Source organism: Neltuma alba, unplaced genomic scaffold (assembly GCF_004799145.2).
Source record: "Neltuma alba isolate B1F8T4 unplaced genomic scaffold, ASM479914v2 tig00012843_pilon, whole genome shotgun sequence".
In the NCBI taxonomy this organism is placed as follows: Eukaryota; Viridiplantae; Streptophyta; class Magnoliopsida; order Fabales; family Fabaceae; genus Neltuma; species Neltuma alba.
In genome coordinates, this window is record NW_021637231.1 from 351,383 (window position 1) to 419,616 (window position 68,234).

The 68,234-nt window shown below is 35.1% G+C and overlaps 7 protein-coding genes and 1 long non-coding RNA gene across 10 annotated transcripts; 4 read left to right on the forward strand and 4 right to left on the reverse strand.

Annotated features, from left to right (window-relative positions):
- The first annotated feature begins 5,119 nt into the window (after positions 1-5,119).
- Positions 5,120-9,436, forward strand: LOC114731697 (uncharacterized). The gene is given in 5 exon segments (XM_028918928.1): positions 5,120-5,355; positions 6,849-7,658; positions 7,660-7,809; positions 7,811-7,976; positions 7,978-9,436. Coding segments are annotated over 4 exon segments (1,860 nt in total). The 5' UTR covers positions 5,120-5,355; positions 6,849-7,125; the 3' UTR covers positions 8,989-9,436.
- Positions 9,437-11,299: 1,863 nt separating this feature from the next.
- On the reverse strand, positions 11,300-13,565 carry LOC114731732 (putative aluminum-activated malate transporter 3). Its single transcript, XM_028918975.1, has 4 exons — positions 13,319-13,565; positions 13,070-13,209; positions 12,821-12,967; positions 11,300-11,947 (listed from the first exon to the last, which is right to left on the reverse strand). Exons 1-4 carry the CDS (start codon positions 13,563-13,565, stop codon positions 11,300-11,302), a joined length of 1,182 nt encoding a protein of 393 aa, XP_028774808.1.
- A 4,583-nt stretch (positions 13,566-18,148) lies between these two features.
- On the forward strand, positions 18,149-22,282 carry LOC114731698 (calcium-dependent protein kinase 1). Its single transcript, XM_028918929.1, has 8 exons — positions 18,149-18,800; positions 18,933-19,076; positions 19,340-19,492; positions 19,922-20,037; positions 20,490-20,657; positions 21,076-21,203; positions 21,330-21,429; positions 21,960-22,282. The coding sequence occupies exons 1-8, from the start codon at positions 18,149-18,151 to the stop codon at positions 22,041-22,043; spliced, it is 1,545 nt and encodes a 514-aa protein (XP_028774762.1). The 3' UTR covers positions 22,044-22,282.
- A 1,599-nt stretch (positions 22,283-23,881) lies between these two features.
- On the forward strand, positions 23,882-30,824 carry LOC114731751 (potassium transporter 3). Of its 2 annotated transcripts, XM_028919006.1 has the most exons (10): positions 24,146-24,224; positions 24,454-24,528; positions 25,064-25,307; positions 25,418-25,666; positions 25,789-25,839; positions 26,538-26,798; positions 26,881-26,933; positions 27,587-27,701; positions 28,347-28,601; positions 29,334-30,824. In XM_028919006.1, exons 3-10 carry the CDS (start codon positions 25,253-25,255, stop codon positions 30,434-30,436), a joined length of 2,142 nt encoding a protein of 713 aa, XP_028774839.1. In that variant the 5' UTR covers positions 24,146-24,224; positions 24,454-24,528; positions 25,064-25,252; the 3' UTR covers positions 30,437-30,824. The 2 variants fall into 2 exon arrangements, with proteins under 2 accessions (XP_028774838.1, XP_028774839.1); XM_028919005.1 differs by lacking the exon at positions 24,454-24,528 and having other exon boundaries at positions 23,882-24,224.
- Positions 30,825-32,086: 1,262 nt separating this feature from the next.
- LOC114731771 (uncharacterized) lies at positions 32,087-35,514 on the forward strand. Its single transcript, XM_028919028.1, has 4 exons — positions 32,087-32,452; positions 32,795-32,947; positions 33,758-33,829; positions 34,521-35,514. Exons 1-4 carry the CDS (start codon positions 32,306-32,308, stop codon positions 35,187-35,189), a joined length of 1,041 nt encoding a protein of 346 aa, XP_028774861.1. The 5' UTR covers positions 32,087-32,305; the 3' UTR covers positions 35,190-35,514.
- Positions 35,515-37,715: 2,201 nt separating this feature from the next.
- LOC114731723 (reticulon-like protein B1) lies at positions 37,716-40,116 on the reverse strand. 2 transcript variants are annotated; one of them, XM_028918966.1, is made up of 6 exons: positions 39,803-40,116; positions 38,985-39,165; positions 38,763-38,904; positions 38,326-38,395; positions 38,018-38,216; positions 37,716-37,938 (listed from the first exon to the last, which is right to left on the reverse strand). In XM_028918966.1, exons 1-5 carry the CDS (start codon positions 40,017-40,019, stop codon positions 38,047-38,049), a joined length of 780 nt encoding a protein of 259 aa, XP_028774799.1. In that variant the 5' UTR covers positions 40,020-40,116; the 3' UTR covers positions 37,716-37,938; positions 38,018-38,046. The 2 variants fall into 2 exon arrangements, with proteins under 2 accessions (XP_028774799.1, XP_028774798.1); XM_028918965.1 differs by having other exon boundaries at positions 37,716-38,216.
- A 12,069-nt stretch (positions 40,117-52,185) lies between these two features.
- LOC114731725 (reticulon-like protein B1) lies at positions 52,186-54,648 on the reverse strand. Its single transcript, XM_028918967.1, has 5 exons — positions 54,341-54,648; positions 53,535-53,715; positions 53,306-53,447; positions 52,797-52,866; positions 52,186-52,688 (listed from the first exon to the last, which is right to left on the reverse strand). The coding sequence occupies exons 1-5, from the start codon at positions 54,543-54,545 to the stop codon at positions 52,519-52,521; spliced, it is 768 nt and encodes a 255-aa protein (XP_028774800.1). The 5' UTR covers positions 54,546-54,648; the 3' UTR covers positions 52,186-52,518.
- Positions 54,649-58,178: 3,530 nt separating this feature from the next.
- On the reverse strand, positions 58,179-59,868 carry LOC114731705 (uncharacterized). The gene is made up of 3 exons (XR_003738930.1): positions 59,817-59,868; positions 59,117-59,184; positions 58,179-58,363 (listed from the first exon to the last, which is right to left on the reverse strand). It is a non-coding gene; the product is annotated as an uncharacterized LOC114731705 (long non-coding RNA).
- Between the last annotated feature and the right edge of the window lie 8,366 nt (positions 59,869-68,234).

A 68,234-nucleotide genomic window follows, 5' to 3' on the forward strand; every position in this document is an offset into this window, starting at 1 on the left:
AAATACCAGATGCTGATCTGCGATGGTCACAGAAACTGTTTTAAGATTAGGAAGGGGGTGAGAAGAAAGGGTTGGAAACGGAAACCGAGCAAAATATCAAGGCAGGAGTGAAGGGGATTGGAGTAAAATTAAAGCATATATAGGGACGGAGGCAGCAGTGCGAGTGCAGGAGGGAATATTGAATATGAGAGAGCAAATAGGCAAAACATGTGGGTATTATAGTAATTATAAATTTATGAGAGTATAAAAGAGAGGGCAGCACCGCGCAAGATTTGGAGGGACCAACCAGGGGGCATATGCTTCGCAATCACATCAGCAGCGGGAGGCCTTTTTCATTGGCCCCTCATTCCACATACTTCTATCCTACCGGTCATATAAAATATAATTATCACGTTAATTTTAATTTTAAATATAAGAATTATTTTTTTATTTATCAATTTTTTTTAAATTGTCTTTATGGATACTCTCTCAACCATAATCAAGTAAAAGATGGGGAGAGGATATTGAGGAAGATGATTATAGTGTCTTGAGAAAAATATGTCATATTTCTTATAATTAACTAACTTATCTAAATTTTTTAATATAATCAAATTAGTTAAATAGATCTTATATTAAATATCAGAGGAGTATCTTATTTATAAGGCAGAGAAAAAATTTTTTTGATCTTATTTATAGGATATTGAGAGAAATTTTTTATATGAATGTATAATTTTACCCTTCATTTATTATTGTGTTGACTTGTTTACATGAGCTATAAATGTATAATGTATATTGAATATGGATAAAGTTGAAAAGTTGTTGAATTTTAAATAACAGTTAATGAAGTTTAAGGTTTTTATTAGTTTATGTGAAACATATTGAAAATAACTTATAAATAGAATTAGAGAAGTATTTATATTTATAAGATGCGGCAAAAGTTTTATTTATCCAATTTACTACCTCCGGTCCTAACTATAAGAGTTAGTTGACTAATTTCAGGAGATTAAGAAAAGAAGTTAAGTTAATTATTTGTAACAAATATGTGTTATCTTTTCTAAAATATCCTTACTAATCAAGTGTATTGGCTAGAACTGCTATTGTTAGAAGGATTACTTTAGGAAAAAATATATAAACATGAGAGACAAAGTAGATTGAGTTCTTATATTTAGAACCAAAATAAAAGTCAGACAAAATCTTATATTAAGGATTGGAAGTAGTATGTCATATTATTAAATTTTTAGAGTGTAGTTTTAATAAATTTTAAAAAATATTTTGGTACATGAAAAATATGTTACAAATAACTCGAATCAAATGATATTTAACAAAGTTTAGGATTTTGTTACTTACTAATAGCATGGAACATGACGGAAATGCTGGGTAAATAAGGAGACCAAAGGAATACTTATTAAATATAATTAAAATTAAAATGGAATCACTGAACGCTGACTTGGTGTCACGTGTTAACCGTACTCTTGCTTCCCGCTCCAAATTCCCAACATGGCACGTGCCTCCCCAATCTACCGAATCTTTGTTGGCATATTCCTTCCCTTCTTTCGCGATCCTTCCATTTCTATATCTCTGTTGACTTTTGTTTCCCAGCCCAAGAAAAAGGAGGAAAAGAAATCCCGGACGGCTTTTGTTGGATCACGTGGCGTCACTGTCACAGACAGGGTGGATCCTCACGGTACCATCTTCCCCCGATCCCATCCGACGGTTTCCAAACCAAAACCATCTCGGGAATTGAAATTCAATCTGATCCGTTCCTTTCATCTCTTCCTTTAACCTACGGTTGGATTCACGCCAGTTGACAGTCGATAAGGGCGGATAGGGAGCACCATTCTTTTTCTCGGGCCTATATTATCCTTTCTTATTTCTTTCATCATTACTTCCTTCGTTTCTTATTATAAGAGACATTTGATACCTATAGCATATTTCTATATATAAGAGACACTTACAAGTTATCTCTATTTTTTTGTATTGATTTACTATTTTACCCATATTTATTATCTCCAACTCACACTCTCTCCCCTTCCCACTTCTCTTTCTTTTAATAATTTAATTTTTCTCTCTCATACTCTCTCTCCTTATTAATGAGGGCATTTTTGAAAAAAAATTATACTTTTTACGCATTAATTGTTATTAACTAATTTTAACTGTTTTTTTAATCAACGTACTTCTGTTATTTGTCTCTTATAATAAAGAACGGAGGGAGTATCATTATTTGTTTCCAATATAAAAGTTCAAATTTATGAACCAATCATTTGATAATTGATACATTTTGCATGCAATCTAAGTTAAATTAACATCTTCAGCATCACCAGCATTCAAAAAAATTATATATTATTCTCCTTAAAAATTATAAATATTATTCTTCCGGTCTTTAATATAAGAGTCAATTATTGAGTTGGTTTATAAGACCTATTTATTATATTTATTAATTTTTTCTAAATTATTCCTATGGATACTCCCTCAATCATAATCAAGTAGAAGAAAAAGACGGGGCAGTAAGAAAGATAATTATGGTATTTTAGAAAAACATGTCACATTTTTTATAATTAACTAACTTATTTAATCTAATCAAATTAGTTAAATGAGTTTTATATTAAAAACCGGAAGAGTAATATATATTATTCTCCTTAAGATATTCAAAACAATTTAAAATATTAAGTCCAGATGAAAAGGAGAAATTTGGAAGAAGGAGGGCATCAAGAGTTGACGTGAAAGGGCGAAGGGAGAGAGAGGGACGCGATATGAATCTGTTCGGTGTTTAGCGATGTTGTTTCGCCACGCCACCCCGACCCTTCAGTGCCCCTCCTTCAACTTCACGCGAATCACACGTCATCCCCCCCCCCCCCAACGTACTCTCTCTCTCTCTCTCTATTTTTATTTAAAATGTTATTTATTTTCCTCTTCCTTTGCTCTCCCCACTTCACGTTTTTTGTTTTCCCCGCATCCCATCAAAGTCTCTCACAATTATTGAGCGTTAACCTGCTCTTGTCTCATTGTTACTTTTAATTTAACTAATATTTGTTTGTCTCTAATTATATAAAAAAAAAGTTTTGAACAAAAATCAAACTATTATTTTAAAATTATTTTATAGTCTACGAAATAAATATATAAAATTAATTTTATTTTAATTTATATAAAAATATTTTTTAAACGTCTTTGTTTTAAAATATGTTCTATTCATCGCATTATAAATTTTTAAATGCAATAGTATATATGTAAGTCTTAAAGTATCGCATGAAACTTGAAAAATGAAGTTAAAAAAAAAGATAAATTATTTATATTTATGAACAGGAGATAGAAATTATAAATCTACTTAAAATTTATTTTTTCAGGAATGTTTAGTTTAATTTCAAGCATTAAATTTTTATCCGCTGTTTTGACAATCACATAGATTATAGGGAAAATCCTAACTAAATCCTGTTGAAATACTTAAATTTAAATTGAGGCCTGCACTTTTAACAAATTCTTAATCAGGACATAAGACCTAATTAGGAATTGCTGAATATTGTTAAATAACTATAATGCCCCTCTTTAGTTAAAAATGAAAATTAATTATTTATCCCTCTAAAGTGGTACATCATCTCTTATTATTAATATTTAACAAAAAAATATAAATAATTTTTTAGTGTTTGAAATTTTGTAATATAACTAAAATCTTCAAAATATTTTCATAAAACATTTCAAATTATAATAGAAGTAATCTTTAAATAAATATTTTTTCAGGTCGTAAATATTTATTTTAAAATTTTAAAATATTTTAATTATAATAAAAATTTAATATTAAATCGTAATCATTTACATTTTCAGTTGGATCCAACATTATTTAAATAAATAAAACTAACATAAATTATAAAAACTGAAAATTAAAAAAATTTATTTAAACTTTACTTATATTTGTAATTTAACATGTTTTATTAAAATATTTTTAATAGTGTAAGTTATATATACAAATTTCAAACATTGTAAAATTACTTATATGTTTTTTGGTCTAAAAAAAAATCATAAGAGATGAGGAATTACTTGGGAGAGGTATATTAATCAAATTTTATTTTTAATTTAAGAAGGGCATTCTAGTTATTTAATAACATTTAGAAATCCCTAATTAGGTCTCATGGCCTGATTAGAAATTTACTAAAAATGCAGACCTGAATCTGAATTTAAGTATTTCGGCTGGATTTAATTGGAATTCTCTCTAGATTATATTCAAGTCACATCATTTATTTGCTTGAGTCAATGGAGCCCATAGAAAATTTGCAAATCCATTTCTAAACCTGTCCTCTGGTCGGATGAAGAAAAATCAAAGCGAAAGAGCCATTTTTATTCCATTTAAGAAATGAGGATATTATATTTATAATATTTTTTTCTACGAAGAAGATTTAAACTATTAGTTTTTTTTCCTATTCTACCCTTCACGCCGCCTGGGCTGATCCCAATATAAATTTTCATAATAGTATTTTATTAATAAGTTAATCATTTATAAGATCAAGAGGCTATTTCTCACTCACATAACCAATATAAATTTTCATAATAGTATTTTATTAATAAATAAAAATTAAAAATACATGGATTTGATTAAAAATTTAGTGAAATTATAAGGACTTAAAAAAAAGAAAAATAAATGCAATAACCTAATTAAAAACAGGTAAAAGTATAAGGACCTAATAAAAAAGAAAAAAACTATAAAAACATAATTCAAAATTGGTTGAAACTATAAGGATTTGTGAATTAATTAACCCTAAAAAGATTAAATATTGTTTTTGTCCTGAAAGAATTTATAAAGAACTATGAATATTTAGAATTTTTTTGCAATAAATGTCACTCTAAAAATGTTACAAAAATAAGCAATACTACATTTTCTGTTAAAAATTTTAACGGCTAATATTAATTTTTTAAAAGCATAATATTATTTATTTTTAATATTTTTAGCACATTAAATAATTTTTTTTTGAATATTCACAGTTGTTTGACCAATGCTTTCAAAACAAAAATAATCTTTAATCCATTATAAAACGTGTGAACAAGAATGAAGGACGTTCAGTAGCATAATCAGTTACTGTATGAATATATTCGGAATAATAATAAAAATAAGAACAATAAACGAAAATAGAAACGAAACCCTAGTTACTGCTTTCTCCATCTTTGAAAGACAGCCACGTCTGGATGGTAGCATGCGCCGTGTCTCTTAACTCGCCATTCTCATCCCTTATTATTGCCATCACTCCACCTCACCGTTCCTTGTTGGTCTCGCTTGCATTTCTCATCCCTAGCACTCCTCTTGTCCTTGCCGCCTCTCAGAACGCTAAGCCCCTTCCTCTACTCTATTTGCACGGGCAGATAATTCCCAATCAAATCATATCGATGAACTAGGTAACTCTTCTGAAGATCGGAGATGTTAAATCTTAAAATCCTGCCTTTTTTTTTGGGGTTTTCAATCTGATCTGCAGTGAGTTATGCCAATCCTATTGCCTATTGTGGGAGTTCTTCTGTGCTCAAAATCCAAAGCTATATCAATTATCAATTAAGCTATGGTTTTTGGGTCCTTTACGTTATCATTTTCTTTCTTGGTGCTCTAATTGTGTGAATTGGAGGGAGTGTGAACTTTGGTTGATGGCTACGAGAGTATAATTTCTTTTCAATTCAATAACGCAGCCCTTTGGTGCTGGGTGAAAAGTGAAAATTTTGATTAGTTCCTCGAACAGAATGGTGAAAGGGAACAGTCTTTTTATTTGTCCGGCAACTCTGGGTTACAAACCACCGTCGCATTAGCTCCGATGAATTGATTTCCTTTGCGATTCCAAGCTTTTTCATTACTTACCTTTTCAATGTACAATTTCGGGTAAATTCCTCATATTCTGCTCTTGGGACTGCTAATCATTTGCTTTTCATCTATGTTCTATTCTTTTTTCTTTTTTTCCTGGGTTAAGATTCTACATTCTTTGAACAAGTTCTTGGGCCTCTCAGGTTTTATTTGTCTGGGTGGAAACACCTCCTCAGTTATGCATCTTCCCTTCTTTCTTGGACGATTAGATTATGTTTTTTTTCATACCATTCTAGCCATGTTTAGGCTCTGTTTGGATAGCACCCCAAACCAGGGTTTGGGACCCAAACCATGGTTTGGGGAAAATGCTACCCAAACAGCCTCTCCAAAAACCAAAACCATGGTTTTGGGTCAAAACCATGGTTTTGACTCCAAAACCATGGTTTTGAAAAAAGCAAAATTTTTTGCTTTTGGAGAAAAAAGGGAGAGTATTGTGGGCCTATATGATATGTATCTTGGTATTTTTTTTAAACATATTTTTTATAATATATTTAATCTTATATTTATAAATTATATAGACTTAATTATTAATTAATTATATTATCTTATGTATTATTAATTATGTTGGTAAAAACATATTATTAACAATTTTATTTCTTCAAATTAAAATATATCATAAAAATCTATTTTTTCTGTAATTATCATATTAACTTATGTCTTTTTTTTAGTACTTGTATATATAAAAAGTGCTTCTGATAACCAACTATCCAAACACTCTCACTTCTCAGAATCACTTTTTTACAAAAATCTATTCTTCACAGAATCTATTTTTTCCAGAATCTATTCTCCAGAATCACTTTCCAAACCACGGTCAGTGGTTTCATCCAAAACACCCTTAGGTTGTGTTAACCGTCATATCACTTTGGTTTGTCTTCTCTTCTGTCATATGCAATTTCTGTGACTCGTATTTAGATGTGGAAAAAGGGAAAAAATATTTAGATGTGGAAAAAAAAATATTTCTGTGACGATTAGATTATTTCTTTTTCATACCGCATTAGCTCGTTCAGCTGTGCTAGTCACTAATGCTCTCTCTTTCTAACAGGATGATTGACATCCAAGCTGAACTTTTGAAGGAATTAGATCAGGTGGCAACCTGCTCTTGCAACAGCTCATAAGCTCAACCATTGCTTAAACTTCCATTAGATGGATCGGCGCGATACTTCAGGATTTGTCAGTGGGGGTGAATCATACTCATGTAGACTCATCTAACCCTAACTTTGTAGAGAGAAGTATATATTTATATTGTTATTCACCCGGAACTCAGGCAGGCTTTTCTGTTTAAATTGGTTAGACTTAGGTATTAGTATTGCTATTGATTTATGGACAGGAGGTTCCAGAACTTGGGATTCACTGCTAATCATTCTGTTAATGCATTCAACATTTTGGGCAACTCTATGCAAGTTGATGGATTTGGAGTGGACTATGGCACAGATACCATCCTACGACTTGATTCCCCTTGTTCTTCAGTTCCCTATATGTCCTCTAAGGGAACAAAAAGGAAGTGGGATTTAGTGGATAGATGCAGGGGCCAGAGAATTGGCTCTTCTTTGTCTCTTGGGCTTGGGCGTTCAACAAGTTCCTCAGACAGCAAGGGAAGTTCAGCTACCGCTTGCACTGCCATGTCTTCAGCTAAAGAAATTGATGAGGAATCCTCTATGGATATTGAACTGGACTTTACTCTTCATCTTGGTTCTGAAAAGGTACAGAGTCAGAAAAAACCTGCTGCTACAAATTTGAAGACCTTGCAATTGCAGCCCAAGGTTGATTTGGAGTTGAGCCTTTCCACTGGGCCTCCGAGTCTGACATACAAGTGTTCATCCAAGTCCCTCACCTCTTCCATTGAGTATGGAGATTCCATTAGCATTAAGTGGGGCACAAAATGCAGATGAGGGATCGTCTTGCAGTTGGAAGGAAGGTACTGCTTTGCCATCATCAAAAACTTCCTTTAATACAGGCACTAGCTTCCTTCAACCCATGCTTCGGAGAATTTCAACCATAATCCCTTGTTTTGGACCTCCCATCAAATACACCAAAAAGTTCAGTCACCTGTGCTTCCGGGGTAACACAGCAGCAACAGCTGCATCATCGAAGCAGTAGTTCTAAGACATGTCAAGTTGAGGGATGTGGAAAAGGAGCCAGGGGTTGCTTCGGACGTTGTATATCCCATGGTGGGGGGTAGGAGGTGTCAGAAACCTGGTTGCCACAAAGGAGCTGAGGGTCGGACTGTGTATTGCAAGGCCCATGGGGGTGGCAGGAGATGTGAATTCCTTGGTTGCACTAAAAGTGCAGAAGGGCGTACTGATTTCTGTATTGCTCATGGTGGTGGTCGGAGATGCAGTCATGAGGGTTGTGCTCGAGCTGCCAGAGGAAAATCAGGACTGTGTATTCGGCATGGTGGTGGCAAAAGATGTCAGAGAGAAAATTGCACCAAGAGTGCAGAAGGACTGTCAGGTCTTTGCATTTCTCATGGTGGAGGGCGTCGGTGCCAAGCTTCTGGATGCACAAAGGGGGCCCAGGGCAGCACAATGTTCTGCAAAGCACATGGTGGGGGGAAACGGTGTACTGCACCAGGGTGCACCAAGGGTGCTGAAGGGAGCACCCCCTTTTGCAAGGGTCACGGTGGAGGAAAGCGATGTGCATTCCAAGGTGGTGGGATTTGTACTAAAAGTGTGCATGGAGGCACCAACTTCTGTGTGGCACATGGGGGTGGAAAGAGATGTGCTGTGCCTGAGTGCACCAAGAGTGCTAGAGGACGGACTGATTATTGTGTTAGACATGGAGGAGGCAAGAGATGCAAGTTTGAAGGGTGTGGAAAGAGTGCACAGGGCAGCACTGATTTTTGTAAGGCACATGGTGGGGGGAAGAGATGCTCTTGGGGCCATCCTGGGTCAGAATATGGCAACCAACCTGGTGGCCCTTGTAACTCATTTGCAAGGGGCAAAACTGGTCTCTGTGCACTTCATAATGGGCTAGTGCAGGATAAGAGGGTTCATGGTGGTGTGTCATTGGGATCTGTTCAGGATCCTCATGTTAGTAAACCAGATGAACAAAAGCAGGTAGTCATTGTGGAAGACCTGGATATGGATGGGAAGAAAATGGAAACTGCTGCTGTGAGTGCTCGTGTCTCAGCTGGGGAAGGTAGCCACATGCCAATGTCCGTAGCTTTTCTGAAGGTAGGGTGATGGTGGAAGTCTTATGGCAATGCTGGCAGGGGGTTCTGGCCCTGGGTCAACTAGCAGAAGAGGTTTGGTTTGTGATTTATCTGAGCCACATAAAGCTTACGTGTTGCCACAAAGTTGGATCTGAAGGCTTGTTATTGCTGCTGCTGTGATATTGGTCTCGGAAGTGGGCAAATTTCATAGCGTGTAAGTTGATGATTGTTAGTGATTCTATCATCCTTCCTGCTGAAGGATCCAGAGTTGCTTGCCATTCTTATGGCGGGGACAGTTGTCAAAATAGGATATTTGTTGTACTTTAATTTGGTATTTGCCGTTCGTTTGCTCATCCTCTGTAAATATAATATTTGATTAAAACGTTCAGCAGGCTGTGAATTCTGGTCCTACCTGTATGTTCTGTCGGTGTGCTATGTATTCTACATGCAATAAAATCCTTTCCTAAACCCATTTTGTTGATGATGTTAGTTAATTTTATTTTAAGTTCATTGTTTGCGTAGTAACTGCTTGACAGGGCTCAACGGAATAGATTGTGGGTGTGTTTGGGTGACACCCCAAACTATGGTTTGGGGAATAATCTACCCAAACACCCCCTCCAAAAACCAAAACCATGGTTTTGGGTCAAACCATGGTTTTGGAAAAAAAGCAAAATTTTTTTGCTTTGGAGAAAAAAAGGAAAGGAAAAAAAAGGAGGTGTGAGGGGGCCTATATGATATGTATCTTGGTATTTTTTTTATAAACATATTTTTTTATAAATATAGTTAATCTTATATTTTATAAATAATATACATATTAATATTTATTAATTATATTATCTTATGTATTATTAATTATGTTGGTAAAAAACATATTATTAACAATTTTATTCCTTCAAATTAAAATATCATAAAATCTATTTTTTCTGTAAAATCATATTAACTTATATCTTTTTTTTAGTAATTTGTTATATAAAAAGTGCTTCTGATAACAACTATCCAAACACTCTCACTTCTCAGAATCACTTTTTACAAAATCTATTCTTCACGAATCTATTTTTTCCAGAATCTATTCTCCAGAATCACTTTTCAAACCACGGTTTGGTTTCATCCAAACACACCCTGTGGTTCACTTTCGGCAACGCTGCTGTTGCTGTTATAGATCCTATGAGGCTACAGTATATAAAGAGACGGTTTTCAAATCACTTTTCAATTTGAAACCATGGTTTGCAAAAAAGTAACCAAACACCATAATTTTTTCCAAAATCACTTTTTCATTTGGGAAACCATGGTTTTGGGGGTGAAACCATGGTTTTCATAAAAGTGAATTTTTTTTGCTTTGAAGGTATAAAACCATGGTTTGGGATATAAATATATTACACATATCAATTACTACCTTTAATTCTTAATGTAAGAGTTAGAAAACAATTTGTAATATTAAGAAAATTAGTTAAATATTTATTTATAATAAATGTGTGTTGTATTCTTTAAAACACCTATTAACAATGTGCATTATGATTATTATTTGATGTAACATTTAACATCTGCAAATAACATGAGGACTACTTTGAAAAAAATAGATAAATGTATGAGGACAAGATATATTGATATCTTATATTCAAAATCAAATGGAATACTCAATTACCTCTTATACTAAGGACCGGGATAATATTAATTATATTTTTTCATATATAATTTATTATTTACAAATTTAGTGATTTCAACCAGTATAAATTAAACTCTATCATTTATCTAATTATCATATTAGCTTATGTCCTTTTAGTAATTGGTATATAAAAAAAAAGATTCTGATAACAATTATCTAAATATTCTCACTTATCAAATCACTTTTTTTTCAAATTCTATTCTCAAAATCTATTCTTCCAAAATTATTCTTCCAAAAGGCTATTCTTCATAAGATTCTCGAAACGATGGTTTGAGGTTATCCAAACAACCCAAGACAATCTGATTAGGCGTCGTCTTAATTTTCTTTAATTTTAATATCCACATTTGATAAGAAATAAGTCCATTAATCACGTAAGTTTAACTGCATAAATCCTCTCATTCAAAGGATGCAAAGTGATTTTTCTCATGATTTGGCATCTAATGTTGTTGAAACTCGCTTTTTAAGTATCAAAATACTTCATGGAACTTAAATATCACCTTTAAAATACTCTTGATTTTGCAAGAAATAAGCTTTAAAATATTTATAGCGATATAAACAATTACTAAAGATTAATTAATAACAACAAAAGGTTAATTTTCAACCCAGCGGTTGAAGTTCTGAAAGCTGGACATGATTCAGGATAAAATAACAATCTCATTTTGGTGTTCCCATGAGATGATCACAAGGGCTCATGCTTGAACTTGGCCATCTTGGAAAGCTTGTCCACTGCCTGAATCAAGTGGTCAAGCCTAGCCACAAACTCAACCAGCGTGGAAGTGAAGCTGGTGAGCGACAAGGCCGCAGTACTCTCCAAGGCTCTCATTCTGGGCAACAAGTCCGAGGTTGTCCCGTAATCTCCGTCGAAGGCATCCACCTCTATCGATGGCCACGAATATATTCTCCTGAATTGCCTCCTCATCATCTCATGGTAAGACTCTGTTTGTTGTGCCGGCAGCGAAACTCCACCACCACCACCAATATTCTGGGCCTGCGTATTTGAGTTCTTCTCAGGTTCAAGTTCCGCCGTTTGGTCTGATGCGACGGTGCTGATGTTGGTGGACGACGACGCCGACGACATTGATAGGGCATGAGAGGGTTTCGAAACTGTAAGAGGCTTCGATTCCGAAGTGGATGTGAGTATATAGGCGTGGAGTTCTGTGGAAAGTTGGAGCCTCTCGGTGGAGCTATGAAGCATCTTGATCAGAGAGCTTTTAACATTCCACTTCATGTTGTTAATGTCTCTTCCAAGCTCCCTCACTAGCCCCGCAGCTTGATCTGATACCTCCTGGATTTCTGACCCGAATGTTATCCGCAGATTGTGTGGCGCCTGAAACCCCGGAAAAAACTAAAACACATTCATCTCACGTACAAATGTAATTCTATTGCTTTGTCAAGTGTTTGTTGTTCGTGATCAATCAGATTCATGGTCGGATACCTCAGTGTAAGATAGGCTTTATTACAGCCTGTCCCCTATTTTTGGTCCGTCTGGTGAGAGTTGATGACCGTTGAAATGAAAAGTGAGATTGTTCGAGTTAATTGGAAACAAGCAGGTAGGCATGCTTATTTTATTGTTCAGGAAGAGTCAGCTCATCTTTATGATGTTTTACAATTTTAGCTGTTTGAATTTGAAGTTAAGGAGGCAGTAAGCAAACAAAGCCCCAAGATCAAACTCAAATGGGTCTCCCAAAAAATTCAAGGCCGGCTTTATTAATTCTCTTTCTGGAAAAAAAAGCCAAATATATTAAGCAGCCAAAAGTTTTAAAGTTCCTAAGAGTGAATACTGGGTAGGTGATGTTATGCCCCTTCCAGATAAAAAATTTGAAATTCTCACATCGAGTCATGGAATCTGAAGAAGAACTTCAAAGAAGAGTGTTGTGTAATTGAAGTTATTCATTTTAAAATTATATATTGGTTGTTTGGCGGTTATGATTAATTATTCTAATTCAAAACCAATCATTTTTGCAGTTTTAGTTATATTATTTTGAAAGTATTGAAATTATCCAGAATATGTCGACTTTTCCTGCCAAATCTCTTGGACCGTTACATGTGATTCTGACAATATGGATCCTTTAATAGCAATAGCTAGCTAGTCGGCAATTTGATAGCTAATATGAAAGATTCTGGAACTAATGACACGGCAAATATTCCTTATTGATAGGAATAAGTGAAGAACTGAAGTTTTTATCAGAAGGGTACGTACCTGAATTTGTGAGTGTAGAATACTATGCAATGCCATTACTTCATAAGCACAATATCTTAAAGCTGCCCCCACATTCTCATATTCCGACCATGGATAAAACAAGTGTCGGAATCTTCCATGAGGTGGCTCCCATTTTGCTGAATTAGCCTTCCAAATCACGTCATCATCATACAAAACCATGAACATCACTCTGCTTAATTCGAAAACATTTAGTACTATGAATTTATGTAACATGAATAAATATAATACCAGATTCTCTAGCTTTGGCCCTGAGTTTAAGATGTTCTGGCATCTGGTATAAGCTGGTTCGTCTGGAAACTCATCCATCACAGTTGTACTGAATCTAGAATGCTCACACCCATCGTCTTCTAAATATTTCTTGACACACTCTGAGATTTTATACAGAGAAGATAAATTTAATTTGGTTTAGAAGCAAAGTCAATGAGTAAATAGAACAGAGCATGGTAGCTGAATTAATATAGTGATGAAGATTCCTACCCTCAAGTGAATCTGCAACAGAATCGAAGTTGCTGACGAGCTCTTTATGAAGCAATTCTCCAGCCCATATGGGAAAAACAACGACATTGACCAACACCGATATGATTCCACCAATCACCATTGAATACAAGCGATCCACTGCCGTTTTGATGGGGTTTCCCATTCTATAGCCAGATGTTATGATTAAACAGTAGGTTAACAGTATCACCCTGAAGCCATACTCGTATTGCTCAAGCCATGGCCACATTTTCATGAATGATGTTACCGCCGCTTCACACAGGCAAATCAAATCATACGACAGGTTTTAGTCGGCGCGAAAGAAAAGTAAAGAAAGAAAACAAGAAAGAAAGAAACTTTTTGGCATACCGATCATGAAGATACTAAAGCCAATAATAATAGGTTCAGGCGACATGACCAAAAGACAGAGCTGTCTCAGCAACAGCAATAGCCAAGATTCCGGCAAGTGAGCTCCCCAGTGCTCGATTAAATCCTCGGTTAAACGTTGCTCCTTCGAAATCATATTAAAAACAACCAAAGTCAAATAACACATTAAATATTGTTGCATGTATGCTCTATTTGATGCTTGCTTTAACATTTCATGCAAGACGGCATCATGTAACGTACCTACGGTGTACTCGAACACAAGGATGGCAGTGAGAATCGCCCAAATGGTATCGGCTCCAAGAACTTGGTAAGGAGCTTCGAAGAGTACCAGAGATGACACAAGAAGAGCAGTTACTCCAACTTTGACTGCAAATATTGCTTTGCCTTTATCTTCCTTGCATATATCCCACACATTCTGTGCCCAAGCTTTACAAAGCCCTCTACTTTCACATTTCTCGCCACCTTTTGTACTTGTAGGAATGCTTATTTCTACACTTCCCTGTTTGGCATTCATTCTGAAAGAATTTCAAGCTTCTGCAATTCTAGTCACAGAATTGATCCTCTTTAAAAAGAGAGAGGATAAGGTACTGGAAATGAACTCAAGTTCGTTCAAGGATATTTTGGAACAGAGAAAGGTGGCAATTTAAAGTGAAGAGTGGATCTAAGGTGTTAGTGAAAATGGGGAGGGAAGTTTGTGTGGTCAATTATGCGATATATCCAGTGAAAGAATTGATGCGACAATAATAGAAGAGGAAAAATGGAACTAAGATATATATTAAGAAACCTGATGATAAGAAGATGCTTATAATCTCAATAATACTTCATCTGTTGAGAATAGGAATAAGAAATTGCCAGACAAATGCATTCACAAATGTGCCTAAATTAGTTACCGACAGCCATTTGTTCTTCTCAAGTTGTTAACATCATCTCATTGGAATGGAAGAATCTGGGATTTCCCACCACGTTTGATCATTGGTTTCTGCTGGATGCTCTGTTTTATACTCTCTTCTCAACAGTTTTAACTTGATAGCTTTTTCTCCATAGTTAAACACGAAAGATGTTAACTTTAATTCTGCTATTCATATAGGATATGATGTCACTTATCCCCTACATATTCCTCCAGTTCTGTGGAACGATGTTAATCTTAAATTTGAATGCACGAATGGTTGTATCCCTTATATAAGCCGCACGTTTGAGGAATTTAAGTGCTGTCTGTAAATTCTTGAAGGTACAGGAGACAGCAGGTATATATTATTACTCATTTCTAGTACTATTTGCCGAACTATAATAGCCACACATTTTAGTGACCAGAGTTGTTAATAATTCCGAATTGACGGTAACTTCAAGTTTGTTTCCTTTCGAGGAAACTTTGATGTTACTGTGGAGACTTATTCTGATTTTGTTTGGCGAAGTAATTGGAAACAGAGAGAAGAAGGAATATGCCATATTCCTGATGACGAGCGAGAGAGCAAGGGGAAGACTTCCATGGAGGGACGCCAGGTTAAGATGGGGAATATGTTCCAAAAAGAAAAGATTTTGGGTTTGATTTCTGTAAGAAACTCTGCAATAGCAAGAAACAGAAAATCTCCACTTGGTGTTCATTTATGGATTGGAATATGAACTTTAATGGTGTAAAGTGTGAAATGTGCTCAAGTGATGCAGAACCAAAGGAGGGAAACAAACATTCCATTGGCTGTTTAATAATGCTGCTCAGTTTGATTTCACCTCCATATTTTATTCCCTTCTTAATTACCGTTCTCCTTGTTTCTTCTTTCCACGGCGAAGCATAAGGAATAGACAACTTCTTTATGTTAGAAATTGAAGTCAAATGAGGAAAGCAAATTCTCAAGTTTTGTTCTCCGCAAGTGCCGCCTTGCAAAATTAGCACTTTGCGAGAGAAACTTAATGTTACTAACTCTGTTAAAACAAGGCATGTGTATTGATCACAAACACAAGGAATATGTTTCCTGATGAAAACAATAATGTTCTGAATCATATTTCAACCTCATTAAAAATGGACCTTTATGATTATAATATATTGTTTTAAATAAAATAATTTATTTGATTTCTCTTATTTTAATTTCTTTGACTTTTCTCACCAATAAAAAATTAGGAAAAATGACAGAACAAAATCTAAATATCATAAAATCTCAAAATGGTGCACTGAAATTGCATAATCCCATTGAGACATGAGATCCTAAAATGGGATTGTGAATTCAGCCAAAAAGATAGAAATGCCTCTTATTATTATTATTATTATTATTATTTTAAAAAAAAAAGTTTACAGCCTCCTCATCAACTACCGTCATCGACAAAATTCTGTTGAGTTGTAGTGAATAGTTCAGCAAAATTATTATTCATAGCTAATAGTTAAAACTTAATGTTAAATTTATATATTATTTTGCAGTTTGCACTATCATATCAACTTATCAAGAACTTTAAGTGGCTCAATAATCATTTAAGATTTTGGTAACAAGGTGGTGATGCGTGAGATCAAATCCACCTTCATCATTTGGTCATGGACTCACAGTAAATTCCTCCCTACCTTCACCACTTTGTCATGGCAAATTCCTCCTTCTGACTGGGGTTGTAAATTTTTTTAAAAGAATAAGGAACATTTTTTTGTTGATTTTCAAAAGCTTATTTTAGAACCTCACATGAATTTTTTTCAAGATCATGAGATTCTATAATTTTCAGGTTGATTTTCTGTCTTTTTTTAAAAAATTTAATTGACTCTTAAATTTTGTCGGTTAAAGAAATAATATTATTTTTATCATAAAATTATTTTTAAAAAATATTTTAGATAAATTTTTCAATAAATGAATTTAATTTTTATTTTATTCTTTATATTAAAAGTTTAGATGGGCTTAGTTGGGTCTGCCTGGCCCATGTGTTTATTGGGTCTGCCCCTAAACACCTATTTTAAATATTCTAATATGATAAATAAATATATAAAAAATTTTGTGAGTGAAGAGTGGACTTGTTTAGGGGATAAAATGAAAAACAGTGTGCCACAGCGCACAGACTCACAGGAGGACGGCTTAAGTTAAATAATTAAATAAATATTTGAAAAGCAGGAGATCCAGATGATAGAGTTTTTTTTATATAAAAAAAAATTTAGATAAGTTGACGTTTTTATGCTTACTAAGGTCAAAATATGCATTTAAATACATATATATTTACAAATAGCTCATTAACAAAATTCTTATCATAGTTGGATTTAAATTCACGACCTTATAAATTATAAGGAAGACCCACCCATTCAAATAATAATAGATTTGTCCGGACACATATGTAGTTGTCGTCCTGACCCGTGTTGTGAAATCTTTATAAGGATGTCACTTTAAAATTTGTATAATCGATTTTCTAATATATTTAGCATTAAAAATAATTTTGATACTTAAAACAATTGTGTTTTTAATGTATTTTAATTTCACCTTTTTAAGTCTTAAAAAATTAAATTATAGCTTTACCCCATCCATTTCAGAACTTGAGTCACTTTAGAGTTTTTAATTTTTTTTTCTCAACACATCTATCGGTGAGGAACTTAAAAGAAATTATGATACAGAGCATGATTGAGGGAGATATGTGAAACTGGATTAAGATTCATAACATAATTCAATTTGTTTTCTCTCTCTTTTTTTTTTGGTTTATTATGTACATTAATTCAAGATAAACTACAAATCCGTGCAGTGCAGTTTGTCTTTTCTTGGGATGATGGCTGGCTCACGGTCGGATTGACCTCAGCCCCGTACGCTTTGGAGCTTCCAACATCTTTTGGTGTTGACTTTGACCTCAACACGATCTATGCATAATCCATGCAATCTCAACATTATGAATGGTACTCGTTGTAGTTTTTTTTTTATTATTAATGTAAATTTTATTTTTTTAAGTTTGCCGTAAATTTTGATTTCGCAAACTTTTTTATTTAAAATATTATTACCTCCGGTCCTAATTATAAGATCTAGTTGACTAATTTGAGAAGATTAAGAAAAAAAGTTAAGTTAGTTATTTGTGATAAATATATGTTATCTTTCTTAAAATATACTTACTAATCAAGTGTACTAATTAAAACTAACATTGTTAGAAGGATTATCTTAAAAAAAATACATAAATATTAGAGACAAAGTGAATTGAAATCTTATATTTAGGACCAAAATAAAAGTCAACGAGATCTTATATTAATGACCAGAAATAGTAATTTTTATAATTTAATAAAAATTTGGATTTTTTTTCAGAAATTAAAATTTATAATTTAAAATTTGAGATATTTTTAATTTATCATCCTATAATTTTTCCTTGTCCTAAAAGCACTGCAAAGTGCAAACCATTTGGTGTACTTACAAGTCCATATGTAGTCGTCATTGAAGTTGCCGCCTCATTCTCAGGCCGCCGACCAATACCATTCTCTGTGCAAGCGCCGTTGACCCGACACTGACCCCGTCCATGGGCAATTGCAGCGGCGTCCCCTCCGACCAAAACCAACTCAGCTCCCATGGCCCCGACCGCGGCCCACCTTCCAATGGCCTCTCCGTCCTTCCTCCAAATTCTGAGCCCCCGCCACCTAAACCACCTTTCTTCTCCGACTTCGGCCGCGTCCTCTGCCGTCCCATGGAGGATGTCCGTTCCACCTACATCTTCGGCCGCGAACTAGGTCGTGGCCAATTTGGTGTCACCTACCTAGTCACCCACAGAGTCACTAAGCAACAATTCGCCTGCAAATCCATCGCTACCCGAAAACTCGTTAACCGCGACGATATCGATGACATTCGCCGCGAGGTCCAGATCATGCACCACCTCACCGGTCATCGCAACATTGTGGAGCTCAAGGGAGCTTATGAGGATCGCCACTCTGTCAATTTGGTCATGGAACTCTGCGCTGGCGGGGAACTCTTCGATAGGATCATAGCCAAAGGCCATTACTCGGAGCGAGCGGCAGCAAATTTGTGCCGCCAGATCGTGACGGTCGTGCATAGTTGCCACTCCATGGGAGTGTTTCATAGGGATTTGAAGCCGGAGAATTTCTTGTTCCTCAGCAAAGACGACAGCTCGCCTCTTAAGGCCACTGATTTTGGTCTCTCAGTGTTCTTCAAGCCAGGTTTACTCTCATTCTGTTTCTTTTGCGGTTACCTGCATTCGTTGACTTATCCTACGCCCTTCTTCCCCTTGTCTTTTGGTACGATTTGGTGGTCCCATTATTCTGAACTTAACGTTTCAAATTTGGGGGCAGGAGACGTATTAATCGATCTTGTTGGCAGTGCATATTATGTTGCTCCTGAGGTGCTGCGTAAAAGTTATGGACCAGAAGCTGATATTTGGAGTGCCGGGGTTATATTATACATTCTGCTCAGTGGTGTCCCGCCTTTCTGGGCTGGTAAGAACTACTTCCTATCCTTTGCAAGCTTTCAGAGCTCGAAATTTATTATTGATTCATATCAGATTGACATATGAAAGTTCAGATGTTAATCATTGTATATCACATTGTTGGTTGTGCTTTCGGCGTGACTTTAAGCTTAAAAGTTGTTAATCACTGTTTCAGCTTGGAAATCGGCATTTTTGGCTAATATTAGACATATTACCTCGACTTTTATAGCCTTTCTTTGCTTCTCATATTATCTTCTAATCTTCTATGTGAAGAAAATGAACAGGGAATATTTGATGCTATTCTTCGCGGACATATTGATTTTGTATCAAAACCTTGGCCTTCTATATCGAGTAGCGCCAAAGATTTGGTTAGGAAGATGCTACGAGCTGACCCTAGAGAACGGCTTTCAGCCGTTGATGTCCTTAGTAAGTTGTATTCTCATAAACATACTCTTTTTTTCCTTCGCTTTTTGTTAAAAGTGGTTGGCATGCTTGTTTAAGGAACATAATATATTATACAGTATATATTAGTTCGCGGACATATTGATTTTCTGTCAAAACCACGGCTTAGAAGTGATTGTTGCCTCCACAATGGTTAGCGTGCTTGCTTAAAAAACATATTACTACCTCCAGTCATAAGTGTAATTACACTACAAAACAAGTTTTATATTTGGGATTGGAGGAGTATATTATGTGGTATACATACATCATACATTACATGCATATTTTTTATTGTCCTTTTTTCTTCTCCCTTTTATCTTATACGCTGTTAAAAGAACCTTGGTGCTGTATTTTTCATATCATTTTGCTTATTCAAATCATCCAGTAATAATAAGAGTTCTACATATACTCCAGATCATCCTTGGATGAGAGAAGATGGGGATGCATCTGATAAGCCTCTTGACATTGCTGTTTTGACCAGAATGAAACAATTCCGAGCAATGAACAAACTAAAGAAAGTAGCTCTAAAGGTAAATTATCTGTTATCATCATTGTTGTTTGTAATGAAAGTGCCAAAAGATAGCTAAAAAAACGAGTAATAAGAAGGTAGCCATCACTGAACTCAATCAAGATTTAAATGCTGTGATACACTCGTGCTTAAATGGCATCTGCCTTGTCTCTCGGAGTCTTTGTTCTTTCATTTGCCAAGGTGGCCATTGATATGCAAAGGAAAAATGTTATTTACTGCGCAAATAAGATTTTTTCTCCCATTTGTCAAAAATGAAAAAGACTCGCTCACTGAAGGGGAAGAAAAGGTATGAGCCCCAACATGGCTGCTTCCCAAACAGTAAACATCTATTTAAATACTCTCATACACACTTATTTTGATATGGGAATTGAAGTCCCACCCTTGGAGGGCCCACTGGCCCAGTCTTTGGCTGTAGTGGGAAATGATTTATGAAGAACCTTGTATTTATTTCAGGTAATTGCGGAAAATCTTTCTGAAGAAGAAATCATTGGCTTGAAGGAGATGTTCAAATCAATGGACACCGATAACAGTGGTACAATCACTTTTGAAGAGTTGAAAGTTGGTCTCCCCAAGTTGGGTAGCAAGCTTTCTGAGTCTGAAGTGAGGCAGTTGATGGAAGCGGTAAACTTTATTTTGTTTCCTTGTTTGATTATACCTCAGCTTTGTCTGCTTCTAGTGCCCCAGACACCCCGCCCCCCAAAAAAAACCCCCAAAACAGGGAAAGAAATTCTTTCTCTGCTCCTAGGAGATTTGAGATCCATTATTTTTTAAATGGGGCGAATGCTTGGTGGTGACAAAGATTGCATCCAATTTTTAAACATTAGCGTAAAACACCAGTTAGGATTACGACCTCAAAACCCGGTGTGGAGGAAATTTTATATGTCTAATGTTGAGAATATATATTTAAACTCTTGCTCTGCCAAAAAAAAAAAAGTGTAGGTGTTATCTTTAGAGCTGCTTTAATATCACCAATACCACTTGGCTTGACTTAAATGATCCTTTTCAGTTCACCATTGTAACATAATTTTTGGATACTCAGGCTGATGTTGATGGAAATGGAACCATTGATTATATTGAATTTATAACAGCTACCATGCACATGAATAGAATGGAAAGAGAGGACCACCTATACAAAGCATTTGAATATTTTGACAAGGATAGGAGCGGGTAATTACACTTAAGCTTCCTTCATAATTAGAGTGCTCTCTTTCACTGTTGAATCTTGTATTCAACTTTTGGTTCTCTCTCTCTCTCTCTCTGTGTGTGCTTTTTTAACTCTTCTGTTTATTATAGGTATATCACTATGGAAGAGTTGGAATATGCATTGAAGAAGTATAATATGGGTGATGAAAAAACAATAAAGGAGATCATTGCTGAAGTTGATGCAGACAATGTGAGTTCGTCTTTCTGAATTTTGTGTCTACAGCTTCCTCAAGCATGCAAGCATACTAACTGTGGGAATGGCCACCACATGCCATTTTACTTCTATTTACTAATAATTATGATGTCTCTTGCTCGAGAAGTTTGACAAAGAATGGCCAGGTTTAGGCGCCATACAATACAACCCTGAAACAACCAGGGAAGAAATTATCATATAATTTCTGTTTGGTATCGGGTGTCTAAGCTAGGTTAAAGGTAATAGGAAACCTAATTGAACTAGAAGTTTCCTGTCTGCTTGTACTTATGCTCTGGCTGCGCCCATTTTTGGGACATTCTGGGAATGATTCTAAACATGGTTCATCTTTTTGGGCGGCTTAATAAAAATGGAAAGAACATGCCTTATAGCATTGGTGAAACACGGAGAATTATGGAAGCAAACATTGTTGGTATCTGATAATCGTTCATTCCATATCCTGTGAAGCTTTAGTTGTCTGTATATACTTGTTAAGTCGTCCTTCGCTGAAAATCTCATCTTTCTTGCAGGATGGAAGAATTAATTATGACGAGTTCGTGGCCATGATGAGGAAAGGCAACCCAGAAACGGTGAACAACAGGCGTCGCAAGTAATCTCTTCTTGAGTTACTTGATTTTTTGGTCGGAGGCTTGACACGTGCAAGTAATATTGACTGTCATTGTATCATATTAAGAAGAATTTGCTTACCTCTCATTCATTTCAAGAGAGCTCTTGCTATCAGAGAATAGAGTTGGGATATTCTAAAATGTAAAGCTTTTAAAGGACTCATACTGTAAACAGAAAGCGATGGCGAGATAAGAGATGCTGAGATTTTCTTCTTCTTCTTTTTTCCTTTTTTCTGTCTCTCTTTCTTGAGAGTCAGTTTAGAAATTTTAAATTTTAGAGGATCCAAACTTGAAAGGACTTGTTCTTTGCCTTTCCCAGCTAACTTGCTGGCCGAGACGGGCAATAATGCTCTATTTTGCGGGTCCTATGGGGCAATTTTATGAGGTCGTGGATTTATGTATTGGTGGAAACGAAATGGTACGAACAAGTGGGTTTCAGAAAGTGAAATTGTCTTAAAGAGTTGTCCTGAAGTTTGTGTAGACATTGGAGCTTGATAATTGATTCAGGAGGATCAATATAAGATCTTTCATCTTTAAATGCTAACTACTGCAGTGCAGAGGGGCCAAAATTATCCCATCGTGCTTGCATATATAGCTGATGGCGAGCTCACTTGATAGTTGTTTCTTCTTTTCAGAAAACGGCATGCTGGTTTACCCTTTTAGTTGCTTCCCTTTGAATGAAAAAAATGAGGATAGGTGTGTGCTTATCTTAGCTGTGAGTTATGTCATGAATTATTGTGTTGCGCTGCTTGGAGGGTTTGAAGAGAGAGGGTTCAATTTACAAAATTGAAGTAATCTGTGTTAGACTATAGCAATGTTAATGAGATCGGTTTTTAAACTGATCAAGACACTAATTCATGTGACGTTGAATTGTAATCATATTGAGTTAGAGTTGTCATTAATAGATTAATATATATACTACCTCCGATCCTTAATATAAAATCCTGTTTGACTTTTTATTTTGGTCCTAAATATAAGATCCCAATCCATTTTGTCTCTCATATTTATACATTTTTTTTTCAAAGTAGCCTTTTTAATATTGATATTTCTAGTCAATATACTTGATTAGCAAAGATATTTTAGGAAAGACAACATCTATTTAGGACAAATAACTAACTGAACTTACTTTCTTAATCTCCTTAAATTAGTCAACTGGCTCTTATAATTAGGACCGGAGGTAATATATATATAGTAATAACAATTCACTTGATCTGATTTTCCATCTCCCTTGCATTCAATTCAAGGCTACAACAAAAGGATGCCCCAACAGCTTTTTGTGTCACAGGTAACAAGCTCAAGCTGCTGCCCGCTCTGTAAATTCGCTCATCTGTGAGGTAAACTCGTATGCCAATCTAACAAAGTTACTCAGCTGTATCATGCGGCCTAGAAAGAAGACCGCGAAGATCTTGCGGTCTTTCCAAGTCCAAACTAAATAATCGAAGTCCTAATTTTCCAAACTTGATGTACGGTGAGAATTCGTGCTTCGGATTTGCCTGGGTGAGCCCTGCTGTTGACAATGCTGTGCACCTTTTTCTAGATTTTATATTTTATATATGAAGTTGAGCATAACAAAACTTAAAGACCTTGACTATCCATCATGTTCCATTCTCAAGTCCTTAACACGTGCAACCCCACCCATGGCCCTGCCGTTCCGTGCTTATCCACCAGGCCTTCTATACATAGTAACATGCTAAGGTGGGCCCTCCATGTCATTCGCCTTTTTTGGGGGGGGGGTATGTCGCCGCGCTGTCACTCACCGTGAGATCGGCAGTTTTTGTGTCTTCTTATTTGTTGTTTATTTTGCATGTCAGGTTAGCGCCACAACATACGTCCAAGTCATTCTGGTACTGTTGGTTTTTAGAAATTCCAAGGAAGGTTCTTCCCTTTTCACATTGAAGAACGGCGTGATCGCTTACACCCTTTGTGCAGAGCCTGCCGGAGCAAATAAGCGATCCAAAATAGCTAACCGAAAGGGGAAAAATGAGAAGCCAAATGCAACAAGTATGAATGAATATTTGGCAAAGTCAAATAAATGAGCAGTTGAAGGACCCGCGGACTGATTCAACGCTGAACGCTCCGTCGCGAAACCGAAAACTCTCTCATTCTGTTATTCTAGCTTCGCTAATGAGCTCTGACGATTCGGACAGAGAACATGGTGTTGCCGCCATGGTAACCTTTTCTTCATGGAATTGGAAAGCTCTTTCTTTTTTGGACATTTCAACCCTAAGAGTTTACTTTCTTTTTCCTTTCTGCCGAAGTTGCTGCAAATGAAATGCATTCGTATCTAGCCCCGGCTTTTCTGCATGTTTGCTTTAAATTCTTCTGCAGATTTGATTTTCTTTGCTTCGATTCAAATGAGTGTGTGAGTATAGTTAAGCTGTGGGCACTTTTTTCTCAGATTTCATCACCAGAGCGAAAGTGACACCTGTCGTTTAAAACTTGGTCATCGGCATAAACATGGATTTTCAACAATGTTAGTGGCGTTTATAAAACTCGAGATGTGTTTGAGCATTTATAGCAGAAGAAAATAGGTTTGCCCTGTTATTTATAGAAGCTTCCAGTGTATGGGAGACGGTAGAATCTATATCTTCAACCATGCTTGTGAATGAAATTCTGAAAAAATAGCTGCTAGAATTTGATTCAGCAGACTGAATATGTCTTTGTAAGAGTGGGACGTCTCTAAAATGATAAGGAGCTGCTTAAGTTTCTGATGCTCTCTATCATTTTTCATCATTCTTGTTCTTTCTTGTACGTGCAAATTGTATGACATGCAGCCCTTGTGCAGGGGGAAAAAAAACAGAGAAGAAAAGAAGCAGCTGACTACCTCTATCTATGCTATAGCTCTTAGTTTCCTAATTTTCTATCTTTGGCTATCCTTTTGGACCTCTCAGTAATAAAAAAGGAACCTGTATTTTCTACCTGAAAGATAAAAAGAAATTTTATATACAATCTGATTCTTCTGAATCAGAAAAGTATGTTCAGCGTGTTTGATGATTCTCTCTGAACAGGTCGAGTGCAGATATCAACGTAAAGCAGTTCTCTTTTTGGCATACCAGAGTTTAGGCTTTCTGATTGGTGACCTTAGCATCTCCCCGCTTTATGTATATCAAAGTATATTTTCTGGTAGACTGCAATATATTCAAAATGAGGATGCAATATTTGGTGCTTTCTCTCTGATTTTTTGGACTCTCTCTCTTATGTCATTGTTTAAGTATGTCATTATGGTGCTGAGTGCAGACGATAATGGAGAAGGTAAGGGCTTGCTCTCTTTATGATGATGCTACGGGTTTAGTCCCTCCTTTTGTTTTCCCCCTTGCCCATCATGATTTAGCATTCTCCTAATACTCTCAGCTCCTATGCAGGGGGAATTATTGCTTTGTATTCACTTCTTTGCAGAAATGCAAAATTTTGTCTGCTACCTAATCAGCAAGCATCTGATGAGGAGCTGTCTACATATCATAAACCTGGTTGCACAAATAGAAATATACCATTCTCACCTTTGAAAAGACTCATTGAGAGGCATAAGATCACAAAACCTGCTTTGCTGATTTTTGTTCTCCTGGGTGCATCTATGGTTATTTGTATCGGTGCTCTGGCACCAGCTATTTCTGGTAAGGGAACATTCGTTACATCATCTAGTATAATGTTTCTGGTTGCTTTCCCCCTTAGTGCATTTCTTTACCTCTCATTCCCTCCATAAGCATCTATGTTGATCAGAATCCAATTCTTGCAGTGCTTGCATCTATTAAAGGGCTGGAAAGCCAGGCAAAGGTCACGAATAATAGTAAGTCGAGAAAAATTGAATCTTCTACTTAGCATTATAATAATCAAGGCCGGCCTAAACCATCTGAATAAAATAGATGAACGAATTTTTTAATTAATGTAGATATACTTGTACTGTACCTTTTTTGCTATCATGAAATGGTGACAGAGATTTGGCCCAAAAAAAGAAAAGAAATGGTGACAGAAATTAGCGGGGAATGTGATTTTTACTGATGCTGACATTTTTCAAGGTCTTTAACTTGGATGACTTCCCTCTCTACACTCTTATACACCAAGCTCATTATGTTATGCTAGGGTTGCAACTGACAGCAAGAAACAATCATGATCTTTTGTTTTAAGTCTCCAGTTGTGACACATGGAGCAAATATTTTCCCTGGCAGCACCTATTGCAGATAATTGCCAGTTGCAATTGCAGGGGGAGGGAATAATTGAGTGGAAAAGGGGAGAGTGGCAGAAATAGAACTTTCCATGAATTTAGGTATTCTTGGTCTAAACAGGGAACGTTCAATGACTTTTGGACCATTTATTTCCGGAAAAACGGAATTGATAAACATTCAATGCTAGTTTTATTCCCACAGTTCCTAAATTTTGCATTTTTTCCCAGTGTGTATTGATTTAGTCCCATGTCTCTTCCTTGAGAAAATATTATGCAATCTATGTAGTTTTGCTATGAAAGCTTACATGTGTACCCCTAAACAGGTATGTTGCTTCTTATGTCTTGTGTTCTATTGGTTGGACTCTTTGTACTGCAACACCGTGGTGCCCACAGTGTGGCCTTCATGTTTCCTCCTATTGTGGTCTTGTGGTTACTTTTTAATTTCATGGTTGGCATTTACAATGTCATCAAATGGAATCCAAGAGTATATCAGGCTCTATCTCCGCATTATATATATAGGTTCTTTCAGGTTACAGGAAAAGATGGTTGGGCTAATCTTGGAGGGGTATTCTTGTGCGTCGCAGGTCAGTGCATCTCTTGGTGCTCAAAATCAATTTAACCTTTACACTTACTAGATTCATTGTGTGATCTCTCGGATAACCTCAGGGACCGAAGCTATGTTTGCAGACCTAGGATACTCTGGGCAAGCGCCTATAAGGGTATGTATGGGTAATAATTGTTTGTCTTTCAACTCAATAATTACCTTATAGGTGGCATTGGTCAGTCCATGAGTGTCTTTTCTATAAGCCAATAATGTTCAATTTATTAGCTGCTCGGTTTCCGTTAGGGTGGGGGGGGGGTTAGAGATATCCTTTGGATCACTATGCATGTGAGTTTGGCCCTCATTTTAATATGTTTTTCACGTTATAAACAGAATCAATTCATCTGAGGGATCAATGAATTGATGATGCACGCTAATTTATATTCCACTGATATACAGCACTGCGGAATTTGAACATGCATCTAAGAGTAGATAATGTTCAGATATAGAAGTCTTCCTAATTATAACAAGTGGAGGGATTGAACAGTAAGATCGTATGTAAATGTCTAAATGATATCAAGAAAGGAGTATTTTGACTGTACTATGACAAACTCGTAGGCCGTAGCAGAAGTTGCAAAATAAATCTTTCAATGAGTTGCCCAATAAGAAGTTTATGGTGCATAATTTAGCTTTATCTATGATTCTTGGCACAGCAAATACAAGCCTTAATGAGTGCTTGTTTCTTCCTTAAACATGATATAGAAATTATCAGATTGCTTCTTTTGAAATGGTTGTTGCTATTGTGTACTTTAAAGACTCGTTGCCATGCAGGTTGCATTTTGTTGTGTTATTTATCCATGTCTAGTCCTTCAATACATGGGGCAAGCTGCATTTCTTTCCAAGAATTTATCTGCAGTGCGTATAAGCTTTTATGCTTCCATTCCAGGTCAGAGAATTAAAATACTGATGTTAACTGTGGTCTGATATACCATCTTATAAGATCCTAAAATGCTTGCATAAGTGCTACAAATGGAATGGATATTTTTGGAAAGGTGCCACAAATTCTCTACATGTTAATTACGACTATTTTTTTTGGCATTCTACAAATCAGTTAAAAAAAATTGTAATTAGGATTGGAGGGAGTATGAATATGAAATGATGTATGCATAATTTGCATCATTAAAAATTATTGCTTTACTATTGTAAGTTTGGTCTTGGCTGACTAAACAAGTTTTCCCCCTTGAGTCTAAAGTATATTGGAATTGTCTTTATATTTGATCTGTCTTTACTCTCCATGCTGTTATGTGTCATACATCCCTGGTTGCACATCATATATTAACATTTGGCTCTCTAGTTAACTATCTAACTTTACTAGCAAATGAGGGAAATTAGTTGAGTTAGCAAAAGTATCATGCAAAACCAAATCCAGCCCTTCGCTACAATTTTTGGTCCCTTTTTTTTTTTTTTGGGTGATACTGGTCCCTTTAATTTTTATGTCTTCTGACATGAATGCAATTCATGTGTTAGTTCTTAAGGCTCATTCCTCTACAACCTTGTTATTGTATTTCAGCATGCTTTTGTTGTTTTGTAGACGTCCTTTTTTGGCCAGTATTTGTGGTGGCTGTTTTGGCAGCGATAGTTGCAAGTCAGGCTGTTATCTCTGCAGCATTCTCAATTGTCAAACAATGCCATGCATTTGATTGTTTCCCTCGTGTTAAGTTTGTGCATTCCAGACGATGGATCCAAGGGCAGACATACATACCAGAGATAAATTGGATTCTTATGATTATCAGCCTGGCTGTGACTATTGGTTTTGGGGATCCAATTCATATAGGATATGCTTATGGTACGTTCTGTCAAAAAAACCGACAAAATCTTTATTGACATAATATCTCTTTGCAGATTTCATGATACTTATTAGGCTCTTTATTTTCATATTAGTTTAGTTGTCAAGAGAAGTTTTCTTTCTTATGATTTTGAAATTAAATTTCGTGCATGAAGTTTATAGTATTGATGTGATAGGCAGAGAGCCACCGCAAATGTTGAACATAATTCAAGGCAGTTTCTTAAGGTTGGCCCTGATAAGTTTGTATATCTGCATGGATATCACTTTGTCTGCATTAGGAGGAATGGCAGAGTTCACTAGTATTATATTTATGCTCTAAATGTGGACGCTTATAAAAACCTGCCCATCCATCAAGTTTCCTTTTGATAAATCTGCTTGTGATTCTTTGGTAGTTTAGGAACTCACCGGTCAGGAACTGGAAATTAGCCTTGCTTATGCATTTAAATCACGCACTATTGCAATTTCTGAATTCATATTTGTACATAACTAATTCGGCATGGAAATTGTCTTCCATCCTGGTATCAGCATTCGACCATTTGCATTTGATCCGCCAACCATATGACTATATTGACAAGCAGCCTTGTCACTTCAATTTTCAGGCATTGAATGACTAATTTCAGGGGCATTGTGATTTCCAGTTTATTCTATATTAGAAAATACACTAACCAAGCCGGAGTTACTTTACAATTTGTTGTTTTCTGTTGATTGCTGATATGAATGTCTGCATTGCAGGGATTGCTTGTCTAATTGTTACATATGTGACCACATGGTTGACATCGCTAGTCATCAACCTTGTATGGCATCTAAGTATTGTAGCTGCTCTTGCACTTCTTTTATTCTTTGCTTCAATAGAGGTTCTCTTCCTTTCCTCTTATTGCATGAAAATCCCAAAAGGTGGCTGGGTTCCGTTAATGCTCTCTGCAGTTTTCCTGGTGGTTATGTTTGTGTGGCATTATGGTTCTAGGAAAAAGTATTTATTTGACATGCATAACAAAGTTTCCATGAAGTGGATCCTTACACTGGGCCCTAGTCTTGGGATTGTCAGGGTCCCAGGAATGGGCCTCATCTACACTGAATTAGCTGCTGGAATACCAGCGACTTTCACTCACTTCTTGACCAATTTGCCAGCTTTTTACCAAGTGGTTGTTTTTGTTTGTGTTAAGACTGTACCTGTGCCTTGTGTACCACATAAAGAACGTTACCTCATTGGCCGAATCGGTCCCAAATCTTACCGAATGTATCGGTGCATTGTTCGAAATGGTTATAAGGATGTTTACAACAATGAAGCTGATTTTGAGAACGATCTGGTGCTTAGCATAGCGGAATTCATCCAATTGGAATCAGAAGGTGGTTCTAGAAACCTAGAGGGTTCTGTGGATGGCCGGATGGCTGTGGTTAAGACATCTGGAAAGTTTGGGACAAGATTGTTAATGTCAGAATCTGCTATTGCTGAAGAAGGCAGTAGTTTGAGTCTTTCTGAAACCTTGACAGTAAGCAGCAGCAAGTCACCCACGCTGAAGAGGCTGCAGGCCATGTATGAACAGGAATCACCTGAACTCAACAATAGGAAACGGATTCGATTTGAGTTGCTAAATACAATATATAGAGATCCACATGTGAAGGAGGAGCTCCTGGAGCTTGTAGAAGCCAAGCGTGTAGGTGCAGCATATGTAATAAATCATTCTCACGTAAAGGCCAAGTGGAACTCATCATTCATAAAAAGGTTTGCCATCAACCTTTACTCTTTTCTACGCAAGAATTGTCGAGCCCCTGCTGTAAGCTTGAACATTCCTCACGTTTATCTGATCAAGGTAGGCATGAATTATCATGTCTAAGACTATTATGCAAGCAAACTAGAATATCTATAGGCGAGTTTGTTTCATATACAGAGTCAATACACGCGGTTTGTTACTCTAGGATTTTGGCTTTGCGTGTCCAGACGAATAGTTTGATATCAAGACGTTTAATTTTGTAATGAAATGGTGTTTGGTGCGGGCTGATGAACTTGCCAAATATATACTTCCGCTTCCTTGTCGTAGTCTTGTTTTGCCATCTCTCAGTGACTGTTGTTACATTGAATCACATTTGCTGCTATTATAGTTGGTCCCTTCTCCCCCGATGTGTTTCCGGATGCAGCCTCACGCTCTTTTTTGCGTCTGTATTTAGAATGATTTTTGTTCTAATGAAACTATTAAAGAACTAATTTGAATTTTTCATTTTATATTTGTTCATTTTGACTATTGTAGACTTTATTATCTAGTAAAAATAATGCATGTAACTTTCCAAAATTAATCTCCAATTGCTATATTCTGGTCCTCCTTTGCGTGAAATTTGCTTTAGCTAATTTATGTTCAATAGTTACAGGTTTGTATTTATTCCCTTGCAAGGTTTTTAGGGATAAATAAATGTTATACCTTGCAAGGTTTTATGTTGGGAATAGTTTTATACCGTGTACTTAATTCATAAAATTTTTCATGCTGTTCCCAGTTGGGTACAAGAAAGTAGTCACGAGATAAATAGTCCTTCCCTCAAGCAAATTACGCTTGCAGGTCTTTTGGGTTGAAAAATTCCTCAGTCTCATGAACAATATCTTTGAAAATAAGAATCCAAATGTATGGGTTTTGTCATTATCACTAGCACCAATCACCGATGGCTATGGATTATCAGGGAATAAATCAAATTATATGGGCCGTCGATATCATATCATATCATAGATGAAAAATAATTATCATTATATTTATTATATAGTCTATCAATATAACGCTCATGAGCACACAAATTCAGGTGAAGAACGATTGTAATTTTTTTTTTGGCCAACGAAGAACGAGTGTAATTATTTTTAATAAAAAACAATTTGAGAGTAATTAAAATAATTATCATTATTGTTGGCCCAAAAAGGAACCATCATTATTATACTATACTGCTTTGACCATATAGAGAGTTTATATTTCTTCCAATCCTATTTATAAGTTACTCCTCTATATCTATTTAACTGATTTAATTAGATTAAAAAAGTTAGATAAGTTAGTTAACTATAAGAAACATGACATATTTTTTTTTAATATACTATAATTTTCTTTCTTAATATCTTTCCTCCCTCTTTTATTTGATCATGATTAAGGGAGTACTTAGAGTGGTAATTTAACAAAATTAATAAATATATAAAATACGTGTTATATTTAAAATCAAAATTTTTTTTTTTATTAAAGACCAGAAGAATACTTAAAAACCGGCAAAAGAAAGATAGAATTAAAAGGTTATTAAATTTTAAGATAGTGAATGATTTTTATTTTTTTTTGAATTTGAGAGTCAATTCATTAAAGCTTAGAATGTGTAAGAGATTTTAACTAATTATATTAATTTATTTATATGAGTTACCCCGTAATAACTTGGAAAACGTGGTGATCGGTGGTCATATTTTTGGGGTGGTTTCTACAATTACTGGACTAGAGAGTCCAAGACTTTCCGCAACCGCTGCCAAATTTCCTCGGCCAGAATTAAAATTCACAAAAACCCTTGAAAACTGGTTTTTCGGGAGAAAAACCCATCATTTGTTGGCAATTCAATTCCTTCTTTCCTTTGGGGTTCTGGTCTCTGGAAGAACAGCTTGGCTTCTGCTATCAAATCAATTATCGGCCTACAAAAACAAACCTGGTTTGATGTAAAGGCAGGAGATTTTCAGCGTTCGATTCTAATTAGCCTCCATGTTGAGTGCCTCTTCGTCTTCCGCTGTCTTCCGTCGCTTCTTTCTTCCACCCTCAACCTCTCAAAATAAGGGCTTCAGCAGACCCCCAACCCTCCGTCCTATTTCTCGGCCGTTTCGGATCTTGGAATCGAAGTCAGCAAAGAACGTAAGCCATATGTGGAACTAGTTGAAACATCTTCCCATGTTAGTTTCATCTTTTCTATTCGCTTGTAATTTTAAGTATTATCATTAATGCCTTTTCTACTACCCAGAAAAAGAGAAGGTCGAAAAAGTTCTGGCCATTATCGAATTCATACTGAGCCCATTATAATATTTTGTTCTATTGAGGGTCACATTTTTACGCATCGAATGCAGTGAACTGGAGCCCCTTAAATTTCCAGATATAAGTTTTATTACTTTACGTGCAAAATTTCCGGTGACAACCGTGGGCAAACTTGATTTTAGTTTATGTACCTAATGTAGATTTCATGATTCCTTCTACTTGCAGAAATTGAGGATCTTATGCTTTAGGCACGAACATCATTCTCCAGAACCCCCAAAACCTGAAGTTATAAGCCATTATCTTCCCGAGGAGTTGGTTCAATCTGAATTTAGTCATTCAAGTGTCACCGAAAGAAACTGGGATGCGGGCCTTCAGAAGGTGACTGCGTTATTTGCTATTTATATTATGTGCTTTATTGTGTGAATGGGTTCTATTTTGCTTTTAATATTGATATTCATATCATCATATCTTTGCTAATTATTGATAGCAAAACTTCGAATCGTGCATTGCGTGGCGGTGAAAAGTGAAATTAAATTCCTATCTTCAGTGGCCCAACTCAAAATTCTGACTTGTACTCGCTACAAATCAGACATGCTTTATATTGCATTTTCATGCGCAGATGGTAGGCCCATCCCTTTTAGAGGGATGATTATAACTAAAACACTTGCATTGATCTGATATTACGTGCTGATGATGCTATCCAATGAATTTCATTTCTTCTTTGAGCACTGTTTGACACTAAATCTATTTGGCTTTTAGGATTATGAAGGTCTAGGGTTGATGGTCAGCACTTCCTCGAATAACAGAACTGTGTCTGATAGGTATTTGCACAGTTCAGTGGAATTGTAGTCAATCTGAAGTAGTTGGATATAGAATTCTATGTTGAAACATATAATCCCATAGATATCTTCATATTTCATTTTTGTGTAATGGGGATATCTGTTTTTATATGTCTGTGTCCAGTTGATGGAAACAAGAAGAAATGCATTTCCTATTTGGATGCTGTTGTTTTCCTGGTACAGCATATGGAAAATTAGATTTCCATTTGAGTTTTTCTAGACATGAGGATACATTAATTGACCTCTGGTCAATATATTGCTGTAACATTAACATTTTGTTCATGAACAAGAGCTAATATGTGAATACTGTCTAATCTTATGCTGACCAAAAGGTTTGATTTTTTTTCAGTCTGCCAGTACAGTATTGACAATATTTGGCAAACAATGGGTTGTACCGTGGGCTGCAGGTACCATATTACAAGTAAGTATTTTCCTACTTCAAGCTATTCTATACGTTGCTTAATGGCATTGCTTAGTGTTTGCTATGAAATTCTGAAGAGTTAAAATTTATGGTGCTCTTGGTATGACTGGGAGTGAATGAAGTCTAGGAAGTAAAGTGATCTATGGTGCATCCTTGGTCTTCACTCTATCCCTTATTTTCTCCCTTCTTCACTCCGATCAAGTTCATTTTGGCGGCCAAACATTTCAAGAATTGTTCATTAATCGTTTGACTTTTGAAAAATGGCTTAATGGTCTTCTCGACCTCACTTGTTAGGCAGATAACACTTTGGTTCACCAACCTTCCTTGAATCTTCTTTGCTGAAGCCTTGTTCACGAGACTGGGGCTTTGAAAAATACCATTCACGCTCAGACAAAACAGACGTACAGACATGCAATTGTATGATTTATCTAGAGCAATAAATGACATGCGTGTCTTGTGTATTTTGAGATGAATTCTATTTATTTCATCATCCACTGTTCTAAAATTGACAGAATACATGGATAGAAAGAGTCCAATAATTTTCCTGTGATAAAAAAACCAAGACATCCAACTTAGCTTTGGAAAATTGAACGAGTCTTTAGGAATGATGTGACCCAGTGATGTGGATTAAAATTGCAGGAGAATAAAATCTTATATGGGAAACTAAATTGCAGAACAACGTGTCATGCAGGTTATGCTTCTTTGGACAGCAACATTTTGGTTTATAGGCTCTTGGATGATTCCTTGTGCGGCTCATATAGCTGGTTTTAACAAGGAATCATTAACATTTAGAGGACAGGCACTATTTAGCCTTGTTACTGATGTAACTGAAGGACTAGCAGGCATAGCAATTCTTCGGCTCTGCCTATCTCGGTATCGTCCCCTTCCGCCTGATTGGTTTAGGTTTAATCTGAAAGGGAAATGGCAGTTGGATGTCATCTTGGGATGTTTTATGTTTCCCCTGGTCAATCGTCTCTCACAGTTCAACCTGGACCTCCTACCTCTTTTGCCTTCAACGCCTGTTACGCTTTCAAGTGTTGAGCAGTCAATAATGGCAAGGGATCCCGTGGCAATGGGATTATATGCGATAGTGGTATCAATCTGTGCCCCTGTATGGGAAGAAATAGTTTTCCGTGGTTTTCTACTTCCATCACTTACCAAATACATGCCTGTGTGGTGCGCAATATTGGTTAGTTCAGTTGCCTTTGCTCTTGCGCATTTCAATTTACAGAGGATGCTGCCACTTATATTTCTTGGTATGGTGATGGGGGTGATATTTACCCGATCGAGGAATTTATTACCGTCCATGCTCTTGCACAGTCTGTGGAATAGCTTTGTCTTCTTGGACCTCATGAAATAGAGCTTCCATTAAAGCCATAATAGTTTAGCAAGTGATGAGTGGTGAACCGAATTCATATGTATCATTTGCTCATTGTCTTCCTATGATTAAAATTAGTGTCAGGTACTCGATCTCGGGGTCCTCCAAGCGCCATTAAGAGGAACTGAGGATGATACCTAACGATTGCATGTTGTTCATATTATTGGTGAATAGGAGGCAATAATGTAAGCCTGAAAATGTGAAACAGTTCATTGTGGATAACGAAAACATGCTGTGGGGCTGTTGTGTATGTGTTCATCCCACTTAATCAATAGAGCATATTTCAACGAGGTTATTCAACTTCTGATATTGCTTGCTCTCACTCTTGCTTTGTGGAATTCAACTCTATTTTACAAGTGATAACCTTTTCATCCAACAGAGGTAATATTGTTATACCCATCTTTTCAATTGATGTTCAGAATATTGAAGTGAAACAAGCAAGCAATATGAGTTAATTTAGGAAGGAGTGATAGTGGACGAATTTGTCCGGCGGCATTAAACTGGAATGTACCGGCTCCCTGATTTGTAGTTGAGTTTGGGAGAACTACAGTGAGATTTCTGGAAAAAAAAATTACTGGTAAGTTTTGACAACGCGTAGTTATTTCTTACCGTGAATCTTGATGTTATGTTTTTTTGTTGTTGAAATTTTAGTAATTCTGTTTCTTATTTGGGATTTCATAGCAATTTTCCCTTCTGCTATTACTCTTTTTTAGTGATCAGCCACGAGACGGTTTTCGACAAAATATCAAATATATTAGATAGTGTTTTATCCAAATTATGTTGTTAATGTTATTACTTAAAAATCAAGCGTTATTATATTTTTAAGACTAAAGCATTCGTTTAGTCTGTTAATTTTATATAAAGTTTCAATTTGATCTTTAACTTTTAAAAAATATATTTTTAGTCTTTTAACTCAAATTTTTTTGAAAAATGATGACATTAAAATCTTAAATGTTAATAAAATACTATCTCCGGTCCTTAATATAAGACCCCTTTTGACTTTTTGTTTGGTCCTATTTATAAGATCCCAATCCATTTTGTCTCTCATATTTATGCATTTTTTTCAAGATAGTCATTCTAATAATGATAGTTCTAGCCAATACACTTAATTAGCAAGGATATTTTAGGAATGACAACACTTATTTATTACAAATAACTAACTTAACTTACTTCCTTAATCTCCTCAAATAAGTCAACTGGATCTTATAATTAAGATCGGAGGTAGTATTTTTAAATACTAACATATTAAGTTTGGTTTTCAAAACATCTATGATTGTTACCAAAAATTATCATTAAAGCCTAATAATTTTATTGTTAAAGGATTAAATGTATACTTTTTAAAGTTAATGGACCAAATTGAAATCTTATACAAAGTTAAAAGACCAAATATATATTTTAGCTTATTTTTAATAAAAAAAATGAATCAGTTAAATTCTTTATTTCTTTATATTCCCTTTTAGCGGTATTTTTGTGATCAAAACAAAACAGTATATGATATATAATCATAAAATAAAATAAATCAATATACCATTTCACCATCCTGGCATGATTTGTTTTCAACTCAAAAGGACAAAATTCGTTAGCTAGATTATTTATAAATTATAACAGCCTTACAAAAAGCTTATCTATTAAAATTATACAGTTACAGATTATGTCCAATATTTTGATCGGAAAAAATGAGATAATAATTTTATATTATACACACCCCTTCTCATCTTAAAATAGATAATTCAATTGAAGTTATCTAACCGTATGTCAAGGCCAAGAATAATACTTCCCTAGTTTTCATGTACATTAGTAATATTAATACATTTTTTTTTGTCAGACGATAATAATTTAACTGAATCGCCTAAGCCCTGCTCAAGAGCCAAAACAGATATCATACGTATGGTTTTTCAAAAAATAAACATATAATTAATTATAACATAGATTCGATTTAGTGACACTACTAAAGAGTACTCCACAACCTACCCTTTTAAAACATCATGATAAAAATTCAAGTCAAAAGTCAATAAATATATAAAATGTATAACGTAACCAGCCATTAAATATGGCAAAGAGATACTCCCAAGGGGAAGAGTATAATTTAAATAACATCTCTTGTTTTTCATAACATCCAATTAACAGACTTACATAATTCAAAAATTTAATATTAAGAGTATTAAATATGTGAGGAATACAATTTTTTTGGAAAATATTCCCTCTATATCCTTGTTCAAAAAAAATGTGTGCGTACGGAGAAAAAAAGTGCAATTAATTAAAAAAAATTAGTGGAAATGCATTTAACATTTGGACAATCTCAATAAATCCTATAAAATAGACCGGATCAATTAGAAGTTTGAATTTTCAGAAAAGAACTGGAGGGGGTGTTAACAAAGCTTCAACCCCACGGGGCCAGAATGAAATGCTGTCAAGCAACATCTGCATTATTGCAGATACTGCAGACATTTCTCAATTTGCCGATGAACAAATCCCATATCACAATTCTCAGCAGAATAAAAGGCACCATCAAACAAGAATATACCTTATTAAATCAAGAAGTTGTCATGATTCATCAAAGCTTTAAATAAAATGAAAAGCTACGCATCGATGTACAGAACCTCCCCCCCCCCCCCCACAAACCCCCGGTCTCATAAGAACGAGACATCCATATAACATAAGAGTTCCAGTGACGTCCATAAAAGCAGCTGAAACAAAAGTACGCTCGATCTTTCCCCTGTACCAAGGAACCCTACAAAAATATAAACTACTAGAAGATAAGGCTTTGACAGATAAAGGGGTCGAAATACTAATGGGATATTGAAGAATACCCAACTACAACGCACTTTTGTCAGCCACTTCAGTCCTTCTTTCTATCTTTTAGAGGTCCCTTGGGAATCTTACTCAAAACCTTGGCATCAAACACTGCATACTGCTTCTTAATCTCCACGGTTGCCTTCTCAGCAAATGCATCCACTTGATCTTCATACTTCTCATAGAGCACGGGAACAGTGTGAAGCAAAACAAAGGCTGTTCCACACTCATTAGAACACACAAATCAAAATAATATTTCAACTTTCAAAGCAATAAACGATGGTCTGTAATATCAACCTCAACGGAAATAGAAATGATTCGTTACCTATATAGAACAACGTCAAGAAGTTGCACCAACTCCCCGCAATAGAGAAAACCCATAATGCCGCAATTACCTATCATATAATACAAAACAGGGTAAAATGCCAGCCAACAAAGTAAGAAGAAATGAGCACAATCCTACACACATTATAACCACCCATAACTCACTGTTAAATTAGAACAATGTTATGAAATGCAACCCCCATCCCTCCCGCTCATTTTTTGTAGAACCCTACACTCCACACAGATACTCTCCCTCACTTGATTTCTTCCGTTCAGCCCCTCCCTCCCCAGACTTTACACTTCAACAACAACAATTTTTTCTACCAGCTTGCACCATTTTCATGATATGACCACAAAACCGTAAGTTACAAAAGGATATCAACATACAGAAATGATATGACCTACAAAACTGTAAGTTACAAAAGGACATCAACATACAGAAAGAAACTTCTTGAGATCTCTTCCTGATGCAGTATCCCTCAAAGTAGCAAACAACCAATTGATCTCAGTTCTCAGAGCAGAAGCAAACTGTAGAACAGGTTCCTCTGGGATGTGAACTTCTGGGATACGCGGTGGAGTCCTGATAAAAACAAATAATTAAACCCACCCATGAAAAGAAATTAAATTTCATAAAACTTAAGCATTGTCTAAACACTTTACTTGTTGATAAAAGCTGAGGCATTGGACCACAAGAACAAGATCGCCAGTGCAAATATTAGGAAGTGGCAGACTAAAGTGAGTAGATGGTATTCAAGCAATTCAAACAAAACCCATATAGCCGTTGCAACACCAAGAGCAGAAGCTGATATCTTCTTATTCCTCCATAGCATCACATCTGCCGCTGTTACATGAACAAGCAAATCAGTAGACAACAGCAAACAAAGCAAAGAACAAAAAGAAACCGTGGTAGAGAGCAAATCGACGCCCTAAATGCCAAGGATCCCACACCAATGAAGAATTTGCACTAACCATAACAGAATCTAGCCCCAAAAACCACGAGTTGACATCACAGACGAATAAAAAATCATCCGATATAAAATTTTAAAGATGCTTTTTCTCACAGAATTAAGGGTTTCGATTATGAATTATGCACTACATATCTTGCATAATTTACAATTACAATTACACCATATCTGGTTTGTCAGTTCTCATCACTTTAGCACACAAAATCAAGGCGATATTACCTATAATTTAGTCCAAGGATGCATGTAGAGAAAAAGGTTTAATTATGTGAGACTATATATATGCACAAATCTCATCCATATTTAAAGGAAAAGGCAAGCAACTGGGACTGTAATTGTGATTTGACTTAACCCAAGCTTAATCACTCAAAAAGGGCTAGAAAAACCATATTCAGAACCCGATTCGCAAATTACAGATGAAAAAATGTAGAATCTAAGCATAAGAATAACAGTACTCTAGATCAATTGGAAAGTTCTATGACAGATAGGAATAACAGTAGAAAATGAATCTCGTACGTTTTCCCCCACCAAGGACCTCATGAACTGGCTTTTCCCTTCCAAAAAGTCGAAAAACCTTGGATTTGATCGAAGGAGACGACCTATCCTTCTTCTTGTCATCCGAATCAGACGAAGACGAGGACGAGGACGAGGAGTGGTGATCATGAATCTTCTCAGATATCTTATCTAACAATGATTCAGACTTCGGTTCCTCGTGCTCGTTATGCTCAGCCATGATTCACAAGCTGCGAGTTTCGGGATTCCAATTGATGATCGACAAAAACCCTAAGCTGGTTTCGAAACGTCTGGAAGGAGTAAGAAAGCCACTCGAGTGCAAAAAAGGCCTTGCCTTGCTTTTTAGCCCTTAGCATAGAGAGCGGGATGAGTATGACGATGGCAATGGATGGCATCTTGACCGTTCATGTGAGCGACCCGAGTTCACATAGTTTAGAGATTAGAACCGAATCCGAAAAACTTGTTCAGGATAATTTATTGCAAATAATTATTAATTAATGTAAATAACTTGAAACATACTACCTTGATCTTTAATATAAAATATTATTTGATTTTTATTTTGATCTTAAATATAAAATTCCAATACACTTTGTCTTTCATATTTATGTATTTTTTTTAAGATAGTACTTCTAACAATAGTAGTTCTAGCCAATACACTTGATTAGCAAGGATATTTTAGAAAAGATAACACATATTTATTACAAATAACTAACTTAACTTCTTTCTTTAATCTTCTCAAATTAGTCAAATAGCTCTTATAATTAAGACTGGATCTAGTATTTCGTTATTATACAATAAATTGTTTTTAATGCTTTGATAAAAATTTTAATATTAAAGTTGTAACAAAATGACTGTAATGTAAATCTTACTATGCAAGAGATAATATCTGAACCCTAAAAATCCATATGAAGATTGAAGATTTTACCTTTCCTGATTCTATGATAACTCTCGGGAGAATGTAAGATTGGGAGATTAGGTACAAATCAAATTTTGATTTTAAAAGTAATTTTATAATATATGAAGTAAGTATGTACGAAGAGTTTTGTCTTAATTTGTGACTTGCATTATTATAAGATCTACTAAACTATATTACGTGGTTTAATAAAACCACTAAAATTAGTTAAAAGTGATAAAAATGTTAAAAATGTACTTTTTTTTTCAAATATGTCCTTATTTATAAGTGGATAGGTTCAAGTGAAGGAAAAAATGGGAAAGAATGTATTTAAAAAAAAAGATAATAAGAGAGAGTATATTAATTAAGAATAAAGTGAGTAAAAATATAATTATTGTTTAGACAAATCCAAAGAGAATTTTATAAATAGAAACAAACTAATTCAAAAAATTGAATCTTATAATAAAAAACAGAGGAGTACTTTTTAAAAATGCTTCTTGGAGTTTTGAAACACCCCCTTGATAAATTAGTCTTGCATGCTTCTAAATTGGAAAGAATTAACGTGAACGAACCTTAATTGTTAATGACTTTTGTGAGAGTTGTTAAGGCTTGATTCATGTAATTAAGGCTAGAAATAAAGTCTCTTTTTTTTTTTTTCTAGTTGCCCACCCAATTCACCGGAACTTTATTCTGACTACATCTGGATCTGACCTGCGTCGTGCATCTGGCTGTAGTGGGTGAGTCTCCCAACGGAAATTTCTGCATACGATGAGGAAATAAAGCCTTTTTGACCCGTCATGTTAAGTTGGGATAATAGTTTGGCCCATCTCAATGTAAAAAAAAAAAAAAGAATCAATATATATATCTATACACAATTAAAAAAAAATAATAATTCGTTATGATATGTAGATATATAAACTACATAATATCTTGACCCAATTCACAAGTTGTCAATTTATGTGCCTAAGGCTAAAAAGGGACATTTAATTTCTCCTGGACATAATAGAATCCTCACCCCTCATATCAAGTTGGGAAAATAATTTAGTCCAAAGTCATTGAAAATAAAAAAACTGACATTTATAAAATAATAAAAAATAAAATTTGTATATATAGTTGTATAATACTCATCCTGTGCTAAATGTAAGATATATTTTGTAATATAAGTTACACTTCAAAATAAATATTATATTTAGAATAAAAAAATATAAAGAAGTAAAAACACAAACAAATCACATTATTTATGAATTATGAGCTGTCTTTCTAAACCTGGGGATGTCCAAAGTCAATATGTGTAATATGTGTGATGATACACTCCCACCTTTTAATATGTTACTTTACATGTGGAAGGGCATGCAGACATGGGTCCCAATTATTCTTTTCCTCCTTGGTTTGGAGAGGAGATTTTACTTAGCCCATGTGAGTAGGCTTCACTAGTGAGAAATGAGATGGAGTGTATGGATAGCTACCTTATAATTAAAATTTTATATTTAGGATAGGAAGCAGTATCTTTAATTAGACATAAATTTGAACTCGAGCAATCAATACTCAAGCTCTTTACATTTTGGAATCTATGCCTAGTACCTTGAAATGGTGGGCGAGTGATAATTTTAATTATAGTGCCTCCAATCCGGACGAGAGCTAAATACAAGAGAGTAGAAGCCTAGAATGGAAAATAAAAAAGCCTAGCTATGCACCCTACACACCAAAAACCAAATTGGTAGGAGACAATAAGGTAAGAGATGGTGAAAGTCAATCTTGGGGCCCAATTAAAACTTTATTGAACACAGTTGTAATCACCAAACGGAAGCTGATAAAGAAACAAGTCCCATCCATTTCTACATCCACGAATCTGGACACAACCTTTACACTCTAATCCAAACCTAACACGAAATTCACGACCCCACCACACCCAGCCTGGATCACACAGGAAGAGAATCGTAAGAAAACAATTGAACAAGAGATTGTTTGAGTATTGCTTCGACTAGAAACAAGTATTGTGGACAAAAAAAACAAGACAAGGCCACACTCCAAGCAGCCAACTGCTACTTTGAAAAAACAAAAACCCAAGTGTTAAACTAGTCAATAAACAAATCACAATCAATCAAGGCAGGCTTGGCTTCCTATCATGATCCGATCAGACATTTCCGAATGCACGATACAAAATCGAACAAGACACGAGGCACGTAGCAAACACCAAAAACTTCGAGTCGAGGAATTTCTTAAGGGCTCGTAAAATCTCATCATCGCCCGGGAAAAACCAGTAATACCAATGTGAATCAAAAGACAGAGACAGCCCAGGGAAAGAATAGTCGAAAGACAAAGAGGGAACGGAAGAACTAGATTAAATTACCTCATCCCAGTGAACGGTGACACGGAAAGTGGGAAAGTGAATGGCAATGACGAGAAGCAAGACGCTGAGTTTGCAGAAACATATTTTGCTGAGGAAGAAGAACAGCTTGGAATTGTTCGACGCAAACACCAGAAGGATTTGTATTCATTTCCGATGAGTGAGGTTGTTCGAAGGATTGGGAAAAGAATAATCTTCAAAAGCGAAGATTCAACGAATATGCCTCTTGGCATGACACTTTCAGGCTTGGCGACAACCAATTTCGCTGTCTCATTAGAAATTAAAAATTAAGACACGATTGTTGTATGCGCACTAAATGATTCTCATCCATGTCACCGTACGTGGGCTCTTCGCTAACGAAGTAAGGCCAAGGCCGCTCATATTGGGCTCAATTCCTTGAGAAGATAACTGGTTTGGGTTTCCTGGCATATGATCTTTTTTTTGGAATAGAGTAGACCATAAATCGAAGTTCAACGTGGGAGAAATCCAAATGGGACTGAGAATGAAAAGAGTTTTTTTAGATACAAGTATATTTCTATTAGAGATAGTTTTGTTCGAGACATTGTCAGGTGCTGCACGTTGTAGGAAATTAGCTCTTTTTACTAGATTCAACTCCTGTTGCTAGTGAAAAGAGTTTTTGTTTTTTGGATACTACATAGGAATTAGGTCTTAGGAAATAGCATGCAATCCACTAGCTCTAATAGTTTCAACAATCATGACTGGTGAGCCCTGTTGAGAGACTAGAGTCCAATGTATTCTGAGGAGTCTAATGTATTGATGTATCAGGCTGTAAGCCCATTATGAGTCCATGTTTGTTGTATAAGTATTGATAGATTACTTAATAATATTTGATTGGTATTTTCCCACCAAGTCTAGTATCTTGTAATGCTCCATTTCACATGGCACCAGAGCGTCAAGTCCAGTGATTAAGCCCATATGCAAGGCAAAAGTCGAAGGCCCAATTGCCTCCTCCCCAGAAATTATCACCGCGTTGCAACGCAGTCGTTTCTGCAACACCGTCTGCAGTACCCAAAACCCAAACTATGATCTAGTAGGGTTTCCCATTTGTTCTGCATCAGAAACATTGATATCAATGCTATTAGAAGTTCTCAGCTCATCAAGAATGGTCCGTGACAATGCCATTTTAGTCTCTTCTCGTCTCCTTGTTAAGCCAGATCAAGATTTCACGATCTGCCATCACTGAGATTCTGAGGATTCTGACGTTTGCACTCCCGTCATCTGTTGCACAGGTGAGTTTCAATCTCTCCCCGTCTCCTCATCAAGACAAATCAAGATTTCACGATATGCCATCACTGAGATTCTAAGGACTCCGGCATTTTCGATCTTGTCATCCTTTGAGCAAGTGAGTCACTTACGATAGTTTTCCCAGAATTTCTCTTCAGTTTTACCGATCATAACCATGCTCAAGACTCTCCAAGAACTCACTACGATGAGTAAAAAGTCAACGTCCAACTCTTCAGTGATCGACGCAAATCATCCACTCTTCTTGTATCCCTCAGACACCCAAGCCACATTTTAGTCTCCCAAATCCTCACTAGCTCCAATAATTATGTTATTTGGAGCAAAGCCATGCATCTGGCATTACAAGGTAAAAATAAGCTGGGTTTCATTGAAGGCACTTACACTCGGATCAGTGAACCACACTATAAGGAACAATGGGACGGCTGTAATGCGGTGTTTCTTTCTTGGCTCATTAATTTTGTTGGAAAGGAAATAGCTAATGGTATAGTATTTGCTGATGATGCACACACGGTGTGGGATGATCTCAAAGAAAGATTTCACAAAGTCGATGGTGCCAAGATTTATTCTCTCCTGAAAGCAATTTCTTCTATAACTCAAGGGACTCTTGCAGTATCTGCATATTACGCCAAACTCAGAGTTATGGGATGAATATGCATTGTTAGTACCCTTGCCTACTTGGAAGTGTGAGGCTGCCCAAGAATATATCAGAATAGTCTAGCAGCAATGTCTTTTCCAGTTCCTTATGGGATTAAATGACAATTTTCAACAAGCCCGATCACAAATTCTACTCATGTCTCCATTACCGAGTGTTAACCAAGCATATGCCATGGTCTGCCAAGATGAAGACCAATGACTCATATCCTCACATCAATCCTATAATCCATTTGAGGCAACTGCTACTGCAACTAGAAGGGGGAGATCAGGCAGAGGATGTGGTAGAGGAAGATCACAAGATGAATGTAGTCACTGTCATCGCCGAGGCCATAAGAGAGAGCAGTGTTTTGAGTTGGTCGGGTATCCTCCTAACTTCAAAGGTCGAACAGTTTCAACGCCTCAATTGAACCAAGTAATAGCAGAGCAGAAATCCAATTCATCTACAATTTCAGATAACATTGGGACGCAGCCCTCCATTACTCAACAGCAGTATAATAAGATCCCGCAACTACTCAAGACTGACGCTAATGAAGAAGTAATCGGCATAGCTGACTACATTGAGGAACACATTTCTGGTAATATTAATGTGTTTTCCTCTTATCTTTGTAGAACCCATTGGATATTAGATTCTGGAGCATCATGTAATGTTGTTAACAGTCTCACTATGTTAGATAATGCTACAATCTATTATGGGCCCCTTAGAAAAATCAAATTACCAAATGGAGATAAGATCACAATAACACATACTAGCACAGTAAAATTGTCTGCTAACATTACATTATCTGATGTTTATTATACCCATGCGTGCTGTTATAATCTCATCTCTGTGTCTAGATTAACTAAGGAACTACAATGCATTGTCTCTTTTTACCCTAAGTTTTGTACATTGCAAGAGATTTTAACTGGGAAGTCTCTGGTGATTGGTAGAATCTGTAGTGGACTATACTTGATTGGCAAAATTTTAAACTTGGACAATGCTCTTATGAATTTTCAATCCAATGGGACAAAGAAGGAGATATCTCAACTGTGGCACTACAAGCTAGGACATGCACCTTTAGATGTTCTCAAGCATCTAGCTATGATAAAGAAAGATGTTATAGATTTGTCCAGTCCCAAATGTGATGTTTGTCCTCTTGCTAAACAAGCAAGACTCCCTTTTTCTCATTCTATTTCTGTTACTTCTTGTTGCTTTGAATTGATACATGTTGATATTTGGTGTCCCTATAGGGAACCTACCTTATAAGGACACATATATTTTCTTACTATTGTTGATGATTTCTCCAAATGTACTTGGACTTTCTTAATGATCAATAAAAATGATAGTTTTCAGCTTCTGTTAAACTTTATGACTTATGTTAGTACCCAATTTTTTGCTGTGATAAAACGAATACGAACTAACAATGGGTTAGAATTTACCAACAGTAAACTGAGAACTATTTTCAATGAAAAGGGTATTATTCATGAAACAACCTGTCCATACACACCACAACCAAATGGGATGGTTGAACATAAGCATAGGCACTTACTCAATGTGGCCAGAAGTCAACTTTTCCATTCTAGAATTCCAATTAAGTTCTGGGGAGAAAGTATCAAAACTGCTTCTTATTTGATTAATAGAACTCCTTCAAAGATTCTAAATTACAAAACTCCCTTTGAGCTTCTATATAAAAAACAACCTGAGGTGAATCATTTGAAAGTTTTTGGTTGTCTTGCTTTTGCTATTTCTCAGAATAATACTGATAAATTTCAACCTAGGGCTAAGGTATGTACTTTTATGGGATATCTTGCTAATCAAAAGGGATTCTTATTATATAACCTCAAAACAAAGATTCTATTTGTAAGTATACATGTAAATTTTGTGGAAAACAAGTTCCCTTTCAAAGATGCCTTGTCTGTTAATTCAGAGAATGGAATTAGTAAATCTGTTTCATATTACTTTTTGTATGATGAAGATGTTCCCGTCAAATCTAGTCCTAAACAGACCAGCACTACTGATGATCCTGATATTACTGAATATAATGATAATCATGGTGATGAAGTTAATATTGACACTGAACACCGTATGGAAGGGTCACATCGACCAAGCAGAGACAGAAAATCTCCTGCTTGGCTGAATGACTATATTTGCTTGGGCGATGTAGTGATTGCCAAGTAGAAGGTAAAATGTAGATATCCTTTACATGACTATATCACTTATGCTCATGTTTCTACTGATTATAAACAATATTTGATGTCCACTAACAATGTTGTTGAGCCCTATAGCTTTAAGCATGCAGCAAAGGATCCCAAGTGGATGAGTGCCATGAGAGATGAGATGAAGGCACTGGAACAGAATCAAACTTGGGAGATTGTGGATATTCCAAAAGGTAAAAGGGCTATTGGATGTAAGTGGGTCTTCAAAGTTAAATATAAATCTAACGGTAGTGTAGAATGATATGAGGCTCGCTTAGTGGCTAAAGGATATAGCCAACAAGAAGGAATCGATTATTTTGATACTTTTTTCCGGTTGTTAAGATGGTTACTATTAGATGTATTTTAACTCTTGCAGCCATGCATTGTTGGCATTTGTTTCAAATAGATGTCAACAATGCATTCCTGCAGGGGGACCTCCATGAGGAAGTCTACATGAAAATCCTTCAAGGATTTGATCAGTTTGCCTGCACCAAAGTATATAAACTGAACAAATCTTTATATGGCCTCAAGCAAGCATCCAGACAATAAAATGCAAAGCTTACCGAGGCTTTGATATAAGGGGGGTTTCGACAAAGTAGATATGATTATTCACTCTTTGTTAAACAAAACAAACATGAGATTACTGTAATATTGGCATATGTAGACGATCTTGTGATTGCTGGAAATAGTATTGACAAGATTAATGACATTAAAAATCATTTACACTGAAAGTTTAGAATTAAAGACTTAGGAGAGCTTAAATACTTTCTGGGGTTAGAGTTGGTAAGGTCTAAGAAAGGCATTATTCTTAATCAAAAAAGATATGCTTTAGATCTCATTTCAGATGCAGGTTTAAGTGCATCCAAGCCATTGAAAGTTCCTATGGAGAGAAGCATCAGATTGTCAAATTTGGGAATTCAAATGAAGTCTAGTAAGGCAAATAGAAGAAAACAGAAGGAACAAGCTAACTTAGATCCTCTTCTTCAAGAACCTTCAACATATCGACGTCTAGTAGGTAGATTATCTTATCTTACTGTGACTCAACCTGACATATGCTTTGTTATGCAGACTCTCAGTCAGTTTATGAGTGCCCCACGGAAATCTTATATGGAGGCAACAACACGAGTTGTAAGATACTTGAAGGGCAATCCTAGATTGGGAATATTTCTCGCTGCAACAAGTAGAACAGACTTGGAATGTTATGTAGACTCTAATTGGGTAGCTTGTCATGATACAAGAAGATCAGTAACTGGCTTCATAATTAAATTTGGTGGGTCTTCAATCTGCTGGAAATCCAAGAAGCAGCCAACAGTGTCTAAGTCCTCAGCTGAAGCAGAATATCGAGCTCTAGGATCAGTCGTTTCCGAAGTTACATGGTTGACACGTATGCTCAAGGATCTGGATGTTAGAGGAGTTGAACCAGTGAAGGTTTATTGTGACAGCAAAGCTGCAATTTATATTGCAAGCAATCCCGTTTTCCATGAACGCGCAAAACACATTGAAATATTTTGTCATTTTGTGTGTGAAAAACTACAACAAGGAGTCATTGATTTAGGGCCTGTTTAGGCAACATCTCAGGCGATGGTTTAGGGACCCAAACCATGGTTTGGATAAAAGAGTTGCCAAACAGGGGGCAAAAGTGACAAACCATGGTTTGGGGTCAAAACCATGGTTTTGGACTCAAAACCATGGTTTTGGACTCAAAACCATAGTTTCAGAAAAAGTGAATCCATTATGCTTCTTACTCAAATTAGAGAATAAGTTTATGCCTGTTAAAGTAGATCTCAACAATAATATGACTTTAATACCCCTCAATTATTTTTTTATAAACATATTTAATCTTATATTTTATAAATATATATACACATATTAATTATTTATTAATTACATTATCTTACATATCATTAATTATGTTGGTAAAAAATATATTATTAACAATTTTATTCCTTCAAATTAAAATATATTATAAAATCCATCTTTTATGTAATTATCATATTAGTTTATGCTTTTTTTTAGTAATTAGCACACATAAAAAGTGCTTCTGATAACAACTATTCAAACATTCTCACTTTATCAAAATCACTTTCACAAAATCTATTCTCCTAAGAATCTATTCTTTAGAAGCTATTTTTCAAACCATGGTTTGGTTTTATCCAAACACCATCTTACAACATGTTAGTAGTAAGAATCAGTTAGCAGATGTTTTGACAAATGCTCTAGGTAGTGAAGACCATGAGAGATTGATACGCAAGTTAGGTGCTGTTAGCTTGTTCAACCCCCAACTTGAAGGGGGGTGATGAGAGACTAGAGTCCAATGTATTCTGAGAAATCCAATGTATTGATGTATCAAGCCGTAAGCCCATTATGAGTCCATGTTTGTTGTATAAGTATTGATAGATTACTCAATAATATTTGATTGGTATTTTCCCACCAAGTCCAGTATCTTGTCATGCTCCGTTTCACAAGCCCAATTTATTTGTAACGCCCTGCGGATCATCCTTAAGATGGGGATCAGTGCTCAGTCTCTGGCTCCACCGGTGGTTTGCAAGAACTGATGACCACTCTTGACGGATATCTTTAATGAAATACGTGGCATAATGGAAATCTCAAACATTTTTTTAACCAATGTAAACCTAAAAAATTGAAATAGATCGCCTTGGATAATGAATAGGTGGCATACAGTAGAATTATTGTACTATTTTTGATCCTAATTATAAGACCTCGTTTGTAATTTACAAATAAGATCTTATAATTAAGACCGAGGTAGTATATGATAGGAGCACAAATTGATGAACTGTTCATCTTAATTTGGACTATTCAGATTGATTTTGAATTGTTCAAATTCAATTTAAAATTTTTTATGTATTGTAATTAATTTTTATTTTAACAGATACATTAATTTAAGACAAAGAAAAACTTATAACTAACACTTATTTAGAAAATAAAAATCATTGAAAAAAAATACATATTAAAACTTTCAAATTTGAACCATCCATAGTGAGGACATGGTGCTTACCACATGAAGACTATCTATATATGATTCTCCCCCTTCATGAAGATTTACTTGATGAAAACTACTTAACTTTGAATTTCATCCCCTACTTGTTTGCTTGAGGCCGTGGGATGCGGCTTTTGCTCTGCCTCTCCGTCGTGATACGGCTGAAAAATGCCCAATATTAATTATTGAATATTGTGACCGTCATTTTACATTCCAATAGAAAGAAAAAAAATTCAAGAAAAAATTATAATGGTCTTGATTATAAGACTGCAATTTATTTTCTTTCTCGTATTTATCTTTTTTTAAATGGTTTTTTAAGTAATTGCACCTGTTCAAATGATAGTTCTAATTAATATACATAATCAACAAAGGTATTTTAAAAAAGATAACATTTATTTATTACAAATAACTAAGAGTCTATTTGGGATAGTATTCATATAAGTCGAGACAAAACTTTTTTCACATACTTACTCTAAATCATTACTGAAAAACTACTTATAAGTTATTACAAGCAGGCCTTAAACAAACTTATTTAATCTACTCAAATTAATCAATCAACTCTCATATTAAAAATGAGATACAGTATTAATTAATAATTTATTGTTATATATGGCAAAAGCCAAAAGAATGCCAGAAATATTGAAAACAAACGGAAAAACAGGCTGCGTTTTGTAGTCCCTTGCCAGGTCCTACCCGATAGAAGGACCTAATCATTTTGGACTGGGCAGGACAGGCTTTCCTACCCAACTTAGTGACACCTTACCCATATCATATGCAGAAAAAAATTCAATTATAATTGATAAACTCATAAAAATTATAATTGAAAGGTCAAATATAAAAATGTAAATCTAAAAATACTAAGTTGTCCCTAATTAATCTTTTTCTATTTCCCCTACCTTCATTTAAAAAAAAGAAGAAGATAAAACTATAACATTCTTTTCTTTACTTCTATGTAACCATAAACATTAAAATATACATTAAAAGGATCGGAAGTAAATGTTAATATTGTGGGAGAGATAACATGAAAAGATAAGTGCATAAATTTGACACATGGATAATCATCATCAATTTCAACCATGCGACCTCATTGTCATGCTTTGAAACAAGGTGAATTTATCACCAATGACTCAATCACTCGTATGTAAGGCTTGTACAGTCTTGTTCTTCAACTTTCGATTTCTCACAGGAGGTAAAAAAAAATCATTTAATAACTGAACCAATTCTTGTAGTTCAATTTTTTTAGTTTATTCGTTAGCTTGCTGGTCCAAAAAAAAGTTTATTCGTTAGCTGGTTTTAGTTTTTTTTTTTTTCCTTTGTTTTAGAAATTGGAGGAAAAAGGAAAATTTTTTTGACTAAGAACAATTTAACATATTTAATCTTATATTTTGATATTTAGTTCTTTTATATAATTATAATTTTTATGTTCCTTTTATTTTTCTAACTTTACCTAACTTTTTTTAGCTAAAATAAAAAAAAAGATAATGACTGAAAATAATATAATATTATATAGTATAATATATATAATTATATACATTTTTCAGCAAGGCCAAATGGATATGACGCCCCCAGTGCGGCCATGCCCGTGAATCAGCCCTACCTGAAAATGTTTTTTTTTTCTTGGTTCAGACATTTTTTTTTGGACTGGCTGGACATTTTTTTTGCGGACTCTGGACATGCGGGCCTCCTACACACCTTTATTCTGGAAGAAGCATTTACAGCTGCAACAGGAAAAATATTATACTCCTCCGGTTCTTATTATAAGACCCAATTTAACTTTTTATTTGATCCTAATTATAAGACCCAATCCATTTTCTCTCTTATATTTATACATTTTTTTTCCAAGATAATCCTTCTAATAATGATAGTTTTAGCCAATATACTTAATTAGCAAGGATATTTTAGGAATAACAACACTTATTTATTATAAATAACCAACTCAACTTACTTCCTTAATCTCCTCAAATAAGTCAATTGGGTCTTATAATTAGGACCGGAGGAGTACTTGTAATTTTAGGACGAACGAATTTCAGGCAAAAGAGGGGGGGGGGGATGAACGCATCAAACAGACAAGTGCACTCCATGAAATCAGTGTCATTAAGGTTTATCATGACTATAAATAAACGGAAAGTCAACCCTGGATGTACAGAAACCCCCTGAACTCTTCATCTTAAATTTAAACCAAAAGAAGACAAGAAATACATATCACTTAGAATTGGAATGACAACTAGGAAAGCAGCTGAAGCGGAAAGAATATTTCCTTCCTTCCACAGCCATTCTTCCAAGAAGCCCTAAAAAGCTAAGATTATAACAAGATAGCGCTTTAACTAATGACGGGGTCCAAAGTATAACAGGATATTGATGTAAACCCAAATGCACAACAATTGTCAGCCACTTCAGTCCTTCTTTCTGTCTTTCAGAGGTCCCTTGGGAATCTTACTCAAAACCTTGGCATCAAACACCGCATAATGCTTCTTCATCTCCGCGGTTGCCTTCTCCGCAAAGGCATCCACTTGATCTTCATACTTCTCATAGAGCACAGGAACAGTGTGAAGCAAAACAAAGGCTGTTCCCCGCACATCAGATGGAATAAATCAACATAGTACTTAAACTTCCAGGGCAGGAAGTGCTAACTGTGATATAAACCTCAATAAAAATAGGAAAACTTCGTTACCTATATAGAACAACGTCAAGAAGTTGCAACAGCTCCCCATAATAGAGAAAACCCATAACCCTGCAATTACCTAACATGATACAGAACATAGAAATAAACACAACCATCAATGTTATTTCAGGAAACATGATAATAACGACCCATAATTCAACGTTAAATGACAGCCAGGTTACAATATACCGTCGAATAACAGGGTAGACGAAAACAAAAAATGTGAAATGCAACCCCCTGCCCCTTCTCTTTTTGGCCCATTCCTCTTTAACCACTAACTTCCCGGAAGACCCACACACAAAACTCTCATTTCTCTATCAAATTCAAACCCCTGCTTTAAGCCTTAAATGCAGGGGACCCTCATTCCATTTGTTTCCTAAATCCCCAGGCCCCCCTTCTTGTTTTCTCCTCCTGGGGTTCCGTTTTGATAATGATAGATTTTTTAGTTAACTCACATTATAAGAACACGTTAATGAAATAACTACAGAACTGTAAGTTAGAAAAGGAAATGAACATACAGAAAGAAATTTCTTGAGATCCCTCCCTGATGCAATATCCCTCAAAGTAGCCAGAAACCAATTGATCTCAGTTCTAAGAGCAGAAGCAAACTGTCGGACAGGTTCCTCCGGGATGTGAACTTCTGGGATCCGTGGTGGCGTCCTGATAAATAGTAATTATTAAATTAAGTAACTAACACAAGGAAAAGAATTAAGTAGCATAAAACTAGACATGGTCTAGAGGCTTTACTTGTTGATAAAAGTTGAGGCATTGGACCACAGGAACAAAATTGCCAGAGCAAGAATTAGGAAGTGGCACACCAAAGTGAGTAGATGGTATTCAAGCAATTCAAATAGAACCCAGACAGCCGTTGCAACACCAAGAGCAGAAGCTGATATCTTCTTATTCCTCCATAGCATAACATCGGCCGCTGTTACATGAACAGGCAAATCAGAAGACACCAACAAATAAAACAAAGACAAGGAAAACTGGAGAGGGGAGCAAATCTAACCCTTGAATGCCAAGTGTGACATTTTAATGAAGAATTTTCACCGTCAATAGCAAAATGGATGAATCATAACCCCGGATCAGAAGCTGCACTCAATCTGATATCGCCCCGGGGGGGGGGGAGTTCATCCAATACAACATTTCAGGGATGTGGCTCTCAAAATATCTAGTCTCTAGAATTTTGACAATGAATGATGCACTACATAGTTATAATATCCTGAAACACACGACCTCTAGTTCGGTATTTCTCATTATTTTTGCACACAAAATAAAGATGACATTACCTCTAATTAATTCAAGGATGCGTTCACAAATTACAACAGAGAAACAGGCATAACAAAGTCAAATTATATGACTTCAGTAATGATTTCACTCAAATCAAGTTCAATTACTGAAAAGAGGGGTAGAAGAATCATATTCAGACCTCGATCAAAAGATTATAAATGAGGAAAGGTATAATTAAAGCATAAGAATGACAATAACATAAATGAATTGGAAACTGAAGTTCCATGAGAAATAGAAATGAAAGTAAAAAATAGGCTACATACGTTTTCCACCACCAAGGACATTATGAACAGGCTTTTCCCTTCCAAAAAGTCGGAAAACCTTGGACTGGATTGAAGGAGTTGATTTATTCTTTTCGTTGTCGGAATCAGACGAAGACGATGAGGAATGGTGGTCATGAATCTTCTCAGATACCTTGTCTAGCAATGATTCAGACTTTGGCTCGTCGTGCTCGTGATGCTCGGCCATGATTCACAAACTGAAAATTTCGCGCTTCCAATCGGCAATCAACAAGAACCCTAAGGCTAGTTTCGAAACGTCTGGAGGAAAAGGACCCTCGAAAGCGAAAATTGGCCGAGTCATGCTTTTTCAGGCTTTAAAACTAGAGTGATGAGTTGAGTGTGAAACCGATGGCAAGGGATGGCATCTCAGCCGTTCAAAGTGAATGACCCGAATTTCATAACCGAACCCGAGAGCGTAAGAGAAAGGAAACGATTGACGGAGTTAAAGTTGCCGTGAGATCGGTGCGCGAGATCAACAGGGTAGCGGTTCTTCGCACCCGTTACGCCAGACGGTGCCTGCCCGCAGATCACTTGGACGCGTGGCGCGCACACGATTATCGGCGTTTCAAAATCACGCAACGCGGTAATGAAAATGACAGGTGACGCAGCGACGCCCGTTGTCGCGTAAGGGCGAGACACAGATCTACAACACGTGGCGTGAGTGGGTCCCATTCGCAAGATATTCTTAGCTCGCAAGAAAGCAACCTGTCCACATACACACGTTTTATATAATTAAATTTTGGTTCTTGATAGACATTAATTCCGGTTTTGAGAGTAAATGTAATTTTAAAAGAAAATACCGGGGCCCGCAGGAAGATTCCTTAGTTTCGTCTGCGCAATCTAGAATGACCATTTCTAAACTTTGTGTTGTTTTCCGCACTTAGTTTTTATAAGGGGTGATATTTGAACGCAGCATTTTGGGGACCAAAATAATGTGAGCACGCACGCCAGCTCAAATAATGCGAAAAAGCACAAAACATGGCGCATGTTGGAGGAATCATGGAGTTAAGTCGCTGGTGACCATAGACCATAGTGTTCCCCATCAAGATCAGAAGAGCAAATCAAAAGCAGCACAGAAGAAGCACAAACGTGAAAATAAAAGAAGATGGCCAAGTCGTGTACCCTGCCAAAAAAACAAAAAAGAATGAATGCCTATAGAAGAGTGAGAAAGATAGTGGTGCGACCACACGCAATAACAAAAGATATCTTGGGAACATTTTTGTAACCAGTAAAGGAGGAGTCCATCCCACGCAAATGAATGCTGGAAAAGAAACAAACCCAATTTCTATATTCGCAAGTGCGGTTTCTTTCTCTTTTTTTTTTTCTTTTTTTTTTTTTTGCCAGTGTGTAAAAGAAACAGATGACCCCACATCCAGCTTTTACCTCTCAGAAATATTCACCCATTGAAAAAGAAAAAGTTTGAACGTGCACAATTACTAGTACTTGGAGAAGAAATAAGCGTTGCGGACAAAAAGCAGGACAACTAAAGTGGGAACACCATGAGCAGCCTTCTTTTATTTTACAACTCGAGAACCAAAAACCCAGGCTTTACCCTCAGACATAGAGCTGTTAATAAGGGCCAGGGCTTAAAAAAACTAACCTTTTAAAACTTGCATACCTTAAAATTATCTAATTATTAAAACCCGTCCCCTAAACATGTGGGCTCAGGGTTTTAAAGAGCTGATCTTTTTATATTATTTTTTAAAATTTAAATTTTTTTAATTATTTTAAAATAAAAAAACAACAAAACTTTAAGATTTTTTATTCGAATTATAAATATTAGTAAAATAAACTAATGGCGTATAGAAAAAAATTAAATACCAATAAACTATTGTCCGAAATAAAAAGATAAAAATCTAACGAAACAGGAAAAATAGAAAGATAAAAACCTAGTAGCTAAAGATTAACAACATCAATATCATTATTATCTTTATCTTCATCTTCATCAATATCATCAAGATTAGTAATATTTGATTGTTCTTCACTACAAGTGAGCTCTTCTCCGGTGAAAAAAATATTAAGGTTCTCACCTTTATCTACCTTATCTAAAATAAAATTATACAGTAGTTATGAGTACAAATAAAAACCTAAACATTTGTTCGAATATGAAAAGTTTTACACTTTGTTAAGATATGTAAACTGATAGTAAAGGAAGATTTACTAGCTATTGAACTGATTAGAATGCTAAGAATATCTGCTGTCATTCTTGAAAGAATTGAAAATTCATTTTAATTGTTCTTCCACTAGTCTAAGACATCTAATTCTTTTTAATTATCTGGCTTGAGTATTGGTTCTTTTAAATATTTTTCTAATTCAAACTTGTTCACAAAAGACTTGTAACATTCTGAGTTTTATCGGATTTTAATAACCTCTTTTGGTTGATTTTGAGGATAGATTAGTGATTTAATGTTGATCTTGGTGTTTGGGTTGGAATTGATGTATTTTGGAGGAATAGGTGAACATACCCCTCTCAGGGTATGTTCGCCGCGGCGAACCGGGAGTTCCAGGGGGGATTGTCTTTCGGTCAGGTTTGGCCGCGGCGAAATCATAAGGACGCCGTGGCGAAGATTGGAGTTCGTCGCGGCGAAGTCGGGTTTTCAGGCGAGTAATCCCTCTCGGCTCTCGGGATTAGTTCGCCACGGCGAAAGAGTCCGAATCTATATAGTCGCGGGAGGGGTTCAGTTGTGCGAAAATTAGAAAAATCTGAGGTAGAGAGAGAGGCTCTGCTAGGATTTCATATTTTGGCTTGGAGGGAGCATTTCTAAGGATCCATTACCTCGAGTAAGTGATTTTAACCTCTAATCTACTTTCTTTCTTGGAATTTTTGAGGATTTATGGTGAAACCCTAGAGTTTTTTAGGTTGTGATAGAATTGAGGTTTTTGACCGATTGTTTTGAGTTTAATTGATTGTTTTGGGTTAGTCTAAGTATTTAATCGGTGTAGTTTTCTTGGATTTAAAGAACTTGGAGTTTTTGAAGTTAGGGTTCATGAGATTGGGAGGTTTGTGACTGAGGATGACAATGTGGAGATTGATTTTGAGTTTTTGTGATTTGGGTTATGATAAGGAAGGTTAAATTGGATGTTTAATCGGTTTAGATTGTTGTTAGAACTTCAATTGTTCAAATGGGATGTTTGGGTGTAGAATTCCTATAGTGAGTCCTTGAGGTTTGAACCCTAATTGATGCTTGGAAGGGGATTTGATGTTTTAATGGACTTTTATAACCTTGGAGTGTTGTTTTGATGGTTATACCCTTTGAGTTGGGTAGAGTTTTAGTTGGAGCTAGGAATCTTGTGTCCCCAATTGTTGTTTTAGCCACATTATTAGTTGAAAGCTAATACATGGTGGTTGTGTGTTTGTGTGCTTGTGTAGACCGGTTGTGAGTGTAACAACGAAACTACTACACTTATAAAGTAATCAATATCAAAAAGTTAACCATGATAGAAAAGAAACTTTGTAAAAATATTTAGAAATACTATCATGGTTATATAAACATCCTAAATCATATGAGATTAACCATGATAGAAAAAGAGTTAAACCAATCCATAAATATGTCTATCATGGTTAAAAGAACTTTCCTAAATTAACTGCGTGCAAAAAGATATTCATAATGGATAGGGCTTTGGGTATTATAAATCTAGAATATCATTTTCAACCATAAGCCCATAACACGATTTTACTAAATAGTACCTTTTATAACTTTCAACAAAATCAAAAGTCATTTCATGTCAAAGATCACTGTGGATTCACCACTCATATCAACAAAAGAAATCACATGCAAATGCCTAAAGGCCTCCGGCCTTCTACCAGCATACAATCCAGTAACAGTTCTCAAAAGTACACTGTCAAAATAATCAATCTCAAACATATCAGAGTATGTGGAATGGGCCCTATCATGGCAATATACATCTATCCAACACAATCAAAAGAGTGGAAGCGCTACAATTTTGCAATAGCAGCTCAAGCTTCCGGAGCCTTCCCTGACTGACCCGAACGGGAACTATCACCTGGAAAAGTGTTAAATCAACGGGGTGAGACAAAAGTCTCAGTAACCAACAATCCTACTCATCAAGCATACAAGTAAGTGCTCGTGACGTGTCAAGTGAGACAATTACAAATTCATAGTATTCCAACAAATTCCATATTGTCAAAGCATATAAAAAGTACAATCAATATTCTTTCCACCTCCCTTATATCCACCCACCTTATATCCTCTGACTAAACCCATGGGCTAAATCCTCATCCATGTGACTGGTAATTAGACAAGCTCACCGATCAAGTGATATGGACCGGCCAAAATCCACAGAGCACAAGACCGGACCATGGGTTCCCCCTGACACCCTACCAATGCCCTATAATGAATAATTGGGCCAAAGGACCAATCAGTGTACACCTGATAGCCCTACCACCTTATATCCTCAAATGTACATAATTCACCCCCTTATATCCTTTTTGTTACAGTACCCATCATCAACATCCGCCACCCCTCATATAGCAACACTCAAAATATTGCATTCATAAACAATCATCAACATGTAAAAATCAATTCGGATTTTCCATTTTTCAATTGACTCATAATACCTAAGATCATCATAATAGTAAACATATATCTTTTGCAACAAAAGTCTCACAAGACAATTTCAATAACAACATACTTTCATAGCTCACATCGTAATGCAATAATATTTCATAAATTCCTTATAATTCACAATCAATCACAAACAACCTACGAGCATGAATAATAAGTGGAAAGTGGTTACCTCTTGTCTAGAACAAGTATTACCACAAGGTTAACCCCGTGCTCATACCAATAGCCCAATAATTTAATCTACACAACCAATACATTTACATATCAATACACAAGCTATCTAATTAATTACTTAAACTAAAACATATATTTATAAGGTAAAGTTTCTAATTCTATGCTAAACCCAAACCTCTCATAACCCATAATTAAGTCTTTTAGCACAAAATTTATATATCCTCACAATCCAAAATTTTTATTTAAACCTTTCAAAGTATTTACTTTAATACAGATTTTTCTCAAATTTTTAAATCTGAAATTATCATATTTAAAATTCAAAAATCCTATTTTAACTTTAAATCTCAAAAACCAACCATTAGAAATTCACTATACATCAAATGCATCTAAGTAAATAATTTAATCAACAGATTCATGGTATAAATATCATATTTTTCATAAATAAATATCTGTTTAACTAAAATAATTCATTTAAAAATATTAGGTCAGTCAATAAATAAAACTAAACTGATATAAATGATCTACTAAAATAGCTCTACAATACTATGCTTATCTATCATCAAAACTCAGCACTTGCTTCAAACCCTAAACCCAAAAATTATCTCTAAACAGTATAAAACTACTATCATTAGATAGATTTAGATGAGTGGAAAAACTTTCATGAAGAGAGTTTAATGAAAAGAAGTCATTTGGCTTACCAAAATGATCTGCAAAGTTGAAACCCTACTGGAAAAATGAGAGAAGGCGCCGGAGGAGGTGAAAAAGAAAGACGTCGAAATGTTTCTCTCTCTGGCCCCCCAACGGTTAAAATAATATTTTGGCAGAAATTCCAGTTAAAGACCCCATATTAAAATGGGACAAAATTATAGTTTGGTACCCTGTTTTTTTCTTTTTCCCTTTTTTTTTTTAATCCGTTTTATTATTATTATTATTATTCAGTAATTTCCATATACATATTTTATAAATCTTATTTTCAATAATTCTCTTTTCTTAAGTAAATAGAGAATAAAACTCATTTATCAAGCATTAAACTCCTTCTAAACTTAACTAAACACTAGGAATAATAATAAAAAAAAAATTAGGATGTTACAGTGAGCCTTGTTGGTGCACGGGGCCGTATTGTCGGTTTGTTATTCCTTGATCAGGTGAGAGGTAACCACTTTCTAATCCTTTGTATATGCTTTTGTGGTACTGTGAGTGGATTTATGCTTTGTGCTTCGAGTAGCAACTGTGTTCAAAGTGTATGTTGTATATTGAAAAGGAAAACCGTCTTGTGGGGTTTAAATTGATATTGATTGAATTTGTAACTTGTGAAAGATAGGCCACTGAAAGAAGTTAATTGTGAAATGATTATTTACTCTTTGATTATGGTTTGAGCATGATGCATGAATTGGGAATTGGTGAGAGTTTTGATTGTTACTACCACGTGGTAAGGCCTCCATTAATGCATGATGGTTGGCTCTTTACGTCCCCCAGAATGAGGAATAGGCCTTTTATGGCTCCTTACGTCCCCCATAGTGAGGGATAGGTCGGGTTCGGCTCTTGAAAATCCCCCAAAGTGAGGGATATGGTTGATGGGATTGCATCATTGCACTTGCATGACTTGTTGTGGCCATCATGTTATCATATTACTTGTGAACTGCCCCACTTGACACCTCACGAGCACCTATTTAGTAGTACCTTGAATTGGAAAGCTTGGTTACTGGGACGTTTGTCTCACCCCGTGATTTACAATGTTTTCATGTGAAGGTTCCGGGCGTGTGCTTTCTGGAAGAGACGCAGAGGCTTGAGCTGGGTTAGCTTTAGGCCTCTAGCCTTTGCATATGTATAACTAGTTGTATATTGCCACGTTTAGGATCCCTTTTGAAATATTTTGATTACTTGGCCTTGTTGTAAACTGGAGAGAATGTTATCTCCTTATTTTGGTTGGCCGGAGGTCATTTCTAGTGTCTTATGAAACTCTGTTTTATTATGTTAGAAACCATTTGGATGGGCTGATGTGATGTATGTTGTTACACGGCCGGAGGCTCGGAGGCCCAGTAGATGTTAATGAATGATTTTTTAGTTGCATGCAACGGAGTTTGGGTTTGACCCGAGTTTGAAAGTCAATTTCTAAAAATATGCAAATTTCTTTCTACTATGGTAGTTCATGTTAACAGATTTCCTTTTCTACCATAGTAGTGATTTTTGACGAGTTATAATGTTATGGGTTAAGGGTTTTACAAGACTAGTCCATAACTTTATAAATATATTGATAATAATAAAAAAAATAGACAGACTTAAAAGGACTGGCCTTTGGCTTAACGTGTTGGCCTTTTTATTTTTGAGCCCTATAAGGCCAGGCCTTTTAAGTCCAATTTCTTTTTGAACCACCTAAAATACAAACCTAACTCTTCACTTAAAAGAGCTTAAAGGGGCTGGCCTTGTGGACTTAGCCCGTTTTGACAGCTATACCCAGACAACATTATTTCTTTTTACTATTTTCTATACTTAATATAAAAACTAATTAACTCATTTAAATAGATTAAAAAAATTAAGTAGATTAGTTATGTATATTAAGTACGTGTTATCTTTTTTAAAATATTTTTGCTAATCAAGTTTATTTGTTAGAACTGCTATTATTATAAGAACTACCTTAAGAAAAAATGAATAAATATAAGAGCCAAAATGGATTAAATCTTATATTTAGGATTAAAATAAAAATAAAACAAGAGTAAAAAAAAAAAAAAACTGAGCAATCCCAATGCTCAAACGATGCGTTTATTTGTCCTATAGAGAGGCAACAATAAATTACTCCACGCTCATCGGACATTTCGGATGCACGACAAGAAATCGAAGCAGGCATGAGTGGTTTCTTTAAAATGACGGTAAGAACCAGAAGGATAATATAGAAGCAAGATCACATACAAGACAGTTATTAGAGGAAGATTATATTTTACAAAGAGAAAACAACTAGATACTTGTTCGAATCAAAGAGAGAGAGGGGAAGGGTGGAACAGTGACGGATAACCTTATTTGAACGAAGCGTGACTCGAGAAGTAGAAAATTTCAGCCTGAGTTGCAGAAACATATTTGGCTGACGAAGAACAACAACCTCGAAACTGTTTGGTTCAAATACCAGAAGGATTGAAATTGTTGGGTGTGATATTTGTTATCCGCTTCAAAAGCGAACATTGAACGAATATGCTTTGGTACTCCACGCTTGGGCAAACCACCTAAATGCCCACGAGTTTTTTTTTTTTTTTTTCCCTCCGTCCTTGTGAAACCATGCCCATTCGTCCTGTATGATTGTCGCTGGGAGTGGGTGGGGCTATCACAAACCAAAAATGGGTCAGAATTGCAGGTATTGGGTCATTCATGCAAAGTATCCAGCATTTGGGCCTGAAGCCATTGGATCTTTCACTTTTGGATTGGCAATAATGGACACCCAAGTTCCAACACAGGAAAATGTCCAAACTAGGTACTGGTCCTTGCTTGGATCACGACTCGCTAAAGTGTAAAGGGTAAAGTGTAATAGTATTGAAAAGCTGATGATGATGCAGTTACCGGAGAGTGCATGTGCATTGAGGGCACATCAAAATCTTAAAGCCACCCGCCTTTTAAATCCTCATAACTATGTTCTTAGAATTGTATTCTTGCAGAAAAATTGACCTCTTTCGATATTATGAATACGTGCTTGTTCATTGAGTTTTCTTTTAAATTCAGTATCCAATGCTTATAATAAGATAGATGTTTAATTTTTCACTGATTTAATGATGATTCACACCTGCTAAAAGTTTACCACAAATAAGATAGTTGATACTTTTCCTACAATAAAAATATCGATGGGCATAACTTAAAAAATAAAAATCCCAATAAAGATAACAAAGCTTTAAGAAAGAAACATAATTATCAAAATGGTGAATTATAATGAAATCTTAAGTAAGGAACATAATAATTACTAAAAAATTCTAATGTTAACAAATCAGCCTGCAATGACAAGTTTTAAGGTAATAAATAACAACTGCTTACTTGTTATTAGGACTTACTAATAATTATTTTTTTATCTCATTGTAATTTTTCTTACTAAAAAGTCTCAATAATAACTGAGGAACCTTTAATAATAAGTGTCAGAATAGTAATTGGCAACGTCTAACATGTCATTGAGACTTTATGGTAGTTATTTTTTTAATTGGGATCTCACTGTAACTCTTTCTTCTTCTTCTTTTTTCAGTCGCTGTATATACTTTACTTTGTAACCTCACCAATCCTGGTTTTCATGCGCATCAACCATAAGAATAAATAAAATAATGTACTACATAAACATTAATATCATAGCTTCACGTGCAAAAGAAACCTGGGCGAGGAGTTAAAAAGGCAAAGATGGTGAATCCTAATTACCCTCATCATTTTCTAATGAGTTCAACAAAGATGCAGCATATCATTCCTCCAACCCCAAAGGAGTTAGTTTCCATTCTGATAGAACATATCCATAGAATTCATGGGATAACGCGTAGTTCGTATTATTATAATCTATACCTCAATACTTAATAATATTACCTTAGCCGCAACGCCCTGAACTAGCTTTTCAGATATCTGAATTCTGAAACAGGACAAATATATCATAAAAATAGATGACTGGGAAGGGAAACCATAAAGTGCTTCTTGCTTCCTAGTTCCTACATGACCCTCCAAGACTTGGCGTAATTGAAAGCAATCACACGATGAACGAGATCCGATAAAGACGTTATCATTCCTGTTCTGACATAAATATGGACAGCCACGATAGCCTCCGGATTTCATGTGGCAAACCAAAACTAGGATTTGAAAACATAGTACCAAAGTTTGGTCTTTTTCATGAAGCGGCATTCGTAATTGGCTTTCATTTTTGAAAAAGAGCTGCGTGGTTCAATTGAAGCACACAGGGGAACAAGCCTACTGGGATTTAGGCAGGGCTAGTGGCAGGATATAGGCCCTTTGACTCGCTTTCATATCGCAGGAAAGATCAAAGCATGATGTGAATATATCAGTGCATAAATAGTTACTAAGCACTAAGGATAAATTATTAAACAAACAAAAGAAGAAACAAATAAAGAAGGTGGCTGGCTTTTTACTATTAGAGGACGCTTTGGGGAAAGTTAGGGGACATGGCATGCAAGAGGCCAAATACTTTATCGGATATAAATGCCCAATGAAGGCCTCGGCTTTAAAGGGAAAGCATGATGAGAATTTCAATGTAAAAATATGTTGTTGGTCATTTGCTTCTTATGTTTGCGCTGTTCATAAAGCAAATCCCAATTTTAACAAAAAGTGGTCATTCCCAGGCACCGCTCCCCTCATTCACACAGTCCTCACAGCTCTTTTGACTCCATATAATGCTTACAAGTGACAAATAATCAAATTACATTAGACTAAAAAATTGGTTGAAATTGATTAAAAATAATCAACATATAAAAATATAACTAATTAGAAATAAAAAAATAAAAACATGCATTAAAAATATTCAAACGTCTTTAAAGTGTAGCGTATAATAAGGGTCCAACCCATTTAAAAAGATTGTACTTCTCTGGTCAATTTTTTGATCATGTTTATAGGGTATTGAGAAAAATTTTTTACACTGATATATAATTTTACTATTTATTTATTATTGTATTGATTTTATTTACACGATATATAATGTATATTAAATAGAAATAAAATTTAAAAAATATTAAATTAAAAAAATTAATATTTTTTATCTATATAAAATATGTAAAAATAACTTATAAATTAAATCAAACGGGTAATTAGTAATGTGAATTGTATTACGAGAATCTTATGTTAAGCGTAGGAGGCAGTATTTTAGAAAAAGAAGTGAAGAGCCTCCATGAATTTGCATGCGACGATGATTTTACAATTTTGTAAACGCCCGTCACGTCAAACTGGTTATGCAAGGTAAATAAGTAAACATTGAATACACATGCAAACAAACACAGTCCAGTATTCGATCTTTTAGTTTTTTTAAAAAAATCCCTTTTATTAAATTTTACCACTGAAAATATATATTTTAAGTTTTTCAATTCACAGTGTAAATATTATTTTTTATTTCACCTTTTTAAATACCTCTAGAAATATAAAAATTAATAGAATTTAAACTATCTAAAGATAAATAAACCATAATTATCACCATATAGCCACTAAAAAAAATCTCAATCATGAACCTACACCACATCCTACTCTGATTAAGAATCAAGTGTCAGGTAGCACGTAAATATCACTCCAAAACGGAAGTGTAGATGGTATCAAATAGAGTAACCTTAGCAACAACTGAAATTTCCTTTCTTCTATGAAATATTAGAATGAGACCACCAACACGTAGATAGGTATAATCCTATGCAAGACTATAATTTTAAAAAAATGACAAACCCATTACGTGTCTGAGTGTGAGTGATGTCGTTATCTTTGATAGAGAATTGTTAAAAGGTGGGGGAACTTGAGTTGGGGGTCATTACAAAAATACAAAAAGAGCGGGGGCATGGGGGTAGCGTCGGATAGGATGTGGGATCGCCTTGAGATTAAAAACAAAAGAAGGAAGATGAGAATAAAACAAAGAGCAAAATCAAGAGATGGATAAGATCCAACGGTGGTTGGTGATCCATCAAGTTGAAAAAACATGAGGAGGCCCCCACCACATCATTACAGGGGACTATCCTTCTTCCTTATATCAGTTCCCAAAAACTTCAAACCAATAATCAATCAGTCTTCTTGAGTCTTGACTTTCCCTAAACAAATAAATTTATAGTGGCAATTAAAGTCTTCATCTCATGTGGGTCTTTCTAACTCTTGTTTGCTTCTCTTCTTCAAAAGTCCTGTTGGGTTGGAAGTCACATTTTGAGCTTTTGTACCTTGACTTCTTTTCTTTAAAAATAATTTATTAACATGCCATTAGGGTATTTTTAAATATTTCATATCATATTTTAAATTTCTATTTATTAACTCCATAAAAAAATTCTACATTTAATTTTTTCTTTTCATTATATCATCTAAATAAGTCTTATTTTTTAAATTAGTTTTTAAATAAAAGTGTATCTAAACATAAATCACATTGCCTAAATCATTTTTTCTCTTAATTTTAATCTGTAAAATGCAGGTGATCAAAGTCGATTTTGCAAAAGTTAATCTATCAAACTCATATAATTGCATTTATTACGCACCCAATGAGATCACTCTAGTCAAGACTCAAGACTCGAGAAATTATAATTACGGCGCAAGCTATATTATTTTTTTAATATGTTTGTTTTTAAAGTCTCTTTACTTACACAGCATATTTTGTCATTTCACGTTAGAAGAAAACATAATCAACTCATTATAATAAAACAAAAACCAGTGTCACTGTAATGGTACTATTAAATGCCATGCGAGCCTTGCATGTCTCTTCTAACTTCTGTCAGTTTTTTCTTTGGCCAAATATTTGTCTATCCGTTGTTTTCCTAAATATTTTGCATAAGGGGAGTTGGGCAAATTCAAAAACGCTTGAAAAGATATTTCCGCGTCCAAATAAATTTTTGATTTTTGATATTTTGATTGGTTTTTTAAAAATAATTTTATAATATACAAATTAATTATACGAGAAGAGTTTTTTCTTGATGTGTATAAAAAGTATTTTTTATTTTTAAATGTTTCTGAGGGATTTCCAAACTCTCTTTCACACACTTATCTTTCATAAAATTATTTATGAAAAACTAGTTCAGACAATCCATGATGTAAAATTAACGTACAGTGTAATATTAATGGGGCAGGAAGGGACGCACAGCTTTATCATAACGTTTTCCTTTATACATTTTTCCGGCACTGTCCTTCAAAATAATTTCACAAATTAGAGAGGTCAATACCTATATAAGTTACTTATATTTATTGTGTTGAGTTTTTAAATCATACATAATCATATTGTTATTTTTGAAGTATTATTTAATAACATTTAATTATAAACTCGTATTAAATAAAAAAATGACACATGACCATGCATAACTGGAAAACTTAACATCTAAATTTTTTTTTTTCAATTAGAGACGTATAAGACCTGGTTTGACCTTATCCTGAATAAATTGTTAAAATTTTAAATTTATTTATTAACAAAAAGTATAATTAATGCATTTTCAAAATTATAAATACTCAAATATTATACACTAATTTTACAAAAGAGTTAATATAATTTTTTGTTCTTTAAGTTTGCTTTCATTCTGGTTTTGGTCTCTCAAATTTTAAATTATAGACTTTGGTCTTTGAAGAGGTAAAATAATCTAAATTTTTATTAAATTACAAGAACCAGTATTTTAAATAAAAAGAAACTTGAGAGATAGAAAATTATGGTTTGAAACTTAATGATCAAAATAAACGCAGACCTAATAAACTAAAATTGTATTAACTCTCTTTGTAATATCAAGTTAAGAAATCAGTCCCACTGCAAAAAAAGTTAGGGGATCGATTTAAAATTTTAAATAAAATTAAAATATCAAATTTTTAAAAAATTTCATAATAATAATTTAATTTAATATATATGATTTATTAAAAGAATATCATAAAATCAATTAATACTTATAAAAAAAATCATATACATACCTAAGATCAAGCATGACCAAGTTTAACACATGATGAATGTGGTTAGATCGAATAAACTATCAAATTAAGTACTTGTTTAAAATGATTTATAAATAATTTTTTAATTATAATTTATGAAATATAAAATTAGTGTATAAAAAAAAATATACTGACTTATGTGAAACGTGTATACAAGCACTCATATAACCCAATTCAAGCGACCCTGAATATTAATTGAACACTACAGGAGAACAGGACAAAAGGCACCTCAAGGGAAACCAACGTCCTTGTGCAAAGGGTGACGTGAAGATAACGTGGATAATTTTTTTGGCCTGAGAAAGTAACAATTGCAAAAACACCTTTTCTTTTCAAAAAAGAGAATTGGAACAGCAAAAGAAAAAATTAGAGACAAACCCCTCGTTATAAATTTAATTGGTAAATGATCCCTAAAATATTAATTGTATAAGAGAATATTAATTGCATACAAAGGAAAGTAAGTTGTACAAAGAAAAGATGGTTTGCACAAAATTATTTGGATATAAGGGATTAGTTTGCACATA

Bases quoted from the DNA above. Each gene is read 5' to 3' on its own strand.
- LOC114731732 (XM_028918975.1), bottom strand. From the start codon at position 13,565: ATGTGGCCATGGCTTGAGCAATACGAGTATGGCTTCAGGGTGATACTG. The intron at 13,210-13,318 runs GTAGGAATCTTC...ATAAAATCTCAG, and splicing joins TGTTGCAGATTCACTTGAGG to AGTGTGTCAAGAAATATTTA. The intron at 11,948-12,820 runs GTACGTACCCTT...CCGGGGTTTCAG, and splicing joins TTCTACACTCACAAATTCAG to GCGCCACACAATCTGCGGAT.
- LOC114731698 (XM_028918929.1), top strand. From the start codon at position 18,149: ATGGGCAATTGCAGCGGCGTCCCCTCCGACCAAAACCAACTCAGCTCC. The intron at 18,801-18,932 runs GTTTACTCTCAT...ATTTGGGGGCAG, and splicing joins CTCAGTGTTCTTCAAGCCAG to GAGACGTATTAATCGATCTT. The intron at 19,077-19,339 runs GTAAGAACTACT...TTCTATGTGAAG, and splicing joins TGTCCCGCCTTTCTGGGCTG to AAAATGAACAGGGAATATTT.
- LOC114731751 (XM_028919005.1), top strand. From the start codon at position 24,063: ATGAATATTTGGCAAAGTCAAATAAATGAGCAGTTGAAGGACCCGCGG. The intron at 25,840-26,537 runs GTAAGTCGAGAA...ACCCCTAAACAG, and splicing joins GGCAAAGGTCACGAATAATA to GTATGTTGCTTCTTATGTCT. The intron at 27,702-28,346 runs GTCAGAGAATTA...GTTGTTTTGTAG, and splicing joins CTTTTATGCTTCCATTCCAG to ACGTCCTTTTTTGGCCAGTA.
- LOC114731771 (XM_028919028.1), top strand. From the start codon at position 32,306: ATGTTGAGTGCCTCTTCGTCTTCCGCTGTCTTCCGTCGCTTCTTTCTT. The intron at 32,948-33,757 runs GTGACTGCGTTA...ATTTTTTTTCAG, and splicing joins GGGATGCGGGCCTTCAGAAG to TCTGCCAGTACAGTATTGAC. The intron at 33,830-34,520 runs GTAAGTATTTTC...CGTGTCATGCAG, and splicing joins CTGCAGGTACCATATTACAA to GTTATGCTTCTTTGGACAGC.
- LOC114731723 (XM_028918966.1), bottom strand. From the start codon at position 40,019: ATGGCTGAGCATAACGAGCACGAGGAACCGAAGTCTGAATCATTGTTA. The intron at 39,166-39,802 runs GTACGAGATTCA...TTCATGTAACAG, and splicing joins GGTCCTTGGTGGGGGAAAAC to CGGCAGATGTGATGCTATGG. The intron at 38,217-38,325 runs GTAACGAATCAT...AGTGTGGAACAG, and splicing joins CTTGACGTTGTTCTATATAG to CCTTTGTTTTGCTTCACACT.
- LOC114731725 (XM_028918967.1), bottom strand. From the start codon at position 54,545: ATGGCCGAGCATCACGAGCACGACGAGCCAAAGTCTGAATCATTGCTA. The intron at 53,448-53,534 runs GTAAAGCCTCTA...ACTATTTATCAG, and splicing joins GCCTCAACTTTTATCAACAA to GACGCCACCACGGATCCCAG. The intron at 52,689-52,796 runs GTAACGAAGTTT...TGCGGGGAACAG, and splicing joins CTTGACGTTGTTCTATATAG to CCTTTGTTTTGCTTCACACT.